The 72089-nt window shown below is 42.9% G+C and overlaps 1 protein-coding gene across 1 annotated transcript; it reads left to right on the top strand.

Moving 5' to 3' along the window:
• Positions 1-17863: 17863 nt before the first annotated feature.
• tasl (TLR adaptor interacting with endolysosomal SLC15A4) lies at positions 17864-25955 on the top strand. Its single transcript, XM_033033519.1, has 2 exons — positions 17864-17916; positions 24714-25955. Exon 2 carries the CDS (start codon positions 24716-24718, stop codon positions 25598-25600), a length of 885 nt encoding a protein of 294 aa, XP_032889410.1. The 5' UTR covers positions 17864-17916; positions 24714-24715; the 3' UTR covers positions 25601-25955.
• Positions 25956-72089: the final 46134 nt, after the last annotated feature.

Genomic DNA, 72089 nt, shown 5'->3' with positions numbered 1-72089 from the left:
TGGCAACTGCAATTATTCTTCAACTTTAAAAATTTGCATCCATTGAAGATTTTATTGTTCCTAAACAGGGATCAAAGATGACTTACTTTTATCTGAAAACTCCTTTATTTTGAATAGTCATGGGCCACATATTCACAGGAGTTGGTGAAGAAGTTGAATTTCTTCAAGGAGGCTTCCATCACTTCTGTCAGTGTAGTCAATAGTAACCATGACATAGGTCAAAATAGAGCATCTATTTCATGTCATGTAAACAACACAACCCTGAATGAGAACAATGTCCCTGAATGAGAACTCCGAGGACCTCAGTATCCAGGTTGGTCTGGGAAATGGCATTGACATTGGTTTGCTAACCATCCAGCAAATTGAGGATTTTCTGTTGCCAGTTTTGGTGGTAATTTTCCAGTGTTAATAGATGTTTGCTTAACCTAGTCCAGGTTTAAGAAGCATATAGGAAGGCAGGAATCTCTGCTGTCTAAGAGACAATCGGGTTTGTGTCGTCTGAGATTGCTTCCCAAGTACAATTTCCCTGCATCAAGCATAGACTGTGCTGGTACAATTAAGGTGGTGGTGAATATCATTGGAGAAGTGAGGTGGCTCCCAAGATAAGAGAAGTGGCCTATGGTTTCCAGAGTCTTGCTGTGAAACTTTGTTGCCAGAAGGCAGTGTGGTGCAACAGGGGCTGCTTCAGAGGATCTTTCATTGAATATTACAGCGCAAAAATAGGCCATTTGCCCACTCAGGTCCAAATTCCTCTATGCCTTTATTATCCATACTTGTCCAGATGCCTTAAATATTGTAAATTGTTTCGTTTCCCACCACTGCACGATCTACATATTTACCACCGTTCATGTGAAGAACATACTCCTCAGATCTTTTTTTAAATTCTCCATTCCAAGCAACATTCCGGTGAAGCTCGTCTGCACTCTCCTACTGCCATCATGTCCTTCCTATAGTGTGGTGACCTGATTCGTACACAATGCTCGAAATTCGATCAAACCAATGTTTTGTACAATTGTAACATGATGCCCCCTGTATACTCATTGCCTCTGTCTATTACGGCTAGTACACCAAATGCCTTCTTCACCAACCTATCCACGTGTGTCACCACTTTCAGAGAAGTACGGTGGGTGCACAGATGTCTCTCTATACATCAGTGCTCCTTAGATCCCTGCCTTTTACTTTACAAGCCAAAACCGATTTTGACCTCAGAGCATATTACCTTACACTTCCCTGGATTAAATTCCATCTGCTCGCAATCTGCTCAACCGTCCAGCAGATGTATTTCTCAGCAAACCTTCCTCCTTATTTACAATTCTATCAATGTTTGTGTCATCCGCAAACCTACTGATCATACCACCTGCATTTTCATCCAAGTCAATTGTAAATATTACAAACAATAAGGGTCCTAGCATTGATCGCAGCAGTCCATCACTTGTTACAGATTCCCAGTCATTTTGATAGTAGGAGTAAAGGTGTAGACTATTTTTTAAATGGCGAGAGAATTCAGAAATGGGAAGAGCAAAGGGACTTGGGAGTGCTGGTGCAGCATTCACAAAATGTTAATTTGCAAGTCAAATGGGTAGTAAGGAAGATAAATGCATTGCTAGCGTTTATTTAGAGGGGACTAGAATATTAAAACAGAGATTGCTAAGGCTCCAGGCACTGGTCAAACCGCATCGAGTATTGTGAGCAGTTTTGGGCCCCGTCTCTGTGGAAGAGTGTGGCTGTACTGGAGAGGGTCCAGAGGAGATATACAAAAATGATCCCCGGAATGAATGGGTTAACATATGATGAGCATTTGACGGCACTGGGCCTGTACTCAGTGGAGTTTAGAAGGATGAGAGGGTATTTTACTTCGGAGTCACGTGAGTGACTACGTGAAGAACCCCGCTTCCAACGCATGCGTGTCATATCGCTACACGCATTGCACGAGTCAACAGGAGGGGGGAGGACGTCCACCAGTAGCGGGAGAAGGAAAAAAGGGCCAGCAAAAGGCAGGTAAGGCACTCTGCATTTTTATTCACAGCAAAATGGACAGAGTGAAAAGGAAGCGGTCTGCTAGAAAGCTGCCCGAGAAATGAGTTGAAAGCGTGGATGAAGGGCAGAGACAGCAGCCGTCGGCACTAAATGCCTCGGTAGAGGAATCAGCTGTACCAGAAATTGTTCTGGCACCGACTAAAGTTACTTCCCGGCCGGGAGGCAAAGTTCAAAAGAAAACTCACCATCTAGAAGAGCCCGACTTGGAGCAGCAGCGGGCGACCAGTCCGTATCAATATCGGACCAGGGCTGAGCGGGTGCGGGAGACAAAACAAACCCGCTATGAGTGGCTGCATACGGAGCAGCCAGGAGCAACAGCTGACCGGGAACAGCGGTGGACCTACAGACAGGACCGGTGTGGCCAGCAGCGGGACGAGGAAAGCCCGCAAACCAGCACCCGTTAGTACCGGGGACGGGAACAGCGAGGATGCAGGAAAGAGCAGCACACTGCTGAAAGGCTGCAGGAATGGGAGCAGCCAAAAATGGCAAGTGCAGCTCAACATAAAGACCGTCTAAAGGAGCTGCTGGAGGAGCTCCTTCACAGTGGCAGTCCCATGAATGTGGAGACTAGCCACAGTGGGCAGACAAGCCCCATATGGGTACCCCGTGAGGGACCCCCTGATATCTCAAACTTTTCGGAGGAGAGTGGGCAGGACCCTGATGGGCCAGACCCTGATCACACAGCTTCACATGATCCTGAATCTACAGAAAAAGATACACTGCTGCACATGGTGGCAGATTATTTCAAACCAAGTCAAACAGGGGCAGACTTGGATTCCAGGATGGCAGCCAGTATTAATTATATGTCTGGCCATCAACTCCAACAGCAAATATTCACAGATACACTGGCCAGACATCTGCCACCTGGTAACTGTGATGCATTACAAGTCCCCAGTGTCAACCAATGCATTTGGAAGCATATGGGGAGGGACATCAGGAACCATGATCTCAAAATCCAGAAAGCCTTAAAGGGGCTTACGGCAGGGATCACAGCTTACACCCGCACCCTGGACAAAACAGAGCTAACCAAAGACCACCAAGACGCACTAGCCCTGTTTTGTAATGTACAGTATGAGCTGAATAGCATGCGGAAGGTTGCTATCCAGCCAGCACTGGATCCTAAATATGCAACAATTTGCAAACAAAGAGCCGTTAAAACCCCAACCCTTTTGTTTGGGCAAGACTTGTGCAAACAGGTAGAAAAACTGGACGAAGAAGCCAAGACACTGGGGCTCATCAAAGCCAGCGCAAAGGCTTATTTTTGGATCACGGTACCAGCCACATGGAAGACCGAAAAGTGTGGCTTATACCAGTGGCAGTGCCAGAACCCAATATAACCAGCAGCAGCCTTTTTTAGGGTATGGCCAGGGACGGCCACCCTGGAAGATGTGGAAGCCTCAACCTCCAGTAAACCCCCCTTTTTCAAAAAACAAAGAAAATGATACAACCACCAGTAACCATGGAGGTTGGTGGGTGTGGTTCTTTTGTAAAAAAGAGACCCACGACGGGGGGGGGGGGGGGGGGGGAGGTTGCAATACTACAGTGACGAATGGTGTAAAATCACTACAGACTCGTATATTCTAAACAGTATTCAGGGTTATCTGATAGAATTTACTCATTCCAATAACCCCCCAGTACAACATACACCAGAAAGGCATTTCGTCCTTACAAAAACCGAACAATCTAAAGCTCACATGGAGCTACAACGATTGTATACAAAAGGTGTAATTGAGCATACTATTCATGAACAACTAGAATTTGTATCAAACATATTTATTAAAAATAAAAAGATGGGGGTTGCCGGATTATCATTGACCTTTCAACCCTAAACACATTCATTCAATATGTTCATTTTAAGATGGATACCTTTATCACTGCTAAAGAATTAGTGTCAGCTGGGTTCCATATGGCAAGCATTGACTTAAAAGATGCATACTATACAGTACCCATCAGAGGGGAACACAGACGGTATTTGAAATTTAACTGGATGAGGGGAACTTTGGAAATATAGAGCCTTACCAAATGGACTAACATCAGCCCCAGATTATTTACTAAAATTCTGAAACCAGCTTTGGCATTGTTACGTAAACAAAGCCATAGGGTGATGGCATATTTAGACGACATTTTTATTGTTGGCACAACTTACGAATTGGCACATCAAACAGTACTTGCCACAAAACAATTGTTTGAACAACTAGGGTTTATCATCCATCCAGTTAAGTCTAAATTGATACCAGCAACTAATATGGATTATTTAGGATTCACCATTAACACGGTCAATATGTTAGTAACTTTACCAATAGATAAAGCCGTAGCCCTACAGGAGGATTGCAGCGAGCTTCTTAACACCAACAGACCCTCCATTAGATGGGTAGTCCGGATAATTGGGAAGATTGTGGCTACATTCCCGGCTACACAATTTGGGCCATTACATTATCAAAATTTGCAAAGAACAAAAATTAGAGCATTCAAATTTAACAAGGGTCATTTTGATAGGCCTATGGAGCTGCCTATGGAAGCTATACTTGAACTACAGTATTACTTAACACACGTGGTATTAATTACCTAGAGATGTTAGGGGCATTTTATGGCCTTAAGTCATATTGCTCAGCAATTAAGCACCAGCATGTACGATTACAAATTGATAAATACCACCGCGGTGGCATATATTAATCACATGGGTGGAAATATATCGACATCTTGTGATCAATTGCCAAATTTAATTTGGCAATGGTGTATCCAAAGAAACATTTGGATATCGGCAACATACCTACCAGGTAAGCTAAATTCAGTGGCAGACACCAGATCACGCAAATTTAACGAAAACACGGAATGGATGTTAAATAAAAATGTATTTGCTGAAATTACAGCAAAATATGGTAGACCAGATATTGATCTTTTTGCATCCAGGTTGAATCACCAATTACCAACGTATGTGTCCTGGGAACCAGACCCTGGGGCAGAAGCTACAGATGCTTTCTCACTGCATTGGGGGAAATGGCTTTTTTATGCATTTCCCCCGTTCTGCCTCATCAATCGGGTACTAAGGAAAATTCAACAAGATTCGGCATCTGGGATTCTCATAGTACCCGATTGGCTTACTCAACCATGGTATCCGGTCATACAGGGGATGGCGTTAGAACCATGTTCCCTTATTGGACATAGCCCAAATTTATTAATTCACCCAGTGACTGGGGGCAGTCACCCATGTCATAAGACAATGGATTTGTTGATTTGTAGAGTCTGAAAGACCCACTACACGGCATGGGGCTGTCAGACAGGACTATGAATCTCATCACATCCGCACAAAGACTGTCAACACGGAAGCAGTACCTCGGACACATCAAGAAATGGGGCATATACTGCTTTGGCAGCAACCTAGACCAAAGGGCCAAGAACATTCCGGCCGTATTGGAATTTTTAACAGCCTCCATTGTGATAAACGATTAGGCTACAGTGCCATCAATAGTGCCAGAAGTGCACTCCCCAATTACCTATCGCAAGGAACGGAGCGGCACACGGTGGGAACGCACCCCCTGGTAACAAAACTTATTACATTATCAAAATTTGCAAAGAACAAAAATTAGAGCATTCAAATTTAACAAGGGTCATTTTGATAGGCCTATGGAGCTGCCTATGGAAGCTATACTTGAACTACAGTATTACTTAACACACGTGGTATTAATTACCTAGAGATGTTAGGGGCATGGACTGTTTACCCTCCTACCATCCGGGAGGCGCTACAGGTCTCTCCGTTGCCGAACCAGCAGGTCCAGGAACAGCTTCTTCCCGGCGGCTGTCACTCTACTCAACAACGTACCTCGGTGACTGCCAGTCACCCCCCCCCCCACCTACCGGACACTTATTATCACTTATTATTATTTATTCAAATCATTTGCTATGTCGCTCTTCCAGGGAGATGCTAAATGCATTTCGTTGTCTCTGTACTGTACACTGACAATGACAATTAAAATTGGATCTGAATCTGAATCTTATGAGGGACATATTCAATGCAAAACCCCCTAAAACCAGGTACTCCAGAATCTGGGATGTGGGTGTCGTTTTGAACATGCTGAGGAGTTGGTCGCCCATAACAGCATTATCACTTCGGAAACTGACCATGAAGATGGTTATGCTCATGGCGTTAGTTACCGCACAACAAGTCCAGTCATTAAACAAACTGAGCCTGGACTGCTTGATCATCTCACCCGAGAAACTGGTGTTTGTCATACATGATTTAATAAAACAAAACAGACATTACAAATTTCATATGGGATTATAAACCCCATAGAATACAAAGAACACACCTTAATAAACGAAAAGAGTGGGGGGGTCTAGCGCTCCCTAACTTTATGTATTATAATTGGGCAGTAAATATTAAAAATATGATTCACCTGCTGGACAATTCTGCCCAGCAGGCGGACTGGATTGTAATGGAAAAAGGGGACTGCTCCCTGAGTAATATAGGAGCGATTATCCTCTCACCAATAAATCTGAATAATAAAAATTATAATAAAAACCCAATTATACATAGCACAATTAGAACATGGAAACAAATAAAACAGAATCTAAAATTAAGAAACCTATCTCTCTCAATACCAATAGTCAATAACCCATCGTTTAAACCATCAATCATAGACAAATCATTTATACAATGGGAAAGAATGGGAATCAAAATGCTCGAAGATCTGTATGAAGTGGGAAAATTACTATCATTTCAACAACTACAACTGAAATATAATTTGAAAAATAACCAATATTTTAAATATCTTCAAATTTGTGATTATTTGAAAAAATACACAAAAGACTATCATAATATGCCTTCCGACTTACTGGATGAAGCAATGAAGACAAAGGCGGAATCAGCTAATTTAATATCGTACTTATATAATATCATTTTAAACATAGAAATACCCACAACAGATGGAATTAGAAGAGACTGGGAACAAGAATTAGCTATAAAAATTTCAAAAGAGAGCTGGGATAATCATTTACTACAGGTGCATAAATGCTCGATCAATGTACGACATACGCTTATCCAATTCAAAACATTACATAGACTATATTATTCAAAAACTAAATTAAATAAAATCTTTCCTAATGTTTCACCAATCTGTGATAAATGTCTGTGTCAAGAAGCTACCATAGCGCATTCTTTTGGTTTTTTGTACAAAAATCCAAAAATTCTGGCATGGAATATTTGATATTTTTTCAAAATTAATTAAAATAAAACTGGTACCAAAACCAGAATGGATAATTTTTGGGATATCGGAAGGTATCCCTGAATTAAACGTGTATCAGAGGAATTTACTCAATTACGGGCTAATAATGGGAAAAAAGCTCATACTTAAATTCTGGAAAAATGCGCCCACACCAACAATAAAAATGTGGACATCAAATATGTTTGAAACATTACATCTGGAAGAGATGAGATTCCTCTTAGCAGGTAAAGCAAACCATTTCCAAAAGACGTGGTCTACGTTTATGGACCTATTACAAGCATGAGGTGCAATAGTAATTTTAAAAATAAATAAATAAATAAATGGTATCAGGACCTGGCAATGGGAGGTAAAACAACAAAAACAGACTTGGTTGGTAGTCTTTCTGCGGAGTTTAATGTTATAATAGAGCGATTGTCCTTACTTTCTTTTTCTTTCTTTTCTAGGGTCTACTTTCTTACTTCACTTCCTTCTCTAACTTCTTTTCTAAGGGGCTTTCTTTTCCCAACACTCTCTTGCACTTCACGACTCTTGCGCACCTTCTTTACTTTCCTTACTTCTATCTTTTTCTTAAAGCTTAAAAAAAAAATGAAGCGGTACAAAAAATGTATTAAGATATATGTGTTGTGTGTTATTGTAATTTACCGTACTTCTAATAAAAAAATAAATAAAAAAATAAAAATAAAACAAAACAGACCAGGTTCATCGGGTCAAGTGATTTGAGGTCAGGAAATGGCTCTGTTAATTTCTTACAAGAAACCGCACAAAAGGGTCACGACCCAAACTATCTCAAGGTAGCTCAAATGTGTCCTAAAGATGGCAGGAATAGACACTAATGTTTTTTAAATCTCATTCCACCAGGGCTGCAGCAACATCCGCAGCAAAAATTCTGGAGGTGCCAATAGACCAAATCCTCAGAATGGCAGGATGGTCATCGGAAAGGATTTTCCAAAGGTTTATAACAAACCAGTTTTGGAGCCATCATCGTTTTCTGAAAGCATTTTACGTTCAATAATATAATTTGCCCGAAAGGTTACAGGGCTATGATTTCAATTTAATAAATTTATTTTTCGTTATATCACACAAATCTTTGTATGAGTGTGTTTAAAATTGCTAATGATACTTTCTCCCAATACCCAAGGCAGTTGTGAAGCATGGACTCGTTCCACGGCGTGGGGTCACAGAGCTTTGAAATCTTCACGTAGTCACTCACGTGACTCCGAAGTAAAATAGTAAGATTAAACGAGAACTTACCAGTTTGAAGTTTGATCTGTATTTTATGAGGAGGAACGTTGAGGGAATACGTGCCCTCCGCTCCCACCCTCCTATGATCATATCAAAAACTGGTATCTCTTTGATAATCTTACTATGTTAGGTCATTATAGTTTCTGTGACCTCACACCGCTGCTTTGAAGAATGACACGCATGCGTTGGAAGCGGGGTTCTTCACGTATTCCCTCAACGTTCCTCCTCATAAAATACAGATCAAACTTCAAACTGGTAAGTTCTCGTTTAATCTTACTATCCTCATTGAAACTTACCAAATAGTTAAAGACCTGGATAAAGTGGATTTGGAGAGGATGGTTCCACTAGTGGGAGAGTCTAGAACCAGAGGCCATAGCCTCAGAATAAAAGGACATACCTTTAGAAAAGAGATGAGGAGGAATTTCTTTTGTCAGAGGAATTCATTGCCACAGAAGGCCGTGGAAGCCGTCAATGGTCATTTTTAAGGTGGAGATTGGCAGATTCTTTATCAGTACAGGTATCAGGGGGTATGGAGAGAAGGCAGGAGAATGGGGTTGAGAGGGAAAGATAGATCATGCATGATTGAATAGCGGACTAGACTTTATGGGCCAAATGGCCAAATTCTGCCTATAACGTTATGAATAAAAGGAAAAGGTCATTTTTGATTTAATTATGGTTTCAGCTTTTTAATTTTCACTCACTAAGAAGAGTACAAAAATGCCATACTACCCTACTTTGCTTTCAGACTGGTTTGCCTCGGTGACAGTATTGCATAGTTAGGAAAATAAGGTCATATCGATTACATTTTGTTTTTATGTAATATTACGGATAATTAACAGAATAAAATGGTGTACATTCAATGACAGATAAGTGATCTGTGAATACAGATTTCATTGGATGTTTTTACAGGCCGATCCAGGCTATTGACCATGCAGTGATGGCAAAAATTGTTGCTTCACACACCCTTGCTGAACCAATTGCAAGTTTCATACCAACTTTGTAAAACTTGTGCAATGTGACAATGGAGATTTACTGTGTGATTAAAGATTAAAACTGTTCTATGCCCTATTTTAAACAAGTTAAATTAATAACTTGTATTTTGTTAAAATAACAAAAATTGAAGTATTATTCAAATAAAACTGATTAATAAAAAAATACAAGCAATGTTTTGTGTGTCCATGTTGTTTATCAAATGCCTCATGTTCCTATGTCTTTTAATGTTTGAATTAGAATAATCTTCTTTGAAGACACAGGTAATACAGCATAATCAGTTAATTTTTCACTGTGGCTGAATTTGTCAGCATTGTCCCTTTATTCCTGATCCCTTCGCCAGCTGAACTGTGGGGATGACGAGAGGTCTGTAAATTGACTGCCGTAACTGCAGCAGGAGATGGATGGTTTCCTCTTGGGGCAAGTAGGTTCCCATTGAACAGCAGCTGGAGTAATAGCAGTATCAGGAGATTAGTGCTGTCAATATTTTTGTTCACCAGAGGGAGTAGTGGAGCACTGCATAGGGAAAGCAACACAATTGCAGATGCTGGAAAACTGCACAGTGGGTTATGGTATGCAGTGTGTTGCTGTGCCAGAGCTTGGAGCTGAAATATCGAGAAATATCGAGAGACTCAGAAAATGAACACATAATTATATACCGGTAGTGGCGGCGCTGCGTTGCAGCTGCGGCTCGCCTGCAGTCCGTTTGTCTTTTCTGTTTTTTGTTTTCTTTTGTCCCATTTTTACAGTATATTTTGGTTTATTTAGTTGTGTATGTGTGGGGGGGTGGGTGTAACATGTTTTTTGACTCTTCCTTCGGGGGGGATGCGACCTTTCCTGCCGTATCCCCCGTCTCCATGTCCGTCTGCGCTGAGGCCTATCGCGGAGCTGGCAGCCTCCAACTGCGACCGACCTCAAGGCTGCGGAGGCAGAGCCAGGACTTACCAACGCAAGGCTGGCCGACTTCGGGGCTGTGGTTGCGGTGCGACCCAACTTCCGACCCGACTTTGGAGCCTCGGAGGCTCGGCCGCGGGCCAGTGGACGACAACATCGGGAGCTTGAGTTCTGTTTTCCGGAGCTCCCGCAACTACAGCTGCGTCCGCTGGACTGGAGGACGGCAGCTTCGGCAGCTTCTACCGCCCCGGGCCGCGGAGTTTGTACCGGCCCGTTTGCGGAGCTCGGATTCAGCCGCGGGACTTACCTACCATCACCCGGTGGGGTCACAACATCGGAGGCTTGGATTACCTCAGCGCAGAGGGAGAGCAAGGAGGGAAGAGACAATGACTTTGGGACTTAAACTGTGCTGAGTGTTTGTTATTTATTCTATGTTATGACTGCAGGCTAAACCATTTCGTTGCACTGAAAAGTACAATGACAATAAATTGAATCAAATCAAATCACCGACTAAGTGGAGCCTGAGAAGCTTGAAGGGGTTTCCAAAATATTCCCTCATGTTAGAAATATGACATCAGTAACATTATCTGGGAGAAATTGCATCAATTGCTAAATTGAATTAGCCATCTCAGGTACAATCTCAGGTGCAGATTGGAGCTTAAAGCTCCAGACAACAGCAGGCGCTCATTCACCCTATAGTGCAGGCACTGAAAGATAATGCAAACAGTAATTAATTTAAGCTGGTTGATTTAAGCCATCTTAATGAATTGGATTTGGGTACCTTGCACTGCCAGTTATAAACAATATGGTAAATCCAAGTGTAAGAAGAAACTGGTTTCCACTGATGCTGCTTTACACTGAAGATAGACACAAAATTTAGGAGTAACTCAGCGGGTCCGGCAGCATCTCTGGAGAAAAGGAATAGGTGACATTTTGAGACGTGACCCTTCTTCAGTGATCATTGAAGAAGAGTGGTTAACGATTCAGAAAATATTTTGATAAATTGGCATCTTTACACATTTATCTTGTTATTTTTCCCCAGTTTTTAATGAACATGGGTGGGAAGGAAGAGTAAAGGAGTCTCTTCATTTGCATTGCTCTTGTCATCAGTTTGAAAAAAATAAATGGCATATATTGGTTATATTCCTTTATTTAATTATCCACATAGGAAGTTCTGCTGATAATATTGTCAGCAGCTAACTCCTGGCTCTTTGGCAAACATTGATAACTGAATGTGTAGGAGGGAACTGCAGATACTGGTGTACACCGAAGATAGACACAAAATGCTGGAGTAACTCAGCGGGACAGTTAGCATCTCTGGAGAGAAGGAATGGGTGTCTGAAAAGGGTCTCCGCCCAAAAACGTCACCCATTCCTTCTATCCAGAGATGCTGCCTGTCCTGCTGAGTTACTCCAGCATTTTGTGTCTAGATAACTAAATATTTTAACATATATAAACATACTTACATAAAACAAAAATTAAGTCACAACATAATTAGAACATTACAAAAACTGTTTAAAAACCATTTGCACTGTTAAGGCAAGAATAATGTGATAATCCTCAACAATTAAAGCTTCTTTCTATGTCTCTTCACACTGGTGTGCAATAAGGTTTGATAAGAACTGTGTTAGGCCATTAGCTTTCTGGCTGAGCAATGCAAGATGTTAGTTTCTCAGATATTTTACCATCCTATAGGGCCTGTCCCACTTACGCGACCTTTTCGGCGACTGCCGGCACCCGTCATAGGCCGCCGAAAATGTTCAACATGTTGAAAATTCAGCGGCGACCAGAAAGACGCTACGACTCTCTGGGTGACTAGGAGACCTCTCACGACCATACAGGCGACCCCAGGCGACGGGGGTCACCAGAGGGCATGTCGCCAAGGGGTCGCCTGTTTGGTCGTGAGAGGTCTCCAGAGGTCGCCTGTATGGTCGTGAGAGGTCTCCTAGTCACCCAAAGAGTCGTAGCATCTTTCTGATCGCCGCTGAATTTTCAACATGTTGAAAATTCACACAGAGAGTTGTGATTGTGTGCAATTCTCTGCCTCAGAGGGATGTGGAGGCTGGTTCTCTGGATGCTTTCAAGAGAGAGTTAGATAGAGCTCTTAGGGATAGCGGAGTTAAGGGATATGGAGAGAAGGCAGGAACGGGGTACTGATTGTGGATGATCAGTCATGATCACATTGAATAGTGGTGCTGGCTCGAAGGGCCGATTGGCCTACTCCTGCAAATATTGTCTATTGTCTATTATCATAAGATAACCCAATCATCCCTGGGATCATTCATTCAAACCTCCTCTGGACTCTCTCCAATGCCAGCACATCCTTCCTCAGATATGGTGCCTCCTCACTATTGGTATTTCTCCTAGATATCTTCCAAGGGAGTAAAACATAAAAATAATAATGTTCCCAGCTTCTTGTGGCTTCACTTTCATCAATAGCAGACAGTATTTGCATAGCTTATTTTAATATAATAACATGTCTTTAGAATTCTCACAGGTTACTATCAAGCATTAATTTATAGCCATTATAACCCAGGTGGCAAAAAGTACTAGATCAAGTAGATTGGCTTGAAATAAATATTTTTTAATGGGAAAGTAAAGATGTCAAGAGGAGAGAGGAAGTTCCAGAACATCGCCTTGGGAATAATCTTACTGCTATAATTAATAGTAATAATAATAATAATAATAATATCTTTTATTGTCATTGCACGTCAGTGCAACGAGATTTAGTATGCAGCTCCAACCGATGAAAAAGAAAAGTAAAATTAATAAATAAGCTGTGTGTCGTGACCATCCGAGGGAGACAGTCCAGGGGGGGGGGGGGGGGGGGGGGGGGGCACTCAGCAGGGCCGGTTCAGAGCCGCTATAGCTCTTGGAATAAAGCTGTTTCTGAGTCTGGAGGTTCGGGCGTAGAAGGCCTTGTAACGTCTGCCGGAGGGAAGTAGTTCGAACAGACCGTTACAGGGGTGTGATGAGTCTTTATGGATGCTGACGGCCTTCCTGAGGCACCGTGTGTGGTAGATGCCCTCCAAGGCTGGTAGCTCTGTCCCAATGATCCTCTGCGCTCTGTGGACGACGCGCTGAAGAGCTCTCCTCTCCGCCTCCGTGCAGCTGAGATACCACACAGAGATGCCATACGTTAATATGCTCTCTGTGGTGCAGCGGTAAAACGTTGTCAGCAGCTGTTGGGGCAGACCAGTCTTTTTTAATGTCCTCAGGAAGAACAGTCGTTGCTGTGCCTTCTTGACCAGCGCAGCGGTGTTGGTGGACCATGTGAGGTCCTCTGAAATGTGAGTGCCCAGAAACTTAAAGCTGGACACTCTCTCCACACTTTCCCCGTAAATGGAGATTGGGGCGTATTCTCCATTATGGGACCTCCTGAAGTCAATAATCAGCTCCTTGGTCTTGGAGGTGTTTAGTGACAAGTTGTTACGTGTGCACCAGTCCTCCAGGTTCTGCACCTCCTCCCTGTATTTTGTTTCATCACCGTTGGTGATCAGCCCAATCACTGTTGTGAATTAATCATCTACTTAGGGCTACTGGAGATCTAGTTCAGTTTAGAGATACAGCATGGAAATAGGCCCTTTGACCCATCATGTCCCTGCTGACCATGGATCACCCCTTCACACTAGTTGCATGCGAACCCATTCCCTACAAACTAGGGAGCAGTTTACAGAGTCCAATTAACCTACAATCCTGCATGTCTTGGGATGTGGGAGGAAACAGGAACACCCGGAAGTCACACAGGAAGAACTTGCAAACTTCACACAGACAGCACACGAAGATAGACACAAAAAGCTGGAGTAACTCAGCGGGGCAGGCAGCATCTCTGGAGAGGAATGGGTGACGTTGCGGGTCGAGACCCTTCTTCAGAATGGTTAGGGATAAGGGAAATGAGAGACAGACGATGATGTGGAGAGATAAAGAACAATGAATGAAAGATATGCAAAAAAAGTAGCGATAATAAAGGAAACAGGCCATTGTTAGCTGTTTGTAGGGTGTAAATGAGAAGCTAGTGTGACTTGGGTGGGGGAGGGATAGATAGAGGGAATGCCAGGGCCACCTGAAGTGAGAGAAATCAACTGAGAGGCAGCACCCGAGGTCAGGATTGAACCCGTGTCTCTGGCACTGTGAGGCAGCAGCTCTGTCAGCTGTGGCATTCTGGTCTGATTAACACTGGAATTAAACAAGGGGTCAGAATCGGAGGAGTGCACACACTTTGGAGACTGCAAAGATTGGGGTTATGGAGCATTTTGAAAGCATGATAATTATAAAATTGTGATTAGAGCAGGACTTGCTACAAGATAGAAAATTCTATGAGCTCCAGTAACAAGTTCCTGTTGACAGCCCATCATTTGGCTATGTATGGGTATAGTACCAGTTCAGTTTACTTCAATGCAAACCATGGATGTGTCGATTTTTACTTTCTGCCAAGTGCCAGTCACATGTTTGTTACAAAATGTCTGAGCACATACTGACATCCATCTGCACATTTTTTAGCTGAAATATCTTCAAAACCTTTCTTAGGAAATGCTAACACTTGGGCCTTATGTAGAATAGAAAGTCTTGAAATAGCTTAGAAATCTGGGATGTCAAGGATAGACACAAATCTATCTTTGTGTTGGAGTAACTCAGCGAGTCAGGTAAACCCTCCAATTTATTTGCTCAATATTAACATACTTTGCGTCTTTCACTTGAATGTAACCTAAATACCACACAGGGAATAAACCATGTTTTATTTCTACAACCTATCATGATATTGAGGTAAATAGCAAATTATGTGAGGCTTTTAAGATGTAACATTATGAGAATATTAGATTTCACTTCCTCAATAAATGGTTCACCTGCTTAGATTTAGTTTTACAAACATACTTCTATTTCATTTTCTGCCACAAGTCCAAATGAAGAAGCGTTCAGTTTTGGGTTCTTATTTCTCAGTTAACCATTTTTCTCTTTCACATCCTTTCGGTGAAATTAAATAAGTTTCCAGCTCTGTATTGAGCCCTAAATGTGGTCACATTATTTACCAGGTGCAAAGGCTTAAGGGTTTCCATTGTCCAAATGTGGTTATGAGCAGCACGGTAATATGGACGACTAATCCTAAGTTTCATGTTTTTAAATGTTTTTTACATGACATCTGAATCTAAAACTCTGAGATGCAGAAATTCCCCTGCATTCTTCAGACATTAGAGGTACAGCGCGGAAACAGGTCCTTCGGCTCAACGTGTCCGTGCCAACCAGTGATCACCCTGTACACTAACACTATCCTATAAACTAGAGATAATTTACAACTTTTACCAAAGTTAATTAACCTACAAACCTATATTGTCTTTGGCGTGTGGGAGGAAACCAGAGCACCCAGAGAAAACCCATGCCGTCACAGTGAGAATGTACAAACTCCGTACAGACAGCACCTGTACTCAGGATCGAACCTGGGTCTCTGGCGCTGTAAGGCAGCAATTCTACCGCTGCGTCTCGGTGCTGCACACCAAAAGAGCATTTTAATTGGGTGCAATGAGAGTTTTGCCCCTGCCGCAGACTTTGGTTGCATATGAGGACAGTGCGTAAGATTTGGGGAAAACATTGGGGTCTGCAGTAATGTGCGAATGGATGTTAGATCTCAGATCTAGGACTCTGTATATTTCCCGGTGGGAATGGGAAGGACCAGAACAGAACGTGTGGGAAGATCTGGTTGGGAGAGTTACAAATTGGATATTTATGTATAGTATATTTGATCTGTTTGGATAGCATGCAAAACAAAACTTTCCACTGTACCTCGGTACACATGACACTAATAATCGTAAACCTAAACATGCAAATATTTGAGGAATTTACTTGACAGTACACAATATCCATAATGATGTGAGGGATATGTAGTTGTCCTGGCAGTAGGTTAAGTCTTAGTCTAACCATATAACCATATAACAATTACAGCACGGAAACAGGCCATCTTGACCCTTCTAGTCCGTGCCGAACACGTATTCTCCCCTCGTCCCATATACCTGCGCTCAGACCATAACCCTCCATTCCTTTCCCGTCCATATAACTATCCAATTTATTTTTAAATGATAAAAACGAACCTGCCTCCACCACCTTCACTGGAAGCTCATTCCACACAGCCACCACTCTCTGAGTAAAGAAGTTCCCCCTCATGTTACCCCTAAACTTCTGACCCTTAATTCTCAAGTCATGTCCCCTTGTTTGAATGTTCCCTACTCTCAGTGGGAAAAGTGCCCTTCAAAGCTCTAACAGGAGCTCTTTATGGAGGAATGAAGTCACCTTGTGCATATGTGGCAGAAATGATGTCAGGTCTCAAGAGTGACTTAAAAAATGATTGTTTTATTCTATAGAAAAAAACACAGTTGCTAAATGAATGATAAACAGCATTTTATGGTTGAATTTCTATCCCATATTATTTTAACTGCTCACAGATTTAGTTAAAAATATGATCAATATTAATTGAATAAGGGCCTCAACTAATAGGGAGTGCAGAGAAGGTAAATTGGTGGAGATCAGAAAGATTCACAGCAAATATATTTACCGTATGTGTCCTTAGATTGAGGAACCATTGAGCCAGAGACAGTAAGTGATGACACAAGTGAGTTGTGAGGAACAAACTTAGAGGTGAGAGGAACCGGAATAAATGTGAGTGTTATGAAGGGATAAAGGTTCATTATTGATATTTATTGGCTCTGGAATTGAGAAAGAATCATAGAAATATGAAAAGCTTGACGAAATGACAATAAAATAATATTGGGCAACTTTAGTCTTCATATAAACTATTCCATCAGGCCCTGGAGATTTATCTACCTTAGTACTCTGCAAGAGTCTCAACACCATCTCCTTCTTCATCACAAACTGGCTTTGCATATTAATATACCCCACATTTATCTCACTGTCCTGCTCCTTGGTGAATACAGATGCAACGCACTTGTTTACTATCTCAGCTGCATCTGACTCCAGGCACAAATTCCCTCCTTTATCCCCGAGCAGTCCTACTTTTTCTCTGGTTTTTAATGTATGTATAAAAAGTCTTGGGCCTTTTTTTTAATCTCGCCAATTATATTTCATGTGCCCTTTTGGCCTTTCCATTTGGCCGCTTTTATATTCTTCAAAGACCTTGTCTGATTTCACCTTCCCAAACCTTACATCCATTTTTCTTTTTGACAAAATTTATAACCTCTTTGCCATCCTTGCCAACCTTAGTCTTCCTTCTTTCTGGAATATGCTGGACCTGAACTCAGATCAGCTGACCTTTATGTGACTCCCACATATCAAATATGGTCTTAACCTATAACAATTGGGCCCAACTTACTCTCCCATGTACTTGCCTAATAATGCTCTCATCTGCCTACCCCAGTTCAGTCATTTCTCTTTAAGATGTTACCCTGAAAAATGTGCAGCAGTTAACGTTCCGGCTAACTTCCTCTTTTTGAATATATTTATCAATAACTGAAGCTTCAACTTCCTCTCTGAGGTTTGCCTCTGTGGAACAACTCTATGAAGTAAAAATACTTAGCTCAACCTGAAGGTAAGCGAATAACTTCATTTTTCTGAACAGTTTAAATATGTTTAGTTTAGTTTATTTATTGTCATCTCCACCAAGGTGCAGTGAAATGCTTTTGTTGCGTGCTAACCAGGCAGCAGAAAGACAATACATGATTACAATCGAGCCATTCTCAGTGTATAGATACATGCTGAAGGGAACATCGTGACTAACGTTAAGTGCAAGATAAAGCAAATAAAGCCTGATCAATGAGAGTCCGAGGGTCTCCAATGAGGTAGATAGTAGTTCAGGACTGCTCTCTAGTTATGGTAGGATAATTCAGTTGCAAACTATCCTTTAGTTTTCTGGATGGGACTCATTGATGAACAATTGAAAAAAGTATTCATATTCGCACTATTTTATTAAACAATGTCAGCTATCTTGCATTGCCAATGCAAATGCAACAGATGCCTCATATCTATACCTGACATTTTTTGCATGAGTACTGTGAAATAGCAATGAGTAACTTCATAATTTCTGTGTTTGTGGATTCTACACTGAAAGCACAGACTAACGAGGCGCCAGACTCCCAAACCCATGGTCTTGCTGCAAACAGTTCAGTTGCAATGAATGGGAAACTTGACACACACTTATTTTATCTTAAAACATAACCAAGTTTTTTTTAAAGCTTACATCTTGTTACAGATTTATCATATAATGTTTAGAATTGCTCCCATTTTTATAGAGGTATTTCTGTGGCGAGAGTCTCTTTTGGAAATTTAGAATCCAGCAGGCATTCTCAATCTGTGGCAAATATTTTGAATCCAAGTAGTGTACTTCCCACTGCACAAATCAATTCTGAAAAGCATCATACAAGTCAAGAGTGTTTTTATTGCCATACGTCCTGAGACAGAACAATTAAATTCTTACTTGCAGCAGCACGACTAATATGTAAACATAGTACTCAGTAGACACCTTAATAGTGTATATAACAAAACGTTCATATATAAAAAGAAATATAGTGCACAGCCAAAAACAATGCCCCCAAAACCCTAATTTTACAATTGATCTGAAATGTGATATATCCTTAAAGAATTAAAAACCTTAACGATTGATGTATTCTCATGCCAACGTAGTAATTTTAGGGGGGGATTTAGGTGAAAGTCTTCCAAATTGCCAGTAATGGAACGGGGGCAAATATCTCCACTTGAACTAACCCGCTGAAGAACTCAGTATTTTTCAATTGGACTTTTATCACAGAACAGAGAGGAAATCATTTAAAGAAAGGTATCTGATACATGAGAGAGTCCTTTAAATAAAATGCAATATGCTGCAGTATTATTTTATTGCATTTTGGCTTGATTGAAAATTAAAATATTTCACTTTTTTTCCATTTTACAAAGTAATTTATTTGGCATGCTTTAAATTTGATTGTAGCATTTGGTTTTAAGTTTAAACAGTTGGCAATCTGTTGTGATTCTAAATTGGAGTGTGACACGTTGCTGCAAATCAACATCGGTCCCACTGCTGAATCGTGAACTATTTTCATTGGCCATCCGGGATATTAGGGCACTGAACACTTACTGAATTATCCCACACAGAATGTAGCCAGTGACTTAAAGGCTAGATATTAAGATTAGTCCTGCTCATGGTGCTTCAGTGATTGCAAGTTAAAAAAATAATTTGCATCAAAAATAACAACAACTTGAACTGTAAGAGAGTTGTCCCGAACTTTATAAAGTTCTAACTAGTCTGATTACTTGTAAATATCACCCATGTTGAGCAGAAGCACTGCTGGTGACAATGGTTCTTCTCCTGGGAAAGATGCCTGTACAGGTGAAGGCACAAAGTATACTGAAGAAGCTTGAGTATCAATTTTCCATCTACTGTATCTTCAGACCCCTTGAGTTGGTATGCACTAGATGGACCATAATAGGATTTTGACTCCTGAGTTACTGAGTCATACTCTGGCAATGTTCAGGATATTACTATTCATGGACCTAGCGAGAGAACATGTAATAAGATATTGGCGTAAAGAAAAAGATGTGCAACTACTTCTGTGATTAAGTTATATATTAACCCATTGGGAGTCAGGTTAAACATTCATCAGGTTAATGTGCAAGCTACAGCTGGAGCACGTGCACATTTATAAAATCAAACTCATAATATGCAGACCTTCAGGGAGCAGTGCTAGGACAATTGTGGTTGAGAATGTAGGTGGACTGATGAGTAGGTTTGCTGACAGTTAGCTTGGGCGATCCGAGCCAAAGGTCCATTTCAAAGCTGTACAATATCACTTTATCAATGACGTAAAAAAAGTATTTATTTATTTTACATTATAAAAATCAGTGTTTTTTCCCCCCACTATCATGGCATCAAATTACTATGATAATGTATATACCTAGTTCTTAGAAATCAATCAAAGTAGATGCCTTCAATATGTTTTTAAATGGAAATATTTCTTTAAGGAATCTCAAGGGCAGGCATAGGGAAGGAGGTTTAGATATTAAACATCTTCCAACAGATACATTTAAGTTTAATGAAAGAGTAAGAGTATTTGACTGGATTATGGCAGGGGGAATGTAAAACAGAGGCAATAAGAATTTCAATAAATCTCTGACTGACAAGCTGCTATCAACTAAAATCCAACTTCACATCTTCATTGAACTGGTACCGAGGCAAACTGCTGGACTTTCTTGATTCCTGAAAATTAAACTGTGCTGTTACTGTAGTGAATTAATTTATACGAAAGAGATTCTGTTAGGTTAATTTAATTATCTCAATCAAAGTTAATTTTTCTCTGAAGACATTTGCAAAATGGCTCCTACCTTCCATGTACAATGCAAATCACTGCACTTAATGGTACTTTGTTACATTTAGTGAAGATGCATGATTTCATCACTATAATTAGCAAGTAATTGTAATATATAAAATACATTTTAATGATTAAATTAATGACAAATTTGAATGAAATGAAACTGGTGAAAGCATTAGTTTATATTTCAGGGAGACACAGCTATACAGCAAGCAAACTGACCCTTTGGCCCACCAAATATACCTTGACCCAAGCACCCATTTTGACACTGATCCTCCCCAACTCATTTCATTCTCCACATATTCCCATCAATTCCCTCTAAGTTCTATCACTCATCCACACACACTTTTCAGTGAACCCACCAACCCGTGTGTTCGGGTCTTGAGAGGAAACTAGAGGATTTGGGGGGGTCCAACAGTCACTGGGAGAATATGTAAACTTTGTGCAGACAGCCCTGGCTCAGGACTGAACCCAGATCACTGGTGCTTTGAATGAATGAATGAATACTTTATTATCATATGTGACAAGTCACAGTGAAATTCTTTGCTTGCATACCTAAGGTATGCAAATGGTCTCCACCTCAGGACGCTGACAAAGTTCCAAAGTATACACAGTATCTGTGCCAGGTCCCCCTTTGTTCTCCCCCTCCCTACCCCACCCCTCACAGCACCCCCCCCCTCCCCCCCCCTCCCCCCATCGCTGGGTCCTCCATTGTCCATTGTTCTCCCCCTCCCTCAAGGTGGTTCCCTCCATGCCGTGTCCTTCATTGTTCCTTGAGACAGCAGCTCGACCAGCAACACCAATGTACCACCCTTTCCTTTTATGTTTTTACTTAATTTTGTGAAATTGCAAACTTTGCAATGTTCAGTTGTGCTGCAAACTCAGACAACATTCTATTACTTCATCAATTTCTTGTGTGCCAATCAACATCATCGGGTTATTTGTTCATGAGGGGCATCATATCTAAGCCAGCCCTGTATTCATGCAATATTTAGATTTCAGAATCCATCACAGGACATCAATACTGGACGTCATCTTTCTCCAGTCCGGAACTGATGAAGCCAAATTTAAGAACTCGCCAACAGTCACTGTCATCAATAGAAAACGTTACCAAACTGGAGACCTTCCAGTTCTTATGGTTTACAAACTTCCTGAATAATCTATTACCCAGCAAATGATTAGGAGAGTGTAGTCTGGTTTTCTGAATGTTCAGGTCAGTGGGAAACACTGGACTGTCTTTGAACTTAAGAAAGTCGAGAACAAAATCTCGGCTGACACTTGAACATGCTGCTGAGTTATGAGGGAGTGTTGCCGTGCTGGGTGCCATTATTCAGATGAGAGTAGTAAGTGACATCTTGCTGCTAATTCGATGAAGAGTTGGGAAGTTCTCATCGGGTGGCCGAGCCAATGATTCTCCACTAACACCAAAGCAAAGATTAAGTATACACGGCTGCAGTTTTGTTTATGGCACCATGCTGTATGCAAACTGGCTGTCACATTTCATTTTTCAACAAAGGCTGCACAAGAGAAAAGTGTAGCAGCAGATTTTTATATTGTTCAAGTGATTACTCCCTGTAGCCACTAAATGGACTACATGGTTAAGGGGAATGTCTTTGTATGCATGCAAACTCTCAGAGCTTCTTCACAGATAAATCTTCAAAACACAGTCCTTTTGATTAATAAATTCTTTATTGTTGATGAAAAACAATAAGGTACATCCAGATTTTTCCGTCTCGTACACTATAATCTTCATCGAACTCCAGCATATCGCTTTAAACATTAGAAAACTCCTCATGTCTCCGTTACACTTCGCATGGTCAAAGGGTGAACCTTCACCATGCTCGTCCAAAACTAAACTGAAAACTAAGCTTCTATGCAAGAAACTTAGCTCCCAACATGCCGTAAAATATATCATAAATCCCACCCACAATATAACGGGCAGTCTAAAATTTAAAGACACATGCCATAGTTAATGACACACAAAACAAGCCAAATGGCCACTACAAAAAGTACTTAATTTGCTGAAAAGTATTTCAGGATGTCCTGATTTTCGGAAGAAAATACAGTATATCAAATATATTTATCATAGTTTCTATTAAATTCATCGTGCATAGAATAGAACACACTTCCTCTATGAGGCCTCACTTCCTTCTCACCAATTGCAGTTTGTAAATTTTATTTGTCCGTCATCAGAAATATTGTGATTTTCTTTTCAAACCTTGGGGAAGAAATTATATAGGAAGGAACTACAGATACTGGTTTACACCTAAAATAGACACAAAATGCTGGAGTAACTCTGTGGGTCATGCAGCATATCTGGAGAAAAGGAATAGGTGGCGTTTCAGGTCGTAACCCTTCTTCAGACAGAGTCAAGAGAGAGGGAAACTAGAGGCATGAAAAGGTTCAGAATAAATTCGAGCTGGCACCGATGATCAAGGAAAGGTGGAGCCCACAATGGTCCATCATTGGCTGTGGAAAAGATGATAACAGAGGGATACATGGATGCGAACAGTAGAACTAGCAGGATGACTAGGGTGGGGGAGAATGCAGAGAGAGGGAAAGCAGGGGTTGAAACTAGGGAAATCAACATTCATACCATGGGGTTGTAAGCTACCCGTGAAATATGGGGTGCTGTTTCTCCAATTTGCATGTTCCTCCAAGAAATTGTATTTGTTGAGGTAGTGTGAGAATATTGGCAAACTGTTGGAACATAGGTTAGAAGCAATGTAAAAATGGTCATTCAGCCCTTTGAATCTCGTCAGCCATTCAAATCTATAATGAGTGATCTTATATCTCAATGCTGCATCCCTTGGTCCATGCCCCTGTAATCCTTGACATCTTGTGTCTCGAAATATCGTCCCACTTAAATATGGACAGCAATTTGACTTGCATAGCCTTCGATGGTCGAGAATTCCATGGGTTCGACAGCATCTCATTGAAGACATTTCTCCTTGCCTCAAAATTGTACAGGTTGCAATTAGATCTTCTTTCATACTTCTGAACAGTCATGCATAAAGGCCAAGTTGAGTTCATCTTTCTTCATACTCCAGTCCTGCCATCACGTGCACCAGTTAGGTAAGAGCACTCGATTGCAAGTATATTTTTTATTAGGTGAAGAGGCCAAACCAGCATATAATATTCCCTGGGGATGGAATATATTTGGGTGGCCCAGTGACACAATGGTACTGCTGCCTTACATGCCGGAAACCCGGATTTGATCCTGACTACGGGAGATGTCTATATGGAGTTTATGCGTTCTCCTTGTGACCGCGCGGGTTTCCTCCGGGTGCTCCGGTTTCCTCCCAAGTTCCAAATATGTGTAGGTTTGTAGGTTAATTGGCTTCAGTAAATTATCCCTGGTGAGTTGGATAGAACTAGTGTACGGGTGATTGCTGGTCAGCGTGGACTCAGTGGGGGCTGAGAGCCTGTTTCCACGCTGTATCTCGACACTATACCAAACTATGTGGTCTTACAAAGCCCCGTATAATTTTAGTAAGACATCCTGATGCCTCGACTGCTGTTCCTCGCAATGAAGATCAAAATATCATTTCTACCCATACTTCATAACTGTTTGCCTCACCTGCATATTTAATGTCAGTGACAGATATACAAAGACGTCAAAGTCATCGACATTTCCCAGTCTTTCATGCTTTAAAATAACTTTGGCCCACCGAGTCCGTGCTGACCTGCAATTACCCAAACATTAGCTCTATCTGACACATTAGGGACAACTTACAGAAGCCAATTAATCTACAAACTTGCATGTCTTTGTAATGTGGGAGGAAACCGGAGCACCCGGAGATAACCCATACAGTCAGTCACAGGGAGAGCGTACAAACTCCATGTTCAGGACAGAAGTACAGGCAGGTGCTATGAGGCAACAACTTTACCGCTGCGCCCCCTTGTGCCACCCAGGTTTAGGGTTAGAGTCCTATGCAAAATATCTGCCTCAAGGTTGCATTCAGCTTGCAAGATTGCATCCGCACATCATGTGTGATTTACTTTTATCCTTATTGCTTCCCAACAGGGATGTTAAGTGAAGGCTTCATCTGCGGAATTCCCTACTGGAAAGAATACCAAAGGGAAAGCAGGAGTGAGCAGAGTCAACAAAGGTATGATGGCATTTCACATGAGTTGAGGTCAGTCAATGACCTTCTGGAGTGCCCTCATTCTGATTCATCAAATGCAGCTCTGTCACTTCTTGAAAGGTGCAAGTCCTTCGGCAGATCGTTCAGATCGAATGGACGGGAAAAGAAGGTGACACCATTGTTACAGGCCTCCAAGGTGACTCCCATTCCCAGGCAGGCATCTCTGGTTGTGGACATCCCAGGAAGTTCTGGTGTGAGCAACAAGGATACCTATTTTGTCCCCTCCTGTTGCAAAAGCATTTGTGATAATTACAATGACCTGCAGATCGCTGGAGATCACGTCTTGCCAATTGATTCAGAGACGTCAGGCCTGACATCCCAAAGCAGCCATGAAGCAAATATGGGTCCATTCTTGTATTCGCTGGAAATTCCTTCGTCAGAGTCTCCGAAACTGTCGGAGTTGACAAACAAGCCATCCAACAGTGACACATCTTGTTGGCGCAACAGCAGTGCTAAATACAAAAGCATCATCCAACACTCTCAACCCCTCACCAACTCAGTCCTCAACGACTATCTCGAGCAGAAAGTTCTCGAACTCTACAAGCAGTACATAATGGACAGCATGGTGAACAGTGCATCACCAACAAAAATAATGGAATCAGAGCTGATAATGAACAACGTTGACCAAATTAGCATGCAGATATCACGAGAGCAGAACATGGAAACTACCAAAGCCAAGGACATTGTTATCAGCTGCCTGCTGCGACTTGCAAGTGAAATTCAATCAAATGAATTTAGTACGCCAAATTTACAGATATCTTCATGAATAAAACCAGATTTCAAAATTACTGGGTGATCAAGGTTGTAAATGCAAGTTCTTAAAATGTATAATTAAGTTTGGACAGAATTCCTACCTGTAGATTACTCCTACTTGTTATAACGTTTTCTCTGATTATTGACCCAATCCATAAATCCAAGCCCCCTGAAGATAAATCACCATCCTCTAATGACATTAACAAAATCCTTCTAGTCACCACACCACACACCACACTTCTTGCAATCAGTGACCACTCCCTCCAGGATTAGAGATGCTTATGACACAAACTACACCCTAGCAGTATGAACATTGACTTCTCTAACTTCAAGTAGCCCTTGCTTTCCCTCTCTCTCCATCCCCTCTCCCTTCCCAGTTCTCCGACCAGTCTCCGACTACATTTTATCTCTGTACCGCCCACTTCCGTCACCCATTCCTTCTCTCCAGAGATGCTGCCTGTCCCGCTGACTTAGTCCAGCTTTTTGTGCCTACTCGTGGAAAACCCTGATGCAGGGCCTCGACCCAAATGGCCAGCCATACATCTGCCTCCACAGATGCTGCCTCTCTCGCTGAGTTCCTCCAGCAGTTTGGTTTGGTCGCTCCATATTAGAGCATCCACACCCACAGTGTCTTGCTTCTCCAGTTAAGTCCATGCCTGGTGTAACCGCAGGCAACTGATACCTGGCAGCCGGAGCCCATCCACTGCTTTTGTTTTCTCAGTCATTGCCAGTGTGAAATTTCTACTCTCTCTGCAAACTGCTGGAATCCACACAGCTCAAATTTAGCAAGTTCTCCATCGCAGTAGCACAAAATAGCAATGACAGCATCCTAGCAAAGTGAAATGTTTTTGCCACCAGTTTGTGATATTATTACTAAGGCCTCAGTGTCTCCTGGAAAGAATAACATTTGGGCTGATTCCCTCATGTTTCTCACTTATTCTAGACAGCAATGCAATATGTCATGTCAGGCATTGGAGGAAGGGGGCAATCTAAGCTTGGAGATACTGGACAAAGAATAGTTGGACATTTTATAGCTGAGACCAAATGTCCATTGGAGCTATTAAAATAATTGCTTCTTTTTTAATTGTATGATCTATTAAGCAATTATTGACCATTAAATTGAACATTGCATTGACTGCATTGACCACTGATAAGGAACCTACAGCAGAAACTACATTTGAGTTCAGTGGAGAGAGAAGTTTTTTTGGCCTTCCATCACAGCAATGTGATGGATGTTTATGTAAAATATGTTGTGTCTTGGGTCTATTTGTTGTAATGTATGGCTGCAGAAACGGCATTTCGTTTGGACCTCACGGGGTCCAAATGACAATAAATTGAATTGTATTGTATTGTATTGTATTTAATTTGCAAAATAATTATGACATGGTAAATGACTTGCAACGTGGCCTGAACAAAAAATGGCCTGGAATGTAACTATCTGTACATGTCTTGTGATTTAAGTAAATATTATCATCCAAATCACTTGCAGTTGTAGTGAAAATGCCTTGCTTCAAATCACCCTTGGTTTTACTGGGAGTTGATTATTGCTGCCTGCACAAATTTTTTAAATTGGAAATGGCGATATGCCGTACAGTGCAGTAGAATCACACTCTCTAAATGATGCAGCATCTGGTTTGTTCTATTCTGACAACAATCATTAATGCTTATTCTGACCATACACAGAAATTAAAACAGCTCATTTTGATTGTGAATGTTTTTCAGTTAATCATACACCTACTGTGTTGAAATTATGCTTCATATTTCAAATTAAATACATGATTTTCAGATGAATTAAATCTTGGATTTCATAAATGTTATATTTCTGTTTTGATTTTATGAAAAAATATATATTTTGCTATTAGCTGTGTACACTTGTGATATGATATGGGCTGTGGAATAAAGACATTTCATGTGATTTTAAAGCACATGTTTTCAGTGACAATGGATGCTTCCTCTTGAACAACACAATATATAAAATCAAAGGCAAGAAATATTCAGAACAAAGTATGAAAAATCTAGGAACTGGTGGACTGGATGTGGTTACTAACAACTCCGTTGTTTGAACAATAGTTACTGTTAAGTTGAGAAATGTGTGAAGAGAGGGCCATATTTATCACATGGACTCTCCCCCATCCCCTTCCACCCATATCCCTCCCTCTGGTTTTATTTTTCATTCCTCTTCCCTACTTATCTAATTTCCTTTTGTCACCATTTCATCCGTAGTCTTCGTCACTTACTCCACCCATCTGCCAATAAAATCCCTCAACTGCAACCACCTATCCTCTTTCGCTATCAAACTGTACAACTCTTCCCTCTTCTGTAGACTGACTCCCATTCCCCACCCAACCCTCCCCCTCTCCAATCTTTGTACATCCCCAATCTTGGACTTTCCATTCATCACTTTAATTTTATGTTTCATGTATCTTGTTGTGTTTTATGACCAAATTTCCCTCCTGGGATAAAATAATGCGCAAAATAGTTCTATCGTATCGTATCGAACATTGGGAAGGTGAATAGAAAGGTCGAGGGTGATGGAAAGACTGAGGCGAAACCAAGAGTTTAAGGATGAAAAGCAGGTAAACAAGCTGTGGGAAAACACAACAGAACTGGAAGATTAACTTGGTCCTGGCCTCATGGTCCTGGTCTGCTTGCCCATTTTGAGGTTCTGATTGTGAGTCAACAGAATGATCAACGCTTCAGATACGGTTCTTGTGAATATCCTTAACATTATAACTTGATTTTGAAACCACAGAGATGAAGCTCAGACAAAAAAAAGATGAGCAGGAAACACCTGCAAGCTATTTTTTAACATTTTTGGTTTTAATAAAAGGAACTACAGAAATAGATGAAGGAAATAGGAGAGATGGTACAATCAAGAGACTATACACGCATCATGCATTAAGAAACTGCTTAAGGGTTATATTTTTAGCAGCCCCTCAGGATTGTGGAGAGTGGAAGAGGCCTGTGCATGATGTATTTTCATGTGGGCTTGGCATTACACTCTAGCTGCCACATGGTCTTGATCAGACTAAGGTGCAGATTCAATTGTAAAGAGTTTCAAGACAACTGGAGGCTTGCATAGACATAACACGTGTGCACGCACACACAAACACACACACACACGCATGCACGCACACACGCACACACACTCGCACACATTGACATAATCTGACCATGAACTCAGATGTACAATCTTGCACTCTCACCACTCCCTTGACCTAATTCCCTCTCTCTATTTCCCCACTCCAGAACCCTTTCCCCTAATTGAACCCTTCAGTCTCCACACTGCTTTGCTTCCCATCCCCCTCAGTGCTCATTCCTTCCCAGTGAACCCATTCCCCACTTGAATCCCCCAACCCTCTTTGTCCCTGCTGCCCACCCTAAAATGTGGTGCCTAGGCCAGGTGTGGTGGCTGATCTCAACTCATCGGGACTTTCGCGCTGATCGGCGGCTAGAATTAAAACGCATCATACGGTCAAGGCCCTGGAATCGAGGGTGCCGGGAAATCTGTGGCGGACCTGCACTTTCAAGTGTAGATGGGAGATTTTCATCGTGTCCTGACACAATATTCTATACTCAGCTAATATCTGAACACAGAATGTAAGGCATTGTTGCATTGCTGTTTGTGGGATCTTGCTATGTGTTGTGTACCTGCTGTATTTACAATGTCATAACAGCGGGATAATTCACTTTGAGAACTTTGGAGAGCATTGAAAGAGATCTGAAAAGAACGCATAAGTTAATGTAATAAAAAAGGAACTGCAGATGCTGGTTTATGCTAAAGATAGACACAAAATGCTGGAATAACTCAGCTCAACAAATGATTTTCACTTTACCTCAGTGCACGTGACAATAAACAAAATTGAACTGAGCTGAACTGAACTGAACCGAACTCTTCAGGGAGGATCTCTAGACCCTTCGGGAGGCATTGCCTGCCCCACATAAGTGAATGTTTATTACTTCAGCTTCTGAGACAGTTGTTGAGATTATTTAATTTCCAGCAGACACCAATAGTCTAACTGAACTCCAAAACCAGCAGTGAACTTCTTCACTAAGCAGCCTGGGAGGGTTTGATATTTGCGGTCAAGGTTTATGTTACAGGAGCTGCCTCTCTTTCTGAAATGCAGTGTTTGAAGCAGATCTCTGTCTGTTGCAGTGCTAGTGAACTCCCACACATCTGCCAGTGTCCTATCCCCAATGAGCCTCCTTCACTTAATGGCAGAATATCTGAGCTCACCATATGATTCCCTTGCAGAGCATCACTGACATTTTCTCAATTAGTAAATCACCAACTAAAACCAAACCTTATTTCCCCATCAGTCTGAAGAAGGGTTTCGGCCTGAGACGTCGCCTATTTCCTTCGCTCCATAGATGCTGCTGCACCCGCTGAGTTTCTCCAGCATTTTTGTGTACCTCCAAACCTTACATTCTTAGTTTTGTAGTTTCTCTGTTTTACTCAGCACCATTTTCTCACCCATAATACATTGGGGCACAAAGTGGTCGGGCGTACGGAATGGCCACGGCCTGCAGCGGCACAGAGCAGCAGTGGAGGACATTGACACATGGCCTGGCCAGGCTGACCCCTGCCACACTGACCTAGTGCCGCCTCTAGGGCAACGGCCCTTTATGGCCAAGGTGAGACTCTTAACATTTGAAAAAAAATCTGACTTGAAGGGTGCAAGATGGCGCCTAAAATGTGGCCATTCTTGTGTACGGACTTAATGTGGCCTACTATCTTACACTCTCATACTTAGTGTGATACATATACATATATGTGTGTGATCTATATAAATGTGCATTTGTGAGTATGTGTACATATACACACTGAACTTTTATATTTTTCTCATTTATTATATTGTTTACAGTTTACTATGTTTACATATTCTGTTGTGCTGCTGCAAGTAAGAATGTCATTGTTCTATATGGGACATATGACAATAAAACACTCTTGACTCTTGATTGTGCCTCATGTATAGCAGCATTTTCACTGACCTGTATGCAAAAAGATAATTTCATTGTACTTAGGTACATGTGTCAATAAAGTACCATCGAACCACTGATACTTGAGTGCAAATCTCACTGAACTGAAAACAGCAAAGTTCTTATGGGCTGGTCAGACAGCATCCCTGAATAACATCATCCGTTCTTCATCCTGACTTGATATATCACCCATCCATGTTCTCCACAGATGTTGTGTAGGAAGGCACTGCAGATGCTGTTTTACACTGAAGAAAGATACAAATTGCTGGAGTAACTCAGCAGGACAAGCAGCATCTCTGGAGAGAAGGAATGGGTCTCAATTTGGGTCGAGACCTCTGAAGAAGGGTCTCGACCTGAATCGTTACCCACTCCTTCTCTCCAGAGATGCTGCCTGTCCCGCTGAGTTACTCCAGCATCTTGTGGCCTTCTCCAAAGATGTCGTCTGATCTGCTGAGTTACTCCAGCACTTTGCATCATGATTTGTATGCCAGCATCTACAGTTCTTTGTATCTCCTTTTTAAAGCTCTTGTGGAGCTGACTACTCAGGCACTTAGCTTTGCCCTAAACCAGAGTCTAACATTCATGGCAAGGTTCTATCATGTCTCCTGGCCTGTGCAGGAACAGCAGAAGATACCCACCTGTGATGAATGATTGAGATGTTATCAGGGAAAGTGCTTGCCAGCAGCGAGAATGAGTATCTGAGAGGAGGAACGAGTTGAGGACAATTCCCTTGTCAAGTCGAGTACCCCGAAACTCCACTGATTACTCTTGTGGCTCTGCAAACAACTTTATGTCCTTTGCTTTACCATGGGAAGGTTTTGTTTAGTTTAGAGATACAGCGTGGAAACAGGCCCTTTCTGCCCACCGAGCCCACACAATCCGCCTGCACACTAGTTCAATATTACACCCCAGGAACAATTTACAGAACCCAATTAACCTCTAAACTTTGGAATGTGTGAGGAAACCAGAACACCCCGGAAAAAAACAAAACGGTCAGAGGGAGAACTTGCGAACTCCTTACAGCCAGCAACCGTAGTCAGGATTAAACCCAGGTCTCTGGAGCTGGAAGGCAGCAACTCTGCCGCGGTGCCACCATCACCCGCCACTGTGACGATTCTTCTATACTTGATGTGTGGATGAAATCATTCAATTTTGTTGGCAAATCTCTATAGAATTTCTCTGTAAATGATCATGGGGCCAACTAAAGCAGAATGCTAAAAGAAGCTACATTATTATATTTGTCCATATATAATATCCGATTGACTAGCAGCAGGAACTGTACATTGGTGCGGTGTGGGCTGCTACTGATGAACTGAAATTGTCACCAAAGGTTAATGAATCATTTTGAAACAGGAAGTTTCAGATGAGACTTCTTCCAACTGACAACAAACTGCCACTTTCATCTTCTGATAATGCAATTAATAGTAAGATTAAACGAGAACTTACCAGTTCGAAGTTTGATCATTATTTTATGAGGAGTACGTTGAGGGAATACGTGAAGAACCCCGCCAGGACGCATGCGTGTCATTCTTCAAAGCAGCGGTGTGAAATCACAGATAACTGTAATGACTTCAACATAGTAAGATTAGAGAAAGAAATACCAGTTGAGTTTATGATCATGGGTGGGAGCGGAGGGCACGTATTCCCTCAACGTACTCCTCATAAAATAATGATCAAACTTCGAATTGGTAAGTTCTCGTTTAATCTTACTATTTTACTTCGGAGTCACGTGAGTGACTACGTGAAGATTTCAAAGCTCTGTGATTTCATGCCGTGGAAACGAGTCCATGCATCACATCTGCCTTAATGACTGTAGGAGGAATTGTGTCAACATAATTTAGACATGAATCCGACATTAAAATCCATGAAATTTATGAACACAAATTATAGCCCCTATTTATGGCATAAATTAAATTACAGAACTTAAAATTGTTTCTGCAAACGTTCCAGGTTTCATGACTGGTTTATTATAAAATAGTTGGAATGTTTTTTCCCCTGACCATCCTGCTGCCTTGAGGATTTGGTCCATTGGTACATCCAACTGCATAGCTGCCGATGTAGCTGCAGCCCTGGTGGAATGAGATTTTAAAATAGTAGTATCCACCCCAGCCTGTGTTAGAACCTGTTTCAGCCATCTTGAGATGGTCTGGACTGTCACTCTTTTGTGTGGTTGCTAATGGCTGACTAAAAGTGCCTTCTCATTGCCTCTGATGATTTTCGTTTTCTCCATGTATAACGACAAATGTCTTACTATACAGAGATGATCATCTGTTGGGTAAGACTTAAATTCTATATTGAGGCCCGCTGATCCCTGTCTGTTCTCCTTTACTAATTCATAATGAATATATGAAACTTAATATTTTCAGATGAAGAAGTCATGTTGTCCAGTCTTAATTTATGTAATGACTGTACCCTTTGTGCCGTGACCAATGCCATTAGCATGACTGTTTTTAATGTCAGTCTATGCAGGGACAGAGCTGTTGCTGGAGACCAATTCCTGAGCATCTTCAGGACAACACTCACATCCCATATTTGGGAGTACCTGGTTCTTGGGGGATTGGTATTAAAAATTCCCCTCATAAGTTTTGTTACCAGTGGGTGAGTTCCAACAGAGTGACGCTCTGTTCCTTGCCATAGATAAGTTGATAAGGCACTTCTGGCGCAGTTGATGGCACTATAACTGAGCCCCTCATCATAATGGAGGCCTGCCAGGTATTCCAGAACAGACGGGATGTTCATATCTCTGTAGGTGATGCTGTTTTTGTTACAATACATCTCCCACTTCCTGATATAGACCAGATATTGTTTTTGGGTGGACTGTCTTTGGGCCGCTGAAATCATGTTCACTGTTCGGTCCATCAGTCCCAGCTGTAGCAGAGGTATTTTTAAACTCTACAAATTAATAAATTCTAATAGTTATGGCATGGGTGGCTATCCCTTGTTACGGGATGAACCAACAAGTCTGGTCTATTCGGGATGGTGATACATGGTTCTAATACCATGTTCAGTATCACTGGGAACCATGGTTGAGTAGGCCAATCGGGTACTACCAAAATATCAGACGCAGAGCCCTGCTGTATTTTCCTTAATACCCGACTGATGAGGCAGAAAGGAGGGAATGCATAAATAAACAATTTCCCCCAATGCAGCGAAAATGCATCTGTCGCCGCTGCCCCAGGGTCTGGGTCCCATGAAACATCATTTGATAACTGGTGATTAAGCCTGGATGCGAATAGATCGATATCTGGTGTTCCATATCGTGCTGTAATATCAGCAAATACTTTTTTATTCAACATCCATTCGGTGTTTTCATTAAATTTGCGTGACCTGGTGTCTGCCACTAAATTTAGTTTACCTGGTAGGTAAGTAGCTGATATCCAAATATCTCTCTGGATACACCACTGCCAAATTGTATTAGCCAGATTGTCACATGATGTCGATTTGTTTCCACCCATGTGGTTGATATATGCTACCACGGTGGTATTGTCAATCTATAGTCTAACATGCTGGTGATATGACCCAATACAATATGACTTTAGGCCATAGAATGCACCCAACATTTCCAGGTAGTTTATGCCCAGTGTTAGTAATAATGATGCCTCCTGAGCAGTCCATCTACCTCCACAGCTGGAGATGGAATTGGTGGCACCCCAACCAAGTGCACTGGCATCAGTTTGTAGCACCATTGAAGGGTTGCTGATAATGATTGGATTGAAACAAAGCCAAATGTTATCTATCCACCATTTTAGTTCCATTATAGCTTTGATTGGTAGCTTCATTGGTCTGTCAAAATGACCAGCATTGATTTTGAGTGCTTGTATTTTTGCTCTCTGTAACTTTTGGTAATGTAAAGATCCAAATTGTGTGGCTGGAAAGGCAGCCACCATTTTGCCAATTACTTTTGCTACCAATCTGATGGATGGTTTACTGATGTCAATGAGGTTATTGCAAGCCTCTATGAAGTCTATAGCCTTTCCCATTGGCAAAGTCACCGACATGTGAACTGAGTCAATGGTGAACCCCAAATAGTCCATTGTAGTGGAAGGCGTTAATTTAGATTTAACTGGATGGATAATAAACCCCAGTTTTTCAAATAACTGTTTTGTGGCTGTTACAGTTTGTTTGGCCAATTCCAAAATTTTGCCCACAATAAGTATGTCATCTAGATATGCCATGACCATGTGTTTTCGTTTCCGTAGAAACGCTAGGGCTGGTTTCAAAATTTTTGTGAACAGTCTGGGGGCTGATATTAACCCATTTGGCAGCGCTCTATACTGCCAGTGCTGTCCCATCCAGTTGAATTTTAAGTAACATCTGTGGTCACCTCGTATAGGCACTGAATAGTAAGCATCTTTTAAATCGATGCTAGCCATGAAGTAGTAACCTTTGGAAATCAATTGTTTAGCAGTAACAAAGGTTTCCATTTTAAAATGAATATATTGTACAAATGTATTCAATTTGGTCAGATCTATGATGATGCGACAACCACCATCTTTTTTGTTTTTGGTAAATATATTGGACACGAATTCTAGCAGTTCGTGTTGGGATTTTTCAATTACACCTTTTGCGTAAAGCCTCTCCAGTTCAGCATGCGCTTCTGATTTCTCTTTACCAGAAAGTACGAACATTCGGTTCGGTATATGTTGAACTGGAGGGCTGTACTTGTGTATAAATTCTATTGTATATCCCTGGATACTGCTTAAAATATAAGTATCGGTAGTTAACATGCTCCATGCATCCAGAAAGGAGTGTAATCTCCCCCCAACCTCCATGCTCCCTGTATTTTGTAGGGAACCAGACCCACCTACCTCCATAGTTACCAGTGGCAGGTTTACTTCTTTTTGTAAATCCTTCGTTGATGTTGAGGCGGTGGTGTCTGGGTTTGTGGTTTGGTTGATGTTGGAGGTTTGCGTATCTTCCAAGAAGGCCGGTCTGGGCCATGGCCTAAGAATGACTCATGTTTGGTGTACCGGACCTTCGAGCTTTCACCAGTCGGTCTTGTTCTACTGGTGGGTGCGTAGGGATGCTGTCTGTGGCTGTAGTGGGTTTTTGATGAAGTCCCTTTTATGAGTCCCAGGGTTTTTGCTTCCTCATCGAACTCCTTGACTTGCTTCGATAGGTTACCTCCAAATAGTAGTATTGGTGGTTTTATGTTCCCAGGTTTGCACAGACCTGCGAATTTCGGATTTAAAGTGGGTCGGATGGCATTCTTCCTGATGCTATTTATCTCGTATTGAGTGTTGCAAAGCAATGCCAGTGCATCCTGTTGGTCCTGGGACATGTCCTTCTCATCCACTGTGCGGGCGAATGCTGTTATCCCTGCTGTTAGGAGTTTTAATATCTTTTGGAGTTTGACATCCATGCCTCTAACTCCTATTCCAATATGTTTCCATATACAAGTATTGACTACTGGAACATTCAGGGATATACAGTTGCCCGGTGCCAGGTGTCTTGACGTGGTGTCCAATACAGCCTGTTCTTATAGCTGGTTAAAAGACATATAGTCTATACTGGCAGCAAGCTTTTGCTCCAGGTTTTGGCCAGTCTGGTCTGGCTGTATGAAGTTGGACACCATGTCCAGCAGATTTTCTCGTTCCTGCATCCCCTGCACACTTGATTTTTCTTCTGCGAACCCCTCTTCAGGATCAGCCCAGTACTGACCCCCCAGTGCTCCGTTCTGATGAGGGAGAAGCACTGTGCAGCCCTACAAGAGGTGCTGCTGTGGGTTTTCCATAGAGCCCACAGTGACTTGACTCCATCTCGCGGAGCCTGTCACGTTGGAGCAAATGCTCCACACACCGCTCCATCCGGCTCCAGCGCTCACGGTCGCTGGCCACCCGCGGCGCGGTTGCTCAAAGTCGGAATCCTCTGAGTCCACGACTTTGTTAGTTTTTTGTCTTGCCTTACCGCCCGGCCGCGGAGTGGATCTGGCCGATGCGGAGGCGACATCGGGCACAGCCGATCCCATTATCGGTGATTCAAGTGCCGCTGGCCGCTGCTGGCTGCCCGCTACTCCGCCGTCCTCCCCCACCAGCTTTGTCGCAGTCCTTGTTGCTTTCTTAGACTTGTCCATGCTTCCCACCTGTAAGTTGGTATAGGAAACACACAAAAAGACCGCAGAGTAACTCTTACCTGCTGGTTCCGGCTTTTTAAAACTGCCGCTGCGGGGGAACGTCGTTCCACCCCGCCTGACGTTTCGCAATGCGTGTAGCGATATGACACGCATGCGTCCTGGCGGGGTTCTTCACGTAGTCACTCACGTGACTCCGAAGTAAAATAATTGTCTTGAAGTACAAAGCGTTCAGCTGCTGGGAAAGTACAGCACACAAAACGAGTAAACACACTGAAGTTGTGTCGCAGGAACTAGATAAAAGGAAAGGTAGACACAAAATGCTGGAGTAACTCAGTTCGACAGGCAGCATCTCTAGAGAGAAGGAATGGGTGATGTTTCTTGGTCGAGGCCCTTCTTCAGACTGATGTCAGGGGAGTGGGGTGGAATCGAGAGCTTCTTGGCTGTCACATCAATGTGGTTGGTCCATAACTGGTCAATGGTATTATTAACGCGAAGGAACTTGAAGCTGTCAAATACAGAAGATCAAAAAATGGCATCAAAGGGAATTGGGCCGTTAATAAATACATGAACAATATCATAGGTTCCAACAGGAACATGGCAGGAATATTAAGCCATCAGATCACTTATGTGTTAACCACAGAGATAGAATAAATGAACATGGTATTGGTTGCTGAGATGAGCAGTAAGATAAATGCATGTAAAATAGTGAAAGGTGGTGCATTAAATTAAATTAAATAAACTAAGGGGATAAAACCTCTAATCCAGATGCATTATGTCTCAAATCATCTAGTGATGATATGATAGAGGCACCACAATGCAAGATTAATAATTCACTGGAAAAAGGTGCCGTGCCAGAGGATTAGGCAATAGCTAATGTTTTGAGTATATTTGAAAGGGAAATGGAATGTGCCCTGGGAAGTTACTCAAGGCGACCAGAAACTGGTGGCAGACATCACATCTAATGCAAAGACAATAGATGAACGTCCAGATAGGAACGTCACTGAAGATTTCAGAGGGAAAATCCTGCTTGACAAACATCGGTGTCTTTGAAAAGGTAACTGAGACAGTGGACATTGCTAATGACTGGCTGCCATCCATTTTAGATTTCTAAAAGACTTTCAGGAAGGTTACACATGATAGATTAATGAATATGATCAGAGAATGAGTAGCAGAATAGATTTCCAGATACATTAAAGGCAGAAATCAGATGGTGGGAGTGATACTGCTGTTTGAAGTGAGAGAAGATGAGCTGTGATGTTCCATCAGTACTGGGACCACTGCTGTTCCCAATTGAAGTTAATCATTTAGACTTTGGAATTACTAACATAATTATGGGAATACATTTAGGTCGGACAGGAGGGAGGACAGATTCTGGGAAGTGCGCCTCAAATCAAGGAATAAAGGAATCTGGGAGTAAATGTACACCAACTGTAAAAGCAGTTGCACAACTTCCAGGAGGTCATACAATGGCAACCAGATAATTAGATTTAACTCTGGACTAGATTCTGTCTGAAGAAGGGTCTCGACCCGAAATGTCACCCATTCCTTCTCTCCGGAGATGCTGCCTGTCCAGCTAAGTTACTTCAGCATTTTGTTTAATTTAATTTTCAATTTAAACCAGCATCTGCAGTTCTTTCCTACACAATTAGATTTAACTCTTGGGGATAGAATTGAAGAGCGGGGATGTGATCTTAAACCAGTATCAAACCTTGCATACAGTTCTGGTCTCTCTATTATAAAAGAGACATGAAGGTATTTACTAAAACCTGTAATCTATCCTGAGTTGAGGAGGAAGATGAGAAACCATCCTGGCAATTTGGCAGAGCACCTTCATCAGTGGATGTAAACCTGGTGGACTCAGTGTGCTGGGCAGCATCTAGTGGGGGAATGGACAGGCAACGTTTCGGTTGTGACCCGTCAGACTCTGTTTCTCGGCCATTTTCCTTTTTCAATTGGATCGATTTAGATATGAGGGTCCTGATAATTTTGAAAGTTCAGGAGAATATATATAGAATAAGGAATATTGATAACACAGGAAGCAACACCCTTAAGGGCCTGTCTTCAGTCTGAAGAAGGTTCTCGACCTGAAACGTCACCCATTGCTTCTCTCCAGAGATGCTGCCGGTGAGTTACTCCAGCATTTTGTGTCTATCTCCAATCGTCTTGGCCCCACTCTGGGAGTAGGAGTGGGGGCGGATCCGGATCCGCAATGGCCGTGAGCCCCAGGCCGAGCTCGGCAATCGTTTGCCTGCTTCTGCTGCTGTTGGAGGTGAGACGTTGCGCCGCGCCAGGGTCTTGGGCCCGTCCCACTTTGGCCGTCTGTTACGCGACAGGCCGGTGGCGCGCGAAGATTTCGTGCAGGACGAAGTCCACACTCCTCCACACCACTCCATGCGCCCACCCCGCGCTACCCACGCACTACCCACGCGCTACCCACATTCTACCCAAACGCTAGCAGGTCGCATAAATGGCGCGCGAATGATGGCCAAGTGGGACAGGCCCTTTAGAACCATCAGCAAAGGAGGACCTCGATTTTGGAACTCAGAAGACTACAGTGAACCTAGCATGTTCATCTCACATGGAAAACAAGTCATGGGATTCATGACTTAATGTGAACAGGAAACAAGAAATGTGCGTCTGAAACTCTGGTCGGGCACTCTGTGTTCCAGCATGTTATTAATCTGTAGGACAGATCTGTACTAATTAACTAATTTAATTCAGATCCAATCAAGATCTAAAAAAGAAGTAAGATCTCTACTTATCTGCAGTTAAATAACCTACCAGTGCAACTTTTGCTATCTCAGCCCACAGCGATCCTGATTTATATAACTTCAGATTGCGGAGGATTCTCATCGCCATTATTTAACCCAGGGAGTGTCCTTAGAACAACTATTCCACTGCTCAGAGGAAGACAATCAGGGGGCAATTTCTGCATCAGAAGAGAGACTTTCACCCTGTACAATTATTGATTAAAAACTCACTCGCACTAAACTTTAATTTGTGTATTTTGTTGTCCACCCCAACAGTTGACACCATATAGGGACCTGAGGGTCTGCAATATTTTCTTGTTTATCTGTCCTCCTTTCTTAAATATGGCCCATGGCTTTTTGTTGACCTGGAGACCTTGAAAACAACTGGCATGTTTGTACGCCAATGTATTTCAGGAATGATTTGCTGCGTCATGGCAATGTAACCAACTGAGCTAATCAGTTTAGCCCTTGAATTATTCGACATGCCTTCCTTCACAAGACAAGACGGCACCCGGGAATGGCTGGGTTAGCACCCCAGTCTGTGTCTTTCATGAGAAAGACACCCATTAAAGCTACGGAAAAGCCTAGTGAACCACCATGGCCAAAAAAATCCATCAGGCGAGAATGAAATGCTCGGAGAAGGAGAAAGAGGTGCAGCGCACAGGCCTTGGTGAAACACAGGAGGAGCCCGGCCAGGACTCACCCCACAGAGCCCAGTCCCTCCATGCAGAGTCTCCCAAACCCTGCACAGTAGTTATTAAGGTGGCTGATCCGTGGGCGGTTGCTGCTGGGACGCAAGTCGGGGCCTTATCAACCCCGGCTGGGTCGCCTGGGCGAGGGTGTCTGATGTTGTGAGACCTGACACACCCGATGACCCCAGGTCACATCACTGAGGATGCATCCCAGCGCATCTAGAAGATGTATATTTTTCACAAGGAAAGCATGGGCACTATAATTAAACTGCACAGTATCAACATAATGTCATTCATAATCTGGCTTGGATTCTGTACCAAAAGGACACAAAGTGCTGGGATAACTCAAAGGGTCAGGCAGCATCTCTGGAGAACATGGATAGGTGATGTTTCGGGTCGGGACCCTTCTTCAGAGTTGAATCATCTGCTATCATGTGATATGAGCAATTAACTATCGATACCGATTTAACAACTGCCGAGACCACAGAAAGCAGCTGGCATTGCCCAATTTAGATGGCAATTCACCACATCCACTTTTTTTTTTTAAAGTCCCTGATGTAATGAACATCCCAATCGTGCTAAAGCCATATGATTTAGAAAAATAATAATTATTATTCAGTAAAGGTTTCCGATTGCCAGCTGAATTAAGTGAAGCAAACTAGTGAAAAAATGATCTGAAAATAATTGATTTGATTCTCTTCAGACCTGAAATCTCCTCATGGTGTGCCTACTTTGAAGAAGTTGTCCTCTCTCCAATGGGAGTTTTGTGAGTCTTTTCCATCTTTCTCCCCCCTACCCCCCCCCCCCCCCCCCCCTCCCCTACAATCAGTCTGAAGAAGGGTCTCCACACAAAACCTCACCTATCCATGTTTTTCAGAGATTCTGCCTGACCCGTTGAGTTACTCCAGTACTTTGTGTCCTTGTGGCACAGTGGTAGAGGTGCTACCTTATGGCATCAGAGACCCAGGTTCGATCTTGACTATGGGTGCTGTCTATGGTGCTGTATGTTCTCCCCATGACCGCGTGGGTTGTCTCCGGGTGCTCTGGTTTCCTCCCACATTTCAAAGACGTACAGGTTTGTAGGTTAATTGGCTTTGGTAAAATTGTAAAATGCCCCTAGTGTGTAGGATAGTGCTAGTGTACAGGGTGATCGCTGGTCGGCATGGAGTCAGTGAGCTGAAGGGCCTGTTTCCGCGCAGTATCTCTAAAGTCTAATGTCTAAAGATGCTTTCAGTGGAAACCGAAATTTACTGGATACAACAATCTGGGACAAATTGTGAAGTCTCACTACAACCATAAGGTGCCCCTATTTTATAAAGCTTGGAAGTCACAATTCATTCAGAATTAACAAAGGTGGCATTGTTTTACCAAGGCAAGGTCCAGATATGCCAACTTTCACAGTAATGCATACAAATCATATAAAATATAAAGATAGACACAAAATGCTGGAGTAACTCAGCGAGACTGGCAGAAGGAATGGGTGACGTTTCTGGTCGAGGCCCATCTTCAGACAACCCAAAACGTTACCCATTCCTTCAATTCAGAAATGCTGCCTGTCCCGCTAAGTTACTCCAGCATTTTGTGTCTATCTTCAGTGTAAACCAACATCTGCAGTTCCTTCCTACACATAAAAAATATAAAAATAAGTTTTACAAAATCATTCAAACTTAACTGTGTAATAGGTACAAAGCAAAATTCCACTGATATCTGAGGCATAAAATAGTAAGATTAAACGAGAACTTACCAGTTTGAAGTTTGATCTTTATTTTATGAGGAGGAACGTTGAGGGAATACGTGAAGAACCCCGCTAGGACGCATGCGTGTCATTCTTCAAAGCAGCGGTGTGAGATCACAGATAACTATAATGACTAAACATAGTAAGATTAGGAAAGAGATACCAGTTCCAGATATGACCAGAGGGTGGGAGCGGAGGGCACGTATTCCCTCAACGTTCCTCCTCATAAAATAAAGATCAAACTTCAAACTGGTAAGTTCTCGTTTAATCTTACTATTTTACTTCGGAGTCACGTGAGTGACTACGTGAAGATTTTAAAGCTCTGTGATCTCATGCCGTGGAAACGAGTCCATGCTTCACATCTGCCTTGATTGTGGGGAGAATAATGTTAGCAGTTTTAGACATCAACACAAACTTGATGTAACGAAAAGAAATGTATTAAATCCAAATCATAGCCCTTGTTGTGGGTAACTCATACTACAGAACTTAAAAGTGTTTCTGAAAATGTTCCTGGTTCTATGACCGGTTTATGATAATAACGTTGGAATGTTCGTTCCGTTGACCATCCTGCAGTCCTGAGGATTTGGTCCATAGGCACATCCAGTTGTTTTGCTGCCGATGTAGCTGCAGCCCTGGTGGAGTGAGATTTTAAAATGTTAGTGTCTACTCCCGCCTTCATTAAGACATGTTTTAGCCATCGCGAGATGGTCTGGGTTGTTACTCTTTTGTGTGGCTGTTTGTGGCTAATTAACAGAGCCATTTCTTTCCCTCGGATGATTCTGGTATGTTCAATGTATAGCAGTAGATGAGTTACTATACAGAGGCGTTCATCGGTCAGGTAAGCCCTAAATTCTATTGTTTGTCCAGTAGTTCCCCGTCTGTTTTGTTTTATAAAGTCATGTATAATAAACGTCAGCTTCCCAGATGAAATGGTCAAGTGGTCCAGTCTTAGTTTTTGTAACGACTGGACCCTTTGTGCTGTGACCAAAGCCATCAGCATAACCATCTTCATTGTAAGTTTCTCCAGGGACAGCGTTGTAAGTGGGGACCAGTTTCTTAACATGGTCAAGACAACACTCACGTCCCAAATTTGAGTATACCTTGTTCTAGGTGGATTGGTATTAAAAATGCCCTTCATCAGTTTGATTACCAGGGGGTGAGTCCCTACTGAATGCCACTCTGTTCTTTGCCAAAGGTAGTTAGACAGAGCACTTCTGGCACTGTTGATGGTACTGTAGCTTAGCCCCTCTTCGTAGTGAAGGCTGGCCAGAAATTCAAAAACAGACGGGATATTATTGGATCTATGATCGAGGTTGTTATTGTGGCAGTACTTTCCCCATTTCTTGATATGCCCCAAGTACTGTTTTTTGGTGGACAGTCTTTGGGCTGATACAATCATGTCCATAGTTCTGTTCGTCAGTCCCATGTCTAGTAGCGGTTCTTTCAGACTCTACAAATTAATAAGTTGGTAAACTTATGACATGGGTGACTTTCCTGAGTTACTGGATGGACCAGCAAATTAGATCTATGCTGTACAGTGATACATGGTTCTAATGCCATGTCCTGTATCACCGGGAACCATGGTTGGGTGGGCCAATCGGGTACTAACCTAACATTGGAGAGTCAAATGCAACGAAATTTCGTTCAAGGTGCACTGTGTCTAGGTGTATATCTGAATGACAATAAAGTTTTCATTCATTCATTCATATGAGAATCCCAGATGCCGAATCCTGTTGAATCTTTTTTAGTACCCGATTGATGAGGCAGAAGGGAGGAAATGCATAAATGAACAATTTCCCCCAATGCAGTGAAAATGCATTTGTAGCTGCTGCCCCAGGGTCTGGTTCCCATGATACATATCTTGGTAATTGGTGATTGAGCCTGGATGCAAAAAGATCGATATCTGGTGTTCCATACCGTGCTGTAATTTCAGCGAATACATTTTTATCCAACATCCATTCCGTGTTTTCTTTGAATTTGCGTGACCTGGTGTCTGCCACTGAATTTAGTTTACCTGGTAAATATGTAGCTGATATCCAAATATTCCTTTGGATGCACCATTGCCAAATTGAGTTGGCCAATTTGTCACAGGATGTCGATATATTTCCACCCATATGGTTGATATATGCCACCACAGTGGTGTTATCAATTTGTAACCTAACATGCTGGTGATTTATCCCCGAGCAATATGACCTAAGGCCATGGAATGCACTTAACATCTCTAGGTAATTTATACCTCGTGTGTTCAATAATGGTGCCTCCTGTGTATTCCATCTCCCCCCACAGCTCGAGATGGAATTGGTGGCTCCCCAACCAAGTGCGCTGGCATCTGTTTGTAACACCATAGACGGGTTGCTGATAATTAGTGGGTTGGAACAATATTTAAGGTTGTGTTCCCACCATTTTAGTTCTATAATGGCTTCTGTAGGTAGCTCCATTGGCCTATCAAAATGGCCCCTGTTAATTTTGAGTGCTCTAATTTTTGCTCTCTGTAAATTCTGATAATGTAAAGGTCCGAATTGTGTGGCAGGAAACGTGGCCACTATCTTCCCAATTATCCTGGCTACCTGTCTAATGGAGGGTTTGATGGTGTTAATAATTTTGCTGCAAGCCTCTTGTAAGGCTGTAGCTTTCCCTGTCGGCAAAGTCACTGACATATTAACTGTGTCTATGGTGAACCCCAAGTAAACCATATTTGTTGAAGGCGTTAAGTTAGATTTAACTGGATGGATGCTGAACCCCAGCTTTTCGAACAGTAGTTTTGTGGCGGTTACTGCTTGACTAGCCAATTCATAAGTTTTGCCAACAATAAATATGTCATCCAGATATGCCATAACCATATGTTTTGGTTTTCGTAGTAACGCCAAGGCTGGTTTCAGAATTTTCGTGAATAATCTGGGGGCTGAAGTAAGACCATTTGGTAGTGCCCTGTATTGCCAGAGCTGTCCCATCCAGTTGAATTTTAAATAACATCTGTGTTCACCTCTGATGGGTACTGTATAGTAAGCATCTTTTAAATAGATACTTGCCATATAGTAGCCTGCTGAAACTAATTCTTTAGCAGTAACAAAGGTATCCATTTTGAAGTGAATGTATTGAACAAATGTATTTAAAGTTGTTAGATCGATGATAACACGGCACCCTCCGTCTTTTTTGTTTTTTATGAATATATTAGATACGAATTCCCGTGATTCGTGTTGTGTACGCCCAATTACTCCTTCTTCATATAGTCGTAGTAGTTCTGTATATGCTTTAGATTGTTCTATGTTTGTGAGTATGAACGTCCTGTCTGGTGTATGCTGTACTGGAGGGTTATGTTTTAATATAAATTCTATCGTATAACCCTGGATACTGCTTAGGATGTAAGTGTCTAAAGTTATCTTATTCCATGCATCCAAGTGATATTGTAATCTCCCTCCAATTTCCGTGCTCCCCTTCATTTTAAGAGAACCAGACCCACCTACCTCCATGGTTACCGGTGGTGGTTGAGTTATTTCCTTGTGGGCTTTTTTAGATGTTGAGGCTCTGTTGTTTTCTGTTGTTGAGGTTGAGGCGTGCGCATTTTCCAGTGCGGTCGTCCTGGGCCATATCCTAAAAAAGGTCGTTGTTGGAAGCCGCTGGTTTTTGCGCCGTATGTTCCTCGTCTGAGAGGTCCGTAAGGCTGATGTCTTCTCCCAAAGTAAGTTTTGGAGGCTCCTTTTATTAGCCCCAGCGTTTTTGCCTCTTCTTCAAGGTCCTTTACTCGTTTGGATAAATCCCCTCCAAACAAGAGTGTCGGCGGTTCGGAGGTTCCCTGTTTAAAAAGTCCAGCAAATTTTGGGTCCAGTGCTGGCTGGATGGCACTTTTTCGGATGTTATTCAGCTCATACTGTACGTTGTAAAATAGAGCCAGTGCATCCTGGTGATCTTTGGTCATTTCTGTCTCTTGCAGCGTACGGGCAAAGGCTGTTATGCCCGCCGTCAACCCTTTTAGAGCTTTTTGTATTTTTAAATCCTGGGTTCGAATGCCTGCCCCCACATGCTTCCAGATGCACTGGTTCACACTTGGCACGTGTACTGAATTGCAATTACCCGGTGGTAAATGACGTGCCAAAGTGTCTGCGAGGGCCTGTGTCTGCAGTTGATGAGCAGACATGTAGTCTATGCTGGCCGCCATCCTGGGCTCAAGGTCTGCCCCTGTTTGATCCGGCTGAAGAAACTGGGCAACCATGTCCAGTAAGTTTTCTTTTTCCCCAAGTTTTCTGGGGGTATGAGGTTCTGTGCCGTGTTCAGGGTCAGCCCAGCTTTGGTCCTCCAAGCTCTCCTTCGAGGAGTAAGAGGCATTGTGCAGCCCCTCACGGGGTACCGCTGTGGGACTTATAGATTGCCCACTGTAGCTAGCCTCCACCTCCCGAAGCCTGCCACTTAGGAAGATATCCTCAAGCAACCGCTCCAACCGGCCTCGGTGCTCACGGACACCGGCCGCTCGAGGCTGCTCCCATTCCTGCAGCCGGTCCAACCGGCTCCCGTGCTCTCGGGCACTGGCTGCTCCCGGCTGCACCTTATACTGCAACCGCTCCAACCGACCCCGGTGCTCACGGGCACTGGTCGCTCGCGGTTGTTCCTCGTCCTGCAGCCGGTCCAACCGGCTCCAATGCATTCGGGCACTGGCCGCTCCCGGCTGCTCGATAAATCGCAACCGCTCCAACCGACCCCGGTGCTCATGGGCACTGGTCGCTCGCGGTTGTTCTTCGTCCTGCAGCCAGTCAAACCGGCTCCCATGCTCTGTGGCACTGGCCGCTCCTGGCTGCTCGTTTCCCTGCAGCCGCTCAAACCGGCCCCGGTACTCACGGGTACTGGCCGTTCGCGGCTGCTCAAAGTCCGACTCATCGGAGTCTATGATGTTATGCGTCTTTTGCTTCACTTTCCCGCCCGGCCGAGGAGTAGAATTTGCCGGTGCGGGAGTGAAGTCGGGCACAGCTGATTCCTCTACAGGAAGTTCCTGTGCCCTCGGCTGCTGCTGTTGCTGCTGGTTGTCCGCTACTCCACGGTTCTGCCCCTGCAGCTTCTTTGCAGCTTTCTTCCTGGTTACTCTGTCCATTTTTCCCCTGTAAAACAAGTTGGGAAAAACGCAGAGTCGCTTACCTGTTTTGACGGCTTTTTCTTCTCCCGCTTATGGGGGACGTCCTCCCCCCGCTGTGACTCGTTGCAATGCGTGTAGCGATATGACACGCATGCGTCCTAGCGGGGTTCTTCACGTAGTCACTCACGTGACTCCGAAGTAAAATTAATGGTTTAATATATATATCTTAAAACCCCTGTCTCACGGTGCAAATCCACCCACGAGTGATCCCGAGTTAAAAACAAATCAAACTCATGGTAATCACGTAGAATTAACGTAGCGGGAACGTCGGAGCTCGTGGACGTAACCTAGCGACTCGTAACGCTAACGGCAGGTACTCGGGAAACTTGTTAACTCGTGAACATTTTTCAATATGTTGAAAGATTTCCATGAGTCAAATTTACTCTTGAAGGAAAATTTTGAAACTTTTAAACTCGTTGTAATACCGTAGTAGCCCATGAATTTACCTTAGTGACTCGTGAGTTTACCGTATTAACTCGTGGGTACTATCTGTATGTTTATGTTGTTTTTTGTGTTTATGTGTGGAAGCTGTCGGTTATTTAATCAGCAATGTCTACGGCCCATCGTTAAAATGCATCAGTCTCAGTGATATTTGAGTCAATTCTCCTGAAGGACAGTGGGGAAATAGGCACAGAAATTTCAGTAGTGTGAAGAAGGGTCTGGACCCGAAACGTGGGGGACAATATATAGGAAGAGCGCCGTGCTTTGTAACTTTGTCAGCGCCGTAGGTGACTGCTATTCGTATACATTGTGTATGCAAGCAAATAATTTCACCGTGCCTCGTCACATGTGACAATAAATTATTCCTATTCCTGCTCCTTTTCTCCAGAGATGCTGCCTGATTTCTCCGGCTATTTGTGTCTACCTTCGGTGTAAACCGACCTCTGCTGTACTTTCCCACACAGCTTCCATACACGACTGGCTAGAGCGCAGGGGACATTTTGGGATGCGATGAAAGCGTTTGTCTTCCCAGGTAATGGGAAGCGTGGCTCATCCATCACTGGGTTTCCCGCCTCCCAGTATTCCCAACTTGAGATACCGGAGTGCCACGGCGGTTAACGTAATTATACCCGATATATTCTTATATCTTCCAGAGACACGCAGTTACAATCAAATGACTTAAGTTCAAATCCCACCAGGGTGGCGATGGGATGTAAATTGTTATTGGTAATGGTATCAACGAAGCTGTGATAGATGTCTGTAAAAACATCTGCTCTTGCTTCTGAGTGCAGGAATCTGACATCCTTGATACTCCTGGACTCCTGGTCGCCCGTAACGTGACCGACTCTGGGATGGGCAAGCAAGCCATTCGGTCAATGACATTGGCCTTGTCAATAACAACCAGATCCCGATATATGAATAAATATTTTTTTTTGCCAAACACAAAAATGTTGGAGGTCTTCCAGCATTTTATTATTTAATTGTTCAAGATTCCATCACCTGCAATCTCTTGCTTCTCAATGTCACTAAGTTAGGTGGCACGGCAGCACAGTGGTAGAGTTGCTGCCCCACAGCGTCAGAGCCCGGGTTCGATCCCAACTTATGACTTTGCCATCAGCCAGGCTTGTGCTGGAGCTGTCAGGAACTTCAATAGCCCGGGGCAGCAGATATGAGAGCTATAACAAAATTTAAGGCAGCAACATCCTGGTACACAAAACAGTGCTTTGTTCCTGCAGCAGTTATCTTTAAAATCATGCCCCTGAACAACTCATGAAGATGTTTTATTTCCGTGTTAAAGAAGTTATCCAAGTAGATGATTATACTGAAAAGCACACACAGTGCTGGAGTAACTCAACAGGTCAGGCAGCATCTCTGGAGAACATGGATAGGTGACGTTTTGGGTCAAGACCCTTCTTCAGATATTATAATATGGTTCATACTATTATACAATCTTCAAGATTATACTATTGTTTTCTGGCCAATGCCATTGATTAGGGAGATGTGATAAGGTTATTAGACTGAGGGTAACAAAGAATTATAGAGAATAATATTGACTAACAAACAACTGAAATTGGTCTTTGTTTACAAACTATAAATATAAATGGCACAGTGATGGTCACCTTTTATCAGATTAAGTCCCCGTGTGATGATTTTTCCACACGTCGGTAGTCGTTGTTGGCTCAAGAGTAACTCGGGAGAGGAACTTGGTACATCGCAGAAATGAGAAGTAAACGGCAAACTTAGACATACACGTGGGAACTCGTTGAAACTCGTGAACATAAACTTGGAATCTCGTAGACAACCACGAGTTTGATTTTTTCTTTCACTCGGGATCACTCGTGGGTGGACTTGCACCGTGAGACAGGGCCATCAATTGTCCCAAAACCACTGCTTCCTCTCTTACACAATCTTCCCTTTCATTTCATTATTCCTACCAAATCGTAGGCAACAGTTCAAAACAGCAAGCGTTAATTGACATTCTGTTAAATACCAGCACAATTTTATTTCCATTGAACGGCAAGTTGTAACTTGAGCAGCTGATTTGTTGGGGCTGGAAACTAAATTCAGCAGAATTGCCCATGTTTATTCATGTACAATGACCATCGACAAAGTTCGCAGGTTAATGGCAAGTTTGAAATCACAGCCAAGGTCAAGAAGACACAAGGAGGAAGTTGGAGAAATAAAATGAACCTAAAAAAAAATGTTGAACTACTGGTTTAAATTTTCCGTGAAAGTTATTTGGCTAACAATTTGATTTCTTCCTTCCATCCAGTAAGTGCAGCCAACTGTAACGTTGATTGCTGAAACTCTGTTGCCGATAGTTAATCAGTTGTTGGGACCTGGCGTCCATTCAGCTCCATTAACGACAACGGCCTTGAGGCAGCAGTTCCACAATACTTGTCATTCAGACTCTTCCTGGCCAGTTGACCTGCCCATCCAAAATAAGAAACAGCCAGGGTCAGACAAATACCAGCAGTGCTTGCTTTATCTAAAAATATCAAACAAAAGTTGATTTGTAGCACCATCATCCTTGACCTTCCACTAGCATGACATAATTTCCATATTCGGGGAGGTTTATTGGCAAGGATAAGAAAGAAAAATAAACTACAGTTTCAGAAAATATCCCAGGGGGAGAACATGCAAACGCCACACAGACAACAACTGAGTTCAGGATCGAATGTGGTGGTGTGAGGCAGAGGCTCTACCAGCTACACCACTGTACCACCAGTTATTGTTGCTTTTGTGTTTGAAGATTTTTTCTTCTGGTGAAGAACTAGGAGTGGGTTGCTAGTCATTGTTTGTAATTTCACTTAGCCTCCAATTCCAATAAAAAAACATGATGCACTTTGTCCCCTGGCAAACTATTAATATTAATTTTTAACCCAGCATATTTCCATCGTTCAGTGATGTGACTCAGGGGGATAGTTGCCACTTAACTCCCTGGTGACTTGCTGGGAGAGTATATGGTAGGGAGCCCATTCGGCCCATCAAGTCTACTCCGCCATTCAATCAAGGCTGATCTATCTTTCCCTTTCATCCCCATTCTCCTGCCTTCTCCCCATAACGCCTGACACCCGTACTAATGAAGAATCTATAAAACTCCGCCTTAAATATATCCATTGACTTGATCTCCACAGCCTTCTGTGGCAATGAATTCCACAGATTCACCACCCTCTGACTAAAGAAATTCTGCCTTATCTCCGTTCTCGAGGTACGTCCTTTTATTCTGAGGCTACGGCCTCTGGTCCTAGACTCTCCCTCGAGTGAAAACATCCTCTCCACATTGAATCCATCCAGGCCTTTCACTATTCGGTAAGTTTCAATGAGGTCCCCCCTCACCCTTCTAAACTCCAGCGAGTAAGGGCCCAGTGTCTTCATACGCTCATCATGTGCTAACCCACTCATTCCTAGGGTCATTCTCTGGACCGTCTCCAATGCCAACACATCCTTCCTCAGAAATGGGGTCCAAAACTGCTCACAATGCTCCAAAAGCAGTCAGAACAGAGCCATATAAAGCCTCAGCATTTCATCCCTGTTTTTGTATTCTAACAGAATATTTTTATGTTCTATAGAAGATTGAGAGTCTGATGAAAGATTTCTACATGTAAGCAATCAACTACTTCCGAGAGGTGGAGGGATTGCTGCTGGGTTCAGCATTGCAAGCAGGAGGGAGCAAAGCTGTACTAACGCTCTGAATCCATTCCTTGCACCAATTGATGGGAATGTGCTTCACATGTTAACAGTGAGCTGCAGAGGGCAATCCCAGGCAGTGAGAAGTTCACTATCTGGGCCAAAGCCGACGACATTGACCTGGGTAGGACAGATGGAAAGCTACTTTCCCCATTGAGTATTATGCAAAAAGAAGCATTTGTACGAGAGTTGGATATAAATTAAACAAACAGCAAAATCAGCCCATTGAATTACAGGCAAAGAAATTATGAACGGAGTGCTTTAGAAAATATGAAGCCTCAGCAACAGAGTGTCACAAATTGTGATCTCAATTACAGAGGTAGGCCTTTGTTCAGGTAGCACAGCAGTAGAGTTGCTGCCTTACAGCGACGGAGACCCTGGGTCAATCCTGACTACAGGTGCAGTCTGTACGTTGTTGTACATTCTCCCTGTGACTGCGTGGGCTTTCCCTGAGTGCTCCGGTTTCCTCCCACACTCCAAAGATGTACAGGTACAGGTACAGAAACAAAGTGGCGGCGCTGCCCTAGCAGCTGCGGCTCGCCTGCAGTCCGTCTATTTTTCTTTTTGTTGTTTTTTTCTTTTGTCCTGTTTTAGTTAAATTTAGTTTATTAACTGGTCTATAAAACATTGTTTTCTCTCTCGCTCCTTTCTTGAAAAGTGGGATAACATTAGCTACCCTCCAATCCACAGGAACTGATCCAGAATCTATAGAACATTGGAAAATGATCACCAATGATTTCTAGAGCCACCTCCTTGAGTACCCTGGGATGCAGACCATCAGCCCTGGAGATTTATCAGCCTTCAGTCCCATCAATATACCCAATATTATTTCTCGCCTAATGCAAATTTCTTTCAGTTCCTCTGTCTCCCTAGATTCTCTGTCCTCTAGTACATCTGGGTGATCGTTTGTGTCTTCCTTAGTGAAGACAGAACCAAAGTACCTGTTCAACTCTTCTGCCATTTCCTTGTTCCCATAATAATTTCACCTGTTTCTGCCTTCAGGGGACCCACATTTGTCTTTATTAACCTTTTTCTCTTAACATATCTAAAGAAGCTTTTACTATTGTTCTTTATATTCTTGGCCAGCTTACCTTCATACTTTATCTTTTCACCCCGTATTGCTCTTTTTGTTACCTTCTGATGTCCTTTGAAAGTTTCCCAATCCTCCGGCTTCCCGCTACTCTTTGCTATGTTATATAGCTTTTCTTTTAGTTTTATTCCATCCCTAACTTCCCTTGTCAACCACGGTTGTGTCATACTACCCTTAGAATCTTGCTGTTCCAAAGTCATTCTTGCTAGGATCCTTTTCCAGTTGACCTTGGCCAGCTCCTCTCTCATGCCTTCATATTCCCCTTTGTTCAACTGCAACATTGACATTTCTGATTAACCGTCTCCCTCTCAAATTGCAGATTAAAACATCATATTATGACCACTACCTCCTATTCCTTTACCTTGAGTTCCCTTATTAAATCTGGTTCATTAGACAACACTAAATCCAGAATTACCTTCTCTTGATAGGCTCCAATACAAGCTGCTCTAAGAATCCATCTCGGAGGCACTCTACAAACTCCCTTTCTTGGGTTCCAGAACCAACCTGATTTTTCCAGTCTACCTGCATATTGAAATCTCCCATAACCTTTGTTACATGCCAATTTTAACTCCTGCTGCAACTTGTACCCTATATCCAGGCTACTGTTTGGGGGCCTGTAGATAACTCCCATTAGTGTCTTCTTCCTTTACAATTCCTCAATTCTATCCACAGCGACTCTACATCGTCAGTTCCTATGTCACCCCTCGCAAGTGACTAAATTTCATCCCCCACCAACAGAGCTACCCCACCTCCTCTGCCCGTCCTTTCTGTTGGATGTATAACCCTGAATATTAAGTTCCCAACCCCGATCCTCCTGCCGCCATGTCTCAGTAATCCCCACAATGTCATATCTATCAATCTCTAGCTCAGCCTCAAGCTCGTCCACTTTACTTCTTATACTTTGTGCATTCATATATAACACTTTTAATCAATTACTCACCTCACCTTACACATCGATTCCAATTTCACTTGGCCATACTCTCCTATCCCTTCGTGAGCCTTCTGTCGGTTAATTCTGGTGTCTTTCTTAACTTTACCTGTACTCTGTTTCCCTTTAACATCCTTGTATTTCCAATTTTTCTCCTCCTTCCCCCCACTATTTAGTTTAAACTCAGTCATGTAGCAGTGGCAAACCTGCCTGCCAGAATGTTGGTCCCCCTCCTGTTAAGGTGCAACCCGTCCCTTTTATACAATTCACCCTTACCCTAAAACAGATCCCAGTGGTGTAAGAATCTAAATGCCTACTTCATGTTTCAGGTAAGTTTTTGAGTGGTCCTGATTACCATCTATCTCATTGGAGACCCTCGGACTATCTTTAATCGGACTTTAGTGGACTTTATCTTCCACTGATACTTATTCCCTTTATTCTGTACACTGTGGATGGCTTGATTGTAATCATGATCTCTATTGGCTAATTTGCTTGGTAAAATTGTAAATTGTCCCTAGTGTGTGTAAAATAATGTTAATGTGTGGGGATCGCTGGTTGGCGCAGTGTCGGTGGGTCTAAGGGTCTGTTTCCGTGCTGTATCTTTAAAACAAACTAAACTACAATTAGATCTAGAAAGCTATGAATTCATACTAAATCCATTGATGAGTTCATGGTTAATTTGGCAGCTCGGAGTTGCATTTATTGTTTGTATGATAATTCGAATGAGAAGCCACGGACAAATTAGTGCTTCACCTTCTGCTCACAGAGTTTGATTGGTATTGAGCTTGCTTCAGAAATTTAAAAAAAGGCAACACTGCTCTTCCATCTTATTTGCTACGTTTACTAGTTTTGGTTAACTATTCTCCCCAAGAGGCTCACTGTATTTCATGTAGTAAAAGATGCTTTGTTACCATCTGCAGCAATATATTACCAGAGTACTAATAGCACATATCACAGATCCAATTTTGACCTGGATAAAGATCAAGAAGGGTCTTGACCCAAAAATGTTGACTTTTCATTTCCTTCAACAAAAGCCATTTCAATGCAGACGTTGTTAGCTGCGGGGCCTGTTTCTTGGCTGTGCTGTTCTATGTTCTATGTTCCTACAGCAGCTCTCTTTTATTTGGTCAAGAACTGTAAACTCACTCCCTGGGGTCTCGACCCAAAACATCACCCATTCCTCTTCTGAGATGGTGCCTATCCTGCTGAGGTACTCCAACATTTTGTGCCTAAACACACACCCTGGTGTCTGAAATCAGTAACTTTATGTATAAAGTACTTTTTGTTCATCTTGGTTAAATTGCTAGCTGTGAACCTTAACCTGGGTCACTACATTCCATCGTGTTGATCATTCCTATGGTTTTGATTGCTCTGCATTCTGAAATTTATGGGGATGCCTTTACTGCTGCCATCTTGTGGTGAAGAGCAGCAGTGCTCCGAGAGATGACTAATGGGCCTGTTTCACTTACGTGTCCTTGGCACGCAAATTACGCGACCTCGTCGTCGCGTTGAGGTGCACGGGCATCCTATGGCCAAGCGGGGCCGGTCCCACTGAGAAGCACGGAGGTGTATGTAGTTGTGCGTGACATCGCATGGGGCTCCGAAATGTTTGTAGCGAACAAAATCTTCGCGCGCCAAAGGCCTGTTGTGTAATTGACGGGCCAAAGTGGAATAGGCCCAAGACCCTGACGCGACGCAACGTCTCACCTCCAACAGCAGCAGAAGCAGGCAAACGATTGTCTAACTCAGCCTGGGGCTCACGGCCGTTATGGATCACGATCCACCCCCACTTTTACTCCCAGAGTGGGGCCAAGAAAATTGAAGATAGGCACAAAATGCAGGAGTGACTCAGCGGGACCGGCAGCATCTCAGGAGAGAAGCAATGGGTGACGTTTTGGGTCAAGACCCTTCTTTCAGACTGAAGAAGAGTCTCGACACGAAACATCATCCATTCCTTCTCTCCAGAGCTGCTGCCGGTCCCGCTGAGTTACTCCTGCATTTTGTGTACATCTTCAAATGACATCACGCGCTCCAGACGGCTGTGCGGGCTCATGAAATCGCGCACGCCCTTTGCGGGACCGTCGCGTAATTAGCGTGCCAAGGACACGTAAGTGGGACAGGGGCATTAGTTCGACCGACAATCGGCAGAACCTGCAGGTCCGAGAGAATCACAAGAATGTCAGCTCTAGGTACAAAGTGGTGGGTACATCTTCCTTTGGAAGGGCAAACTGAAAGGGTAATCATACCTTCAGAAGGTGGGTTTCACCATTAAGAATGAGACAGCCAAGCATCAGAGCAACTCTCTGTGTGGAATGTTCTAACATCTCATGGATTTTTGACTGGATTCTAACGTGGGACCAGAATACCAGTCATCAGCGCACATGCCCCAACTGTGGAAACGAAGCATGAAGCCAAAGTGGAGCATCTCTGACCTTCAACAATCCTGAGCAAGTCACATTGAGAAACGTATAGAAAAAAGGAACTGCAGATGCTGGTTTACAAAATAAAACACAAAGTGTCGGAGTATTTGCATTTGTCGCCTCAGGTTCATCATTCAGTGATAGCCACTAACTTCTGGAAGTGTGAGAGGCTGAGTTCAGAATAATTAAGTGAAATTGTGAATTAACAACCAGTTTCAGTGCCAACAAACTTTTTTAAGGTGTGGGGGAAACATTTAACAGTAACCCGAGGGGCAACTTTTTTTACACAAAGGATGGTAGGTGTAAGGAACGAGCTGCCAGAGGAGGAAGATGAGGCTGGTATTATCTTAACATTTAGGCATTTAGACAGGTGCATAGATAGGATAGGTTTAAAGACATAAGGGGCCAAAAGCGGGATGGTGGGACTAGTGTAGATGGGACATGTTGGTAGGTGTGGGCAAGTTGGATCAAAGGACATATTTTCATGCTGTATGACTCTATAACTTTAAATTACTACAAAAAAAAACATTCAGATTCAGATTAGTTTATTGACATTTACACCAGGATGCAATGAAATTCCTGGTTTGGATGAAGCTCGTAGGGTAAACAATAATTACAGTAAGTAAGACGTACAGGTATGTAAGTTAATTATCTCCAATTAACTTGGAGTTACACCCCAAAGGCGTATAGCTATGTGGGTTAATTAGCTCGGTGTAAGTATAGATTGTCTAGTGTGTGCAGGTCAGTGTTAATGTGCGGGGATCGCTGGTTGGTGCGAACTCGGTGGTCCGAAGGGCCGATTTCCGCGCTGTATCTTTAAACTAAAAAACTAAACCAAATAATAAATGCAATGCTAAATGCAAGAACAGTGGAACTGTGCAAAGATTGGAATACAAACTGACTCAAATGGAGTGGAGTAGACAAGAAATACTGGAGAAACTCAGCAGGTTTTCTCCAGCATCTGCAGTTCCTTCTTAAACACATGGAAGGGAGAGGAGGTCAGTAGGTAGCCCAGACGACAAACGCACACCAGCCAGCTGATGATTGTAACCACCTGACCCCCATTGAACCCTCTCTGTCACCAAAGCCCAGGACTGGTGCGATGAGTTTGATCTCCACTTCAAAAATGCCCAATGACGTGGCCTCCACTGCTGTCCATGGTAGTGAATTCGGCAGATTCACTGCCACGATTGATAATACTTTCACTGCTAAGTCAGAATGTATGTCCCGGTCCAGAAAATGGAGCCCAAAAACGTAGGGTGGCACTCCAGTCCCATGTGATGGAAGGCTGTACTGTCAGAGGCATCATCTGTTGGTAGATAATTTGCTCTCCTGGATGTACACTGAAGGTTAGTGACACAGTTTTGAAGAAGACCAGTTGACAATAGACAATAGGTGCAGGAGTAGGCCATTCGGCCCTTCGAGCCAGCACCGCCATTCAATGTTATCATGGCTGATCATCCCCAATCAGTACCCCGTTCCTGCCTTCTCCCCATATCCCCTGACTCCGCTATCTTTAAGAGCCCTATCTAGCTCTCACTTGAAAGTATCCAGAGAACCGGCCTCCACTGGTAGAGGCAGAGAATTCCACAGACTCACAACTCTCTGTGAGAAAAAGTTTCCTCGTCTCCGTTCTTACTGGCTTATCCCTGAGTTGTCCTTCTTGTGCTGGACCATATTTTTCTCCCTCAGCAACAAAATTTGTTATCATATTGTGTAAGCTTAATATCTGGAAATTAACTGCCATGTCTCCTTAAGGGGTTGGACAGGCTAGATACAGGAAGATTGTTCCCGGTGTTGGGGAACAAGGGGTCGCAGTTTAAGGACAAAGGGGAAATCTTTTAGGACTGAGATGAGAAAAACATTTTTTACACTCTCTGTGAATCTCTGGAATTCTCTGCCCCAGAATTATAGTTGAGGCCAGTTCATTGGCTATATTTAAGAGGGAGTTAGATGTGGCCCTTGTGGCTAAAGGGATCAGGGGGTATGGAGAGAAAGCAGATACAGGATACTGAGTTGGATGATCAGCCATGATCATATTGAATGGCGGTGCAGGCTCGAATGGCTGAATGGCCTACTCCTGCACCTATTTTCTATGTTTCTATGTCTATTCTACGGCAGTGACTGAATTACAGAAACTCTCTATCAACTGCAGAAGGATGTCCCAAAATCCTGAGTTATGCTATTTAAATGCTATTTGTTCTGCCTTGTGGCGACCGATCAGAGATTTCAGTGATAAGGAAAACAAATTCATTCAATTACATTCTCAAGGTTTTGTCCAGGCCAATTGCTTGACATTCATTCAAGTGCTCAGACTATAGAACCTTGGAACTAGGATTAGCAAGATACATTCTGACACGAAAAGATACTATGGGATGCCATTTAATGATGTTAATAGTGTGACTTTCTCCGATACTATTTTGCTTTTGCTCCTGATAATTCTTATCATTTTCAAAGTACACTCTCTGCTCATGTTCATCGTAGTTTAAAATGATTTGTGTGGTTACATTTGTTAAAATTCCAGTGACTTATGCATAGCTGTGACAAGAACTGGGAGTTCTATCACAAAAGTACTGGCCTATTAGATAATTTCTTGATATTTCCTTCACAAAAGATCAATGAAATAATACAGCTGTGAACAAGTTGGATGATGGATTTACTTACATGTATTGCTCAGAACTTGAGTTAAAAAAAAATTAGGTGAAATACAAAGGATATTACAAAGGATGAAGAAGGGCCTCGACCCAAAGATGCTGCCTGTGCCTCTGAGTTACTCCCAACATTTTGTGTTTATCTTCGCTGTAAACCAGCATCTGCAGTTCCCTCCTAACGCTATCTTGCACACACTACGAACAATCCTCTCTATCTCTTCAAAACAATTACAACTATTTAGAGACACAAGAGACTGCAGATGATGTAATCGTGTGCAAAAAAACAAACTGCTGGAAGAGCTCAGCAGGTCAGGCAGCATACGTGGCCTGCTGAGTTACATTCACAGAGTTATAGAGCTCCTCCGTTTGCTTGTGTGTCAGATGACGCATAGCTCGCTGTTGGCCGTCGTCGTCCAACATGTTGATAGAATTGGTCGCCCGACGCATCACAGAGTGCATCGTGTCGTCGTTTCCGAGGATCACCACGAGGAGGCTTCTGTCGTGATCCCCAGTTATAGAGTGATACAGTGTGGAAACAGGTCTTTTAGCCCAACTTGCCCTCACCAGCCAACATGTCCCATCTACACTAGTCCCACCTGCCCATGTTTGGGCCATATCTCTCCAAACCTGTCCTATCCATGTACCTGTCTAACTGTTTCTTAAAGTGGAGGCACCAGCTACATAAATATTTTGTCTGTAAGAACTGGTGAGAGGCTGGGATTCCTTTGATGAGTGGGAGCATCTCTTGACTCACCTTTCCACTGTCTAAAAGGCACTTGACAGACGTATGGTGGAACCTGCAAGGTTAAATGAAGCTCCAAGCCCACTCAAGAAGTTCAACATCATACAAGACCAAGTACTTCCCTTAATGATTGCAAGGTTTAGTTTAGTTTAGTTCAGTTTAGCTCAGAGGTACAGCACGGAAACACGCCCACCTTCAGCAACCAAGTCCGACCGTCCAGCGATTCCCACACACTAACGCTATCCTACACACGCTACGGACAATTTTACATTTATACCAAGCCAATCAACCTACAAACCTGCGTGTCTTTGGAGTGGTATACCAATAACAAAATGCATTGCCGTTCCTCACCTAGACTGTATCACCTCTCATCTATTACCATGACCACCAAGAACAGCAGATAGATAGCAGCTTTCACATCCTCCCCCCAAGTCACTCCAGTATTTTGTGTTTATCTTCAAAATAAAGAATGCTATAACTGAGAGACAAAATAAAACAGGTCCAAAATCCCAGGACTCCAGCCACCCTCCCACGTTAGGACCATAAATCACTTCACTACTGAGAGGCCGTGATATTTCAATCCAAGTGGTGTGGCTGGAAAGGTGAAAGCAAAGACAATTCATGATTCTATTCATGCAATTTTTAAAAATTGAACTTTTCTTTTAATGTTCATCTATTATATTATCTATTGAGTACTGCATTTACAAACCTGTTTTGCTACTGTAAGTAAGAATGTCATTGTTCTGTTTCAGTACATATGACAATAAAATAGTCTTGAGTCTTGACTCTTAAGCCCCTGTCCCACTTAGGAGATCTAAACAGCAGCCTCTGGTGACCTTGCCCGCCACCCAAAAAAAAAATCAAGGTTGAGGTGACCTGCAACCTCCTACCACCTCCCACGCATATGTTGAAAACCTTCCTCGACTATGAAGAAAACCGACTTCGGCTAGACCTGCGACTAAAAAATTATCGATTTTTAAAACGGCAACCTATTTTTAGTTGAGGCCGGTTTTAATCATGATGAAAAAATAGCAGCAACCTAGATGAAGCCTCGACCACGCGGAAACCACTTTCGACCATTAGGGAGAGTGACCAAAACCTCCGGTGACCTCGTGGAAAGCTTAGGTAGCGGGCAAGGTCACCAGAGGTTGTTGTTTAGGTCTCCTAAGTAGGACAGGGGCTTTACATTGAGCAGTAGCAGTGGTGTACGATCCACACAATGAAGCATCGTAGTTTCAGTGGAGCAAACAAAAGTCCCAGCAATTGACAGCATTGAATGATTGATGAATAACTCACCTACGCAGTATTTCCTCAGAGTTTCGTGTCGGTAAGTGAACAATGTCAGTGGGTCAGCCTAATACTACTCATAGTGTGGGGAGGAGCTGCAGATGCTGGTTTATATCGAAGACAGACACAGAGTGCCGGAGTAATTCAGCGGGACAAGCAGCATCTCTGGAGAAAAGGAATAGGTGACAACTCGGGTCTGAAAAAGGGTTCCGACTCGAAAAGTCACATTTTCCTTTTCTCTGGAGATGCTGCCTGGCCCCTAAGTTACTCCATCATTTTGTGTGCAGCGCTACTCATTTCCAGGGAACTCTGATCCATCAGCAGAGCACTGAGCTGCACAGGCAGCATTAGACTACCATAATTATAGTGTCAATCCCAGTGACAGTGAGCTGGCTCCCAGTGTTAACATTGTAAATCTACCCCCTCTATTCTGAAAACATATTCTTCGGTCTACCTTTTGATTTGATTTTGTTCAGGTGATGCGCTTCACTGACATTGCAAACCTTCCCTCTAAATCCCTTTGACAAAGTACTTTCTTCACCCACGGCTGACCCTGTTGTCAAGGAACTCTGCATGGAAACTACATAGATTCTGACGCTGTAACAACGTTGGAATGTGGATGTAGAAACAAAGAACTGCAGATTCTGGTTTATACCAAAGATAGACACAAAATGCTGGAGTAACTCAGTGAGTCAGGCAGCATCCGAAGTCTGAAGAGGTTTCCCGACCCGAAACGTCACCTATCCATGTTCTCCAGCGATGTCGCCTGACCTGCTGAGTTACTCCAGCATTTTGAGTCTATCTTTAGAATGTGGATGCCTATTTCAAAGGCAGGACTGTGTGTGACTTGGATGGAAACTTGAATATTTTTCCTGTTGCTTTTGTTCTAGTTGGTGATACAGTTCACAGATTTGGTAGCTGCTACCAAGGAGGATTTGAAGAGTTGGACCGTTCTAAGAGCACCACTGCCAACTTGAGCCGGTCTTTCTGGCAGTGAAGATTTAAGGTAGTAGCCGGAAAGACGATGCAGTTGGCTGCTTTATCCTGGGTGGTACTGAGTTTCTCGAGTGTTGTTACAGCTACACTCTTACAGGCAGGTTGAAAATTATTCCACCTATCTCTTGATTGGTGAATTAATACAAAAGCAGTGGTGCAGTAGCTCAGCACAGTGGCGCAGCTGGTAGAGATGCAACCTCACAGCGCCAGAGATCTGGGTTTGATCTAAACCTCGGGTGCTGTCTGTGTGGAGTTTGCATGTTCTCCCTGTGACCACGTGGGTTTCCTCCAGATGTTCTGGCTTCCTCCCAAATCCCAAAGATGTGTAGGTTTGTAGGATAATTGGCCTCTGTAAATAGCCCCGTGTGTCAGGAGTGGATGAGATTGTGAGATAACATGGAATAGGTGTGAAGGGGCAATCAATGGTCAGCGTGGACTCGGTGGGCTAAAGGACCAGTTTCCACGCTGCATCTCCAAAACAAAAGTGTGTAATTCACTGCAAGACATCCAGCCTCGGACTTATTCATGTACTCATGATATTCGTGTCCAGCTAACTTTCTGAACCAAGTGTCAGCTTAAAAGCACAAGCTTTGTTAGAATCCTAAAGTGCATTAAAACAGTAAACTTATGCTGGTAATTCATCTCCAGTTTCTTCAAGATGGTCATCGCTGTGTTGTAAATAATCCTGGTTAATCGCGTATTAATCCTGGCCTCGTGGATCGTGACCTTGTTCAAGCAAAATTGCTTGGCAAGTGAAGTTGCATATAAATAATGTACCCTTAATTGACAACATAATTCAAGTCTGAAGAAGGGTCTCACCTATTCCTTCTCTCCAGAGATGCTGCCTGTCCCGCTGAGTTACTCCAGTATTTTGTGTCTACAATTTAAGCCAGTATCTGCAGTTCATTCCTACATAATTCAAGTCAGCCTGTCCCTCAATCAATACACACAGTAAATGTCAGTAACAGGAGGCATCAGTATCTGGGCATCCACTAGTGGCCATATTCATTGCTGGTGACATGTAGCGATGGGATTCAGCTGTGTGAGGAAGACAGATTGTCAAACACAGTCCGTCACTCTGAGAATGTCATTCTGAAGTTTAATCATAAATTTAAGAATGATTTGGACCGTCCTCAAGGTTGATGTGCCATTGGAATGCATTTTATTTCGCAAGACATGACTGTAGACCAGCAGGGTCTTCAGGGTATTTCTGTCAGATCCAACAAGCTGAGGAAGTACACATGTTCAAGCTCAGCACTGTGGGAACGCTTGGAGTTGTACAGCATGGAAACAGGACCTTTGGCCCGACCAGAGTGCGGCAATCATCAAATACTCGCTTCCAGTAATTCTGCACAAATCTCGTGTTATTCTCCGCATTGCCATCAACTCCCCCCCCCCCCCCCACTCCCCAGCCAATTCTATCACTCACCTACGCACAAGGCTTTACAGTGAGATGGGCAAAGTGTAAAGGAGATGGGTGGGGCAAGTCCTTTTACACAGAGGGTGGTGAGTGCCGAGAATGTGCTGATGGGGTTGGTGGTTGCGGCAGATTTGACGGTGGTATTTGAGAGACTTTTGGATAGGTTCGTGGAAATGCAGGGAATAGAGGGATATGGATTATTTGCAAGCTGATAGGAGTCTGATCTTAGCATCATGTTCAGCACAGACATTGTGGGCCGAAGAGCCTTTTCCGGCGTTGTACTGTTCTATGTTCTATATTCTAAGGGACAATCTACAGTAACCAGAATAGTGCAGTTATCTAAGGGTTAACAAATATCTACTATATTAAATACAGTCATTATTGGTGTTATTTCATGACAGCTATTTAAGCAATGATTGAGTAAAAAATAGTAAGATTAAACGAGAACTTACCAGTTCGAAGTTTGATCATTATTTTATGAGGAGTACGTTGAGGGAATACGTGAAGAACCCCGCCAGGACGCATGCGTGTCATTCTTCAAAGCAGCGGTGTGAAATCACAGATAACTGTAATGACTTAAACATAGTAAGATTAGAGAAAGAAATACCAGTTGAGTATATGATCATGGGTGGGAGCTGAGGGCACGTATTCCCTCAACGTACTCCTCATAAAATAATGATCAAACTTCGAACTGGTAAGTTCTCGTTTAATCTTACTATTTTACTTCGGAGTCACGTGAGTGACTACGTGAAGATTTCAAAGCTCTGTGATTTCATGCCGTGGAAACGAGTCCATGCATCACATCTGCCTTAATGACTGTAGGAGGAATTGTGTCAACATATTTTAGACATGAATCCGACATTGAAATCCATTAATTGATTAACACAAATTATAGCCCCTATTTATGGGGTAATTAAATTACAGAACTTAAATTGTTTCTGCAAATGTTCCAGGTTTAATGACTGGTTTATGATAAAATAGTTGGAATGTTTTTTCCCCTGACCATCCTGCTGCCTTGAGAATTTGGTCCATTGGTACATCCAACTGCATAGCTGCCGATGTAGCTGCAGCCCTGGAGGAATGAGATTTAAAATATTAGTATCCACCCCAGCCTGTGTTAGAACCTGTTTCAGCCATCTTGAGATGGTCTGGACCGACACTTTTTTGTGTGGTTGCTTATGGCTGACTAAAAGTGCCTTCTCATTGCCTCTGATGATTTTCGTTTTCTCCATATATAACGACAAATGTTTTACTATACAGAGACGATCATCTGTTAGGTAATACCTAAATTCGATATTGAGGCCCGCTGATCCCTGTCTGTTCTGTTTCACTAATTCATAAATATGAAACGTAATGTTTTCAGATGAAGAAGTCATGTGTCCAGTCTTAATTTATGTAATGACTGTACCCTTTGTGCCGTGACCAATGCTATTAGCATGACTGTTTTTAATGTCAGTCTATGTAGGGACAGAGCTGTTGCTGGAGACCAATTCCTGAGCATCTTCAGGACAATACTCACATCCCATATTTGGGAGTACCTGGTTCTTGGGGGATTGGTATTAAATATTCCCCTCATAAGTTTTGTTACCAGTGGGTGAGTTCCAACAGGGTGACGCTCTGTTCCTTGCCATAGATAAGTCGATAAGGCACTTCTGGTGCAGTTGATGGCACTATAACTGAGCCCCTCATCATAATGGAGGCCTGCCAGGTATTCCAGAACAGACGGGATGTTCATATCTCTGTAGGTGATGCTGTTTTTGTTACAATACATCTCCCACTTCCTGATATAGACCAGATACTGTTTTTTGGTGGACTGTCTTTGGGCCGCCGAAATCATATTCACTGTTTGGTCCGTCAGTCCCAGCTGTAGTAGAGGTATTTTTAAACTCTACAAATTAATAAATTCAAATAGTTATGGCATGGGTGGCTATCCATTGTTACGGGATGAACCAACAAGTCTGGTCTATTCGGGATGGTGATACATGGTTCTAATACCATGTTCATTATCACTGGGAACCATGGTTGAGTAGACCAATCGGGTACTACCAAAATACCAGACGCAGAGTCCTGCTGTATTTTCCTTAATACCCGACTGATGAGGCAGAAAGGAGGGAATGCATAAATAAACAATTTCCCCCCCAATGCAGCGAAAATGCATCTGTCGCCGCTGCCCCAGGGTCTGGTTCCCATGAAACATAATTTGATAACTGGTGATTAAGCCTGGATGCGAATAGATCGATATCTGGTGTTCCATATCGTGCTGTAATATCAACAAATACTTTTTATTCAACATCCATTCGGTGTTTTCATTAAATTTGCGTGACCTGGTGTCTGCCACTAAATTTAGTTTACCTGGTAGGTAAGTAGCTGATATCCAAATATCTCTCTGGATACAACACTGCCAAATTGTATTAGCCAGATTGTCACATGATGTCGATTTGTTTCCACCCATGTGGTTGATATATGCTACCACGGTGGTATTGTCAATCTGTAGTCTAACATGCTGGTGATATGATCCAGTACAATATGACTTTAGGCCATAGAATGCACCCAACATTTCCAGGTAGTTTATGCCCAGTGTTAGTAATAATGATGCCTCCTGAGCAGTTCATCTACCTCCACAGCTGGAGATGGAATTGGTGGCACCCCAACCAAGTGCACTGGCATCAGTTTGTAGCACCATAGAAGGGTTGCTGGTAATGATTGGATTGAAACAAAGCCAAATGTTATCTATCAACCATTTTAGTTCCATTATAGCTTTGATTGGTAGCTTCATTGGTCTGTCAAAATGACCAGCATTGATTTTGAGTGCTTGTATTTTTGCTCTCTGTAAATGTTGGTAATGTAAAGGTCCAAATTGTGTGGCTGGAAAAGCAGCCACCATTTTGCCAATTACTTTTGCTACCAATCTAATGGACGGTTACGGATGTCAATGAGGTTATTGCAAGCCTCTATTAAGTCTATAGCCTTTCCCTTTGGCAAAGTCACCGACATGTGAACTGAGTCAATGGTGAACCCTAATAGTCCATAGTAGTGGAAGGCGTTAATTTAGATTTAACTGGATGGATAATAAACCCCAGTTTTTCAAATAACTGTTTTGTGGCTGTTACAGTTTGTTTGGCCAATTCCAAAGTTTTGCCCACAATAAGTATGTCATCTAGATATGCCATGACCATGTGTTTTCGTTTCCGTAGAAACGCTAGGGCTGGTTTCAAAATTTTAGTGAACAGCCTGGGGCTGATGTTAACCCATTTGGCAGCGCTCTATATTGCCAAAGCTGTCCCATCCAGTTGAATTTTAAGTAACATCTGTGGTCACCTCGTATAGGCACTGAATAGCAGTAACAAAGGTTTCCATTTTAAAATGAATATATTGTACAAATGTATTCAATTTGGTCAGATCTATGATGATGCAACAACCACCATCTTTTTTGATTTTGGTAAAGATATTGGACACGAATTCTAGCGGTTCGTGTTGGGATTTTTCAATTACCCCTTTTGCGTAAGGCCGCTCCAGTTCAGCCTGCGGCTCTGATTTTTCTTTACCGGAAAGTACGAACATTCGGTTCGGTATATGTTGAACTGGAGGGCTGTACTTGTGTATAATTCTATTGTATATCCCTGGATACTGCTTAAATATAAGTATCGGTAGTTAACATACTCCATGCATCCAGAAAGGAGAGTAATCTCCCCCCCCCCCCCCAACCTCCATGCTCCCTGCAATTTGTAGGGAACCAGACCCACCTACCTCCATAGTTACCAGTGGCAGGTTTACTTCTTTTTGTAAATCCTTCGTTGATGTTGAGGCGTCGATGTCTGGGTTTGTGGTTTGGTTGATGTTGGAGGTTTGCGTATCTTCCAAGAAGGCCAGTCTGGGCCATGGCCTAAGAAAGACTCATGTTTGGTGTACCGGACCTTCGAGCTTTCACCAGTCAGTCTTGTTCTACTGGTGGGTGCGTAAGGGTGCTGTCTATGGCCGTGTGTTGCAAAGCAGTGCCAGTGCATCCTGTTGGTCCTGCGACATGTCCTTCTCATCCACTGTGCGGGTGAAAGCTGTTATCCCCGCTGTTTAGGAGTTTCCATATACAATTATTTACGACAGGAAACATTCCGGGATATACAGTTACCCGTTGTCAGGTGTCCTCCAGGTTTTGGCCAGTCTGGTCTGGCTGTATGAAGTTGCACACCATGTCCAGTAGATTTTCACGTTCCTGCACCCCCTGCACACTTGATTTCTGTTCTGCAAACCCCTCTTCAGGATCAGCCCAGAACTGACCCCCAGTACTCCCCTCTGATGAGGGAGAAGCACTGTGCAGCCCTACAAGAGGTGCTGCTGTGGGTTTTACATAGGGCTCGACTCCATCTCCCGGAGCCTGTCACGTTGGAGCAAATGCTCCACACACCGCTCCATCCGGCTCCAGCGCTCATGGTCGCTGGCCGCCCGCGGCTGCTCAAAGTCGGACTCCTCTGAGTCCACGACTTTGATGGTTTTTTGTCTTGCCTTACCGCACGGCCGCGCGGGGACAAACACTACCGCAGAGTAAATCACTTACCTGCAGGTCGCGGTTTCAAACTTACCGCTGCGGGGGAACGCTCCACTCCGCCTGTCGTTTCGCAAGCGTGAAAGCGATATGACACGCATGCGTCCTGGCGGGGTTCTTCACGTAGTCACTCACGTGACTCCGAAGTAAAATTGAAGCTACAACACCATAAACAATTTTGCACATCTTCCATTTGCTATTTGTCATTAGGTTTTACATTGACCTTGCATACAACCCATATTATTGTGACCCTGAGCATATTATGAATCAATCACAAACGCACCTGGAGATGTGAAACAAAGAAAGTACTACATTTTCATTAAAACCTCAGTGTTTACACCTTCGCTAGACAGCAGTGATGAGCAGACTGAAGTCTCCTATTTGTCAATCTATCGGAAGGTTGGTTACTGAATTATATTGTTATTGTCTTCCAGGGTTACATCTGAGCTTCTTCTGCTAATGCATTATTTCTAAGCAGCAAATCAGTCAGAAAAGTGCCAAGGTTACAAGTAACAATGGTAATGCAGTAAAAAGTGATCTGTGGTTAATAGCAATCAGGTTCTCATCAACAGTACAGTGATAAAGATCATCAATCAGTACATTTTGCATCCCTTCAGGTTGGGAAGTTCTCTCTTTAATAGGTGAAGAGAAATCTGCAGTCCACACCAGCAGAAAATCTGCACGCAGAAGTGAAATAAATTTTCTTTAAAGAAAGTAGTGATTCCATCTGTTTGAAAGCGAGCTGAAGATAGACACACAATGCTGGAGTAACTCCACGGGTCAGGCAGCATCTCTGGAGTAATGGAATAGGAGGCATTTCGTGTCGAGACCCTTCTTGAGTCTGAAGAAGTCTGAAGAAGGGTCAAGACCCAAAACCTCACCTATTCCTTTTCTACAGAGATGCTGCCTGACCCGCAGAGTTACCCCGGCATTTTGTGTCTATCTTTGTTGTAAACCAGCATCTGCAGTTCCTTCCTACACATGAAAGCTAGCTGATTCATGAGATTCACGGCTTTGCTAATTTTCATTTCTCCATATCTACGTTAGTAAAAGGTTTATAAACATCTCCTTAAATTAGCAGTTCCCTTTAAATGTCACAGGCAACTCAATTTCTGATCTTAAGTTACCATGGAACCATTACTGAATCACAATAAGAAGGGAAGCAAATTTCAGATGCAGGATTCTTGAGAAAAATCCTGACCCCAAATGTCATCTGTCCATTTCCCTCCACAGATGCTGCCTGACCCGCTGAGTTCCTCCAACAGTTTGTTTTGTAGTTAAAAATGGAGATGTATCTGGTGGGGGTAAATAGTGCAATCAATAGGGCCCGGAAAAAGTGACATTAGGACATTTATGTCCCATTTACTCAACAGAAGTCACATAAGTATTTGTCAAGGACTCAATGCACATATGGAAACTGTGGTACAAAGGAAGAAAAAGCTCTTTAAAGCTGTTGGATTTTCTCTCATTCTAAGCAAGGTGAGGAGAAGGTGATAATGAGTGGATACAAACAGTGAAACTCAGCAGGACAACAGTGAAACTAGTACGATGACTAGGCTGGGGGAGGGATGGAGAGAGAGGGAATGCAAGGGTTACTTGAAGTTAGAGATATCAATATTCATACTGCTGGGTTGTAAGCTGCCCAAGTGAGCTATGAGGTGCTGTTCCTCCAATTTGCATTGGGTCCAACTCAGGCTGTGGTGAGACTTTACAGCCTTCACTCCTCCTTCTAGATACACCTTAAATTCCATCTCTATGGCTGTCTTTGGTCACCTGTCCTGAAATCTCTTTCTGTGGCTCAGTGTAAACCATTAAGGGCCTGTCCCACTTAGGCGACTCTTTAGACGACTGCCAGGGACTAGTTTTAATGGAATTCACCTGGCGACAACCTACGACAGCATCTACGACAACACCTACATCAACCTACGATGACTTACGACAGCAAAATTGTTGCCACTGGCGGCGAAAATTTTTCAACATGTTGAAAAATTTGCAGCAGTCGCTTGTAGTCGCCCAAAAAATCACCTGTGGGACAGGCCCATTAATTAATATTATATGCAGCTTTGGAAAATGTTATTACATATGATACGATATGATATGATAAAACTTTATTCATCCCCGGAGGGAAATTAATCTGCCGACAGTCACAACACACAAGCTACACAAAAACTAGAAATTAAAAGTGAAAACAAAATGAATAAGACAAGCGACTGTTGGTTGGCTGCCGTGAGCACGGCGCCTTCACCGGAACAAATGAATAAACAAACAAACAAACACAGAGTTATCACCTGGGCAGAGGATTATAACCTAGAGTGCCCCCCCCCCCCCCCCCCTCCACCACACCGGGTCCCCTTTTGTTCTCCCACCGTCCCTCACAGCGGTCCCCCCACACCGGGTCCCCATTGTCTTCCCCTCCCCCCTCACGCTCATCAACCGCGAGGCCCCACTGCCACCGAGGCCCATGTTGCCGCTGAGGCACCCGCTGCCGCCAAGGCCTACATTGCCGCCGAGGCTCCCTCTGCTGCCAAGGCCTACGTTGCCGCCGAGGCTCCCTCTGCCACCGAGTCTACCGCTGCCGCCGCCAAGGCTCCCATTGCCGCTACCGCTGAGGCTCCTTCGGCCCATGCAGGTCTCGCCGCCCAGCTTCTCCGCAGTCCCCTGGGAGGCCTATGAGGCAAGTCAGGCCAACCAGGGCGCCTTCCAGTCCTGCGCAGCTCCCCAGGACACTCCAGCCGCGTGCGCTGCTCCCTGGGACATTAAAGGCATTGTATCAATGCAGGTGCCTCCTGGTGTTTTAACTGCAGGCCCCAAAGTTGAACTCAGTCAACATTATTAAAGCGAAAGATCAAGAGAGGTTGCCTGGTGATTGCAAACTACGATATTGCTGTCTTTCACAAATCGTCTGGTGCGGAAATCAAGTTATTGACTGTTGCAGTGACACATAATTATGGCTTGATCATCATGCATAAAGCAGTGTCTCCTGTCAGTCCATTACAACATGGGAGGTTTCACAGTGAGATTTTGAGAGGGAAAGGTTAGGGGAAGGCAAATCCACGTTAATAGTGGCAGGACATACAGTATGTTTCTTTGTTCCGTGGCTAGTTTTGCATGGCATTGTGATTGAAGTGATTTTCTGAAACAAGCTCCATGTACTGAAACCAACAGTGGTCACTGATGCCATTATTGAGGTTCACGTGATGAAAATATGATGAGCTTGCAGAAATGTTTACCTCTGTAAATAAAGAACAAAAGTTTCACAATCCCACCAAACCATGCAGTCATTCATTCCTGCAACTTCACAGATTCAAGCGTGTTTATTCCTCAGAGGTACCGGATATGAACCCAAACAATGAAATTCTTACTTGCAGCAGCTACGCAGGCACATAAGATGCAACAGCAAAACTACAATAAATTATCGGTTATTCTAAGTTAACTTGAACACGACAGTGCAAAAAACAAAGTATGCAGAGCAACCATACCATAGTGGTGGAAAGACTGTAGTGGTCCAGTGGTGAGGTAGAGTTGTAACTCAACCATGAACTATGAACTCTTTGGTTCCATTAAAGACTTTAGTTTTTCTTTGCACTGGTATTGGTGCTATTAATTTATTGAATTTGAGTTTATTATATTTTACCTCAGTGCAATATGTTTACAGCTGTTCTGCTGCTGCATGTAAAAATGTTGTTGTTCCGTTGTCGGTACGTGTGACTATTAAACACGTATGACTCTCTTGTGTAGGGTATTTCAAGAACCTGGTTGTTAATGGGAATGTTATGTGAATATACTGAATTCATAGAATAATTCTGAAGGTCGATACGATGGCGGGTACTATATATATCCCCGTGCCTTTAAACAGAAATGTTGTGGCATTATTAATAGTTAATTACCATAACTCTACCCTTAATGTATTAATCTTTTTTACTTAGTGTTGTATTTATTTTACTCAATGAGAAACCTAGAACTTAAAGTCATAGTCAAAGAGTGATACAGCGTGGAAACAGGCCCTTCGGCCCAACTTGCCCACACCGGCCAACATATCCCAGCTACACTAGTCCCACCTGCCTGTGTTTGGTCCATATCCCTCCAAACCTGTCCTATCCATGTACTTGTCTAACTGTTTCTTAAACATTAGGATAGTCCCAGCCTCAACCGCCTCCTCTGGCAGCTTGTTCCATACACCCACCACCCTTTGTGTGAAAAAGTTACTCCTCAGATTCCTATTAAATTTTTTCCCCTTCACCCTAAACTTATGTCCTCTGGTCCTCGATTCACCTCCTCTGGGCAAGAGACTCTGTGCATCAACCCGATCTATTCCTCTCATAATTTTATAAGCTAACAGACTTTCTTGGGCCATAATTACTCATATACAGTAGACAGATGAAAATGAACAGCCCAAATCTGACATGTATACACAGCAGATGTGTTTTGTCATTGGCACATTACACAATATAAAGAAAAAGAAAGAAAATCAGAACCTAGATAAGACTGCTGGAATTATCCATAGACAAACACATTGCTTGTATGAGTTATTTTTGTTGTGTAATATTTATGACTTTTGCATTGACTCATGCATTTCTTTGGTATTATTGTTACTGGTAACCAGGATGGATATGCTGTGGTTTCTCCTGAAGGCTGTGTGATTTTCCGATTGGTTAGCCTGGAGACAAGGTTCACACAATTTGTTAGGTGTTGGCCATACTTGAACTTGAAAGTTGAAATGACCTGAAGCAGCACTTCAGTTGTATCGCCTCCAGATCAGACCATGGCAGATGCCAACAAAAGCGTCATTATGGAAAGGGGAGTCAAGCATGTAGCATGGGGTTCCCAGGACAGCGTCCAGATATTTAAGAAATACCTTTGGCATGCTTCTTCCACAACATTACCTATGGATAGACACAAAAGGCTGGAATAACTCAGCGGGTCAGACAGTATCTCTGGAGAAAAG

Source organism: Amblyraja radiata, chromosome 14, assembly GCF_010909765.2.
Source record: "Amblyraja radiata isolate CabotCenter1 chromosome 14, sAmbRad1.1.pri, whole genome shotgun sequence".
NCBI lineage: Eukaryota > Metazoa > Chordata > Chondrichthyes > Rajiformes > Rajidae > Amblyraja > Amblyraja radiata.
The sequence above is the reverse complement of the archived record's forward strand: the minus strand, read 5'-3'. Positions and strand labels throughout refer to the sequence as shown.

What these genes read in the sequence shown, in the direction of transcription:
- tasl (XM_033033519.1), top strand. Translation starts at nt 24,716, where the DNA reads ATGTTAAGTGAAGGCTTCATCTGCGGAATTCCCTACTGGAAAGAATAC.